This window comes from Budorcas taxicolor, chromosome 1, assembly GCF_023091745.1.
Source record: "Budorcas taxicolor isolate Tak-1 chromosome 1, Takin1.1, whole genome shotgun sequence".
NCBI classification, from domain to species: domain Eukaryota; kingdom Metazoa; phylum Chordata; class Mammalia; order Artiodactyla; family Bovidae; genus Budorcas; species Budorcas taxicolor.
This window is the reverse complement of record NC_068910.1, coordinates 53700868-53768567: the sequence shown is the minus strand read 5'-3', so window position 1 is coordinate 53768567 and position 67700 is coordinate 53700868. Positions and strand designations below refer to the sequence as shown.

At 48.5% G+C, this 67700-nt stretch overlaps 1 protein-coding gene across 1 annotated transcript; it reads left to right on the top strand.

Annotated features, from left to right (window-relative positions):
- Nucleotides 1-7309: 7309 nt before the first annotated feature.
- Nucleotides 7310-51680, top strand: CMTM7 (CKLF like MARVEL transmembrane domain containing 7). The gene is made up of 5 exons (XM_052646384.1): nucleotides 7310-7468; nucleotides 42110-42283; nucleotides 45996-46094; nucleotides 49392-49473; nucleotides 51091-51680. The coding sequence occupies exons 1-5, from the start codon at nucleotides 7310-7312 to the stop codon at nucleotides 51099-51101; spliced, it is 525 nt and encodes a 174-aa protein (XP_052502344.1). The 3' UTR covers nucleotides 51102-51680.
- Nucleotides 51681-67700: the final 16020 nt, after the last annotated feature.

Below are 67700 nucleotides of genomic sequence, written 5' to 3'. Positions count from 1 at the left end.
CCTTGAAAGTTCACCTCCAAAAAACCACCCAAAAAACAAAAAGCATTTATTTTTAGCTGAAAGGAAGTTCTTATTTCTTGTTTTGAGTGCTGACTTTGTTCGTTAATAATTTTTAAGTGTGAATTTTTAGACAACAAAATGATTCTCTGCTGAAGCTGGAAGTTTTGAGCTGGGTTTAATTTTTCTCTGGAAAAAGAAGGAATAAAAAAAAAAGCAAAGCCACACGCAACACAGCCCGCATAACAAGAAGAGTAGTTTTCTGGGGATGAGAAATGTCATTCCAAGTACAGTAGAATGTGCTTACACTCCGTCTTAGCCCTCCCAGCACCATCACATTCTCTTTCATAGAACTGAGGGGGGGGGTTTCATTTGATGTATTTACCCACTCATGACAAATCAATGAAATGCTTTAGGCGTTTAATTTCTCTCTATGGCTATTTCCAACTCTTGGCCCCACAAGGTAAATGTTTAGCCAATATTTTAAAACTGTAAGAAAATCTAGAGGCAAGAATGTTCGGCATCAGTTACCTTTGTACATTTCTAAATTCTCCCTTCATAGGAGACTCCCCACAGGGTATCAGTGCACAAGCATGTTAAATACACAAGCCATCTCTGCACAGACATTTAACAACACTAAGTGAAGATACAGCCCTGGGTAGGAAATCAATTTAAAAGTCTGAATTTCTGTTCCCTAGACAATTCTTAAATTGAAAAGAGATTTTCACAGGAGAAAAAACAATCCAGGCACACCTCATTTTATTGCCCTTCACTTTACAGATACCGTGTTTTATACAAAGTGAAGGTTTGAGGCAACCCTATGTGGACCAAGTCCATTTTTCCAGTAGCATTTCCTCACTTCGTATCTGTGTCGCATCTTAGTAATTCTCCCAGTATTTCAAACTTTCTCATTATTATGTTTCTTACAGTGATCTGTGATCTTTGATGTTACTATTTGTTTTCAGGTGCCACAAACCGTGCCCATATAAGATGATGACTTTAATCCATCAATGAGTGTGTCCCGACTGCTCATTCCCCATCTCTCTCCTTCTCTATAGGCCTCCCTGTTCCCTCAGACAACGGTATTGAGATTAGGCCAGTTAATAACCCTGCAATGGCCTCTTAAGTGTTCATGTGAAAGGAAGAGTTCCATGTATCTCAGTTTAAATCAAAAGCTAGAAATGATTAAGCTTAATGAGGAAGGCATGTTGAAAGCCCAGACAGGCTGAAAGCTTAGCCTCTTGTGCCAAACGGCCAAGTTGCAAATTCAAAGGAAAGGTTCCTGAAGGAAATTAAAAGTGCTATTCCAGTGGACACAAGAATGGTAAGAAAGGGAAATAGCCTAATTGCTGATATGTAAGTTTTTGGGGTCTGTGTAGAAAGAAGACCAAAACATCCACTTTTCTTGAAGCAGGGGAAAAAAAAAAATGCCTAATCCAGAGCTAGGTCATAGCTCTCTTTAATTCTAGGAAGGCTGAGAGAGATGCGGAAGCTGCAGAGGAAAAGTCTGAAGCTAACAGAGGTTGGTTCATGAGGTTTAAAGAAAGAAGCCATCTCTTTAAAGTTGGAGGTGAAACAGCAAGTGCTGACGTAGAAGCTGCAGCAAGTTGTGCAAAAGACCTAGATAATTCATAAACGTCGCCAGTCTAAATAACAGATTTTCAGTGTAGACAAGTCAGGCTTCTATTGGAAGAAGATGCCATCCAGGACTTTCAGAGGTGGAGAGAAGTCAATGCCTGGCTTCAAAGCTTCAAGGGACAGGTTGACTTTGTCATTAGGGGTGAAACACAGCTGGTGATTTTAAGTTTAGTGTTCATTTACCATTCTGAAAATCCTAGGGACCTTAAAGTGAAAATGTTAGTTGCTCAGTCGTGTCTGACTGTCTGCGATCCCATGGACTGTGGTTCATCAGGCTCATGAAATTCTCCAGGCAAGAGTACTGGAGTGGGTTGCCATTTCCTCCCCCAGGGGATCTTCCCGACCCAGGGATCGAACCCGGGTCTCCCACCATGCAGGCAGATTCTTGAGCGGCTGAACCACCAGGGAAGCCCCAGGGACCTTAAGGGTTATGCTGTATCCACCCTGCCTGCGCTCTCCCAGTGAAACAACAAAAGCCTGGATGACAGCGCCTCTGTTGACAGCATGGTTTGCTGGCTACTTTAAGCCCACCGTTGAGAGGCACTGCTCAAAAGAAAAAGAGATTCCTTTCCAAATATGACTGCTTACTGATAAGGCACCAGGTCACCCAAGAGCTCTGGTGGAGATGAACACGAGATTAATGTTGTCATGCCTGCTAACACGACACCTGTTCTGGAGCCTGTGGATCATGGAGTCATTTCGGCTTATTATTTAAGAAATACATTTTGTAAGGCTTTGACTGCTGTAGATGGTGATTTCTCTGACAGATCTGGGCGAAGTCAGTTGAAAACCTTCTGGAAAGGACTGTTTTTTAACAACTGGTGTCACTTAGAATATTCGTGATTCATAAGAAGAGGTCAAAAGAGCCACATTGCCAGCAGTTTGGAGAAAGTTGGTTCCAGCCGTCGTGGAGGGCTTTGGGGGATCGAGGCTTCAGCAGAGGAAGTAACCGGACGTGGCGGGAAGGGCAGGAGAGCCAGTCAGAAGTGGAGCCTGGAGCCTTCCCTGGCTGTCAGTGGTTAAGACTCCGAGCTCCCAGTGTGGGGGGCCCAGGTTTGATCCCTGCTCGGGGAACGAAGATCCCACATGCTGTGAAGCAGCCAAAAAACGAGCCAACCAACAGCTGGGGCTGGGTTGCTGCCTCTCCTCTCCTGATGAAACTCTAATGGATAAGGAGTCGCTTATGGATGAGAGAAGACAGTGGTCCCTTGAGATAGAATCTTCTCCTGGTGAAGATGCTACGAAGACTGTTGAAATGAGAACAGAGGATTTAGAATATTACATAAACTCAGCTGCTGAAGCAGCAGCAGGATTCGAGAGGACTAACTCCACTTCTGAAAGAATATCTATGGGTGAAAGCTATCAAACAACACTAGCAAGTGCAGAAATCATTTGTGAAAGGGAAGAGTCCATCGGTGAGGCAAACTTCAGTGTTGTCCTATCTTAAGAAGAAGACGGCCACCCCAAAATTCAACAGCCACTGCCTTGATCAGTCAGCTGCCATCAACATCCAGGCCAGACCCTCTACCAGCAAAGAGCTTATGACTTGCTGAAAGCCAGAGGATTGTTAGCGTTTTTTAGTGAAAAAGTGTTTTTAAAATTATGTACATTGTTTTTTAGACATAATGCTAATAATAGGCTATAGTATAAACAGAACTTTTATATGCCCCGAGAAACCAAAAAAATTTGTGTGACTCTCGTTATTGGTATGGTCCGGGACCAAACCCGCCCGATCTCCGAAGAAAGCCCATATCGGCCTAAATACACACAGGTGCGCACTGAAAGAGCAACCTGGGAAATATTTCCTGACTTGGTGTTGCATAAATATTCTGGCTACGTTCTGCTGCCGAAGTGAATTGTAAGCATACAGAGGTTAAAGAAGGTAGGTGACTCTTCAGTGCTGGTGACTTTTGGGCAACGGGAAAGATCAGAATATCTGTTGTTAAAAGTAAACAAGTATTTGGTGTATATAAAAGAGTATCAGGTTTGAGGGAAAGTGCTTGGCAACCCAGAGGTGATGATTTTTCAGAAACTTAAGGTGAGTGGCAGGAAAGTTGAGGCATTCATTCATTCCATCTGGAAGGTGTGTTTCGTGTCAGTGGCAGACTTCTTTTCTAGAATATTCAGAGTAGCAGTTAAGTCAGGATGTCGCAGACCTTGCTGCTGCGTCCTCAGCGTCTTCCTCTTGTCATCTGACTGCTGTAGTTTTTTTTTCAGTATCCACACCACTCACTTACACCCAGCAACTTCAGGGAAAGCCAGCTCCACTGTGCTCTGGGATGGAGCGTGTGGCCAGGGCTAAGCCCATCCCACCCTGGCCGCAGCAACTGGCTCAGGCAGGAGCATGTGACCCAGGCTTGCTGGGGAGTTCCGAGGCAATGTACAAGCGGGAAGTTGTTGACAGTTATCTTGTGACCATGAGGAGGAGCCAGCCATGGGATGAAAGCAACGGGAAGAAAGATGAAGATGGAAAGATACTTCATGATGACATGGCTGAACCTCCTGCTCCTCCAGCCTAGTGGATAGAAAACAGCTATACTGTGAGGAAAGGGGCTAGGTGAAAACTGCATAGGCTGTGGGAATGAAGTGGCACAACATTTCCAGAAATCTGAGTGTGTGTATGTGAAGAGTCTTAAAAATATTCATTCCCTTTGATTTGGGGATCCTTCTCTTAGGAGTCTTAAGATTCATGCCCAAAGATGCTAATCCTGGTCTTATGTATAATAGGAAAAAAAATAAATTAGCCCAAAACCCTACCAGTAGGAGAATGATGGGTCAATAAATCACTGAATGAAACTATAAATGAATGCAGTACAATCCAAGTTTATTCAGAATCAGAATTGGCTAGCACCATCATTAATGATTTAACTTTGTGTTTCTCTGGGCCAGGAAGATCCCCTGGAGAAGGAAATGGCAACCCACTCCAGTACGCTTGCCTGGAAAATCCTGTGGATCAAGGAGCCTGGTAGGCTACAGTCCACAGGGTCACAAAGAGTCGGACACGACTGAGCGACTGACAGTTGTATTTTTAACACATTTTTTAAGCTGTGCTTGAACTGTGGTTGGTAGGTTGATTACGAAATTGAAAATTAGTTGTTAAAGTGCTGTCTCTTTAAATACATAGAATGAAGAAAAATAAGCTATACACACAAAAAAACATCAATGCTGCCATGAAAAAGGCTTTGTGAGGAATTTCTAACAGGAAATTGTGGTATGACTCAGAGCTTAATTGTAAAGGATCATGGGGTGATTTTTTAATTTCTTTGTTTTTCCTAGAAAAAAAAGAATACACAGTGAGCATTTCTGTTCAGACTTAATTTTAATTTAATAGAACAGTGAAATTGATCTGACCTGTTTGATAGTCACAATTATTCTTGGGCTGCATGGCTGTGCTGTGGTCAGATACGCCCGACTCTTTGCAACCCCATGGACTATAGCCAAGTTAGTGGGCCCCCTCACTCTTGTGAGTGCACCCACCTAACCCCTTGCTCCCCAGGGGGCAGCCCTTCTCACCAAGAGGGCATCACATTGTGTAGACATCATGTACTTGGCCACAGGTCTGGTCTGTGGAGCCTCTTAACACTCCAGATCAGCAGACGGCTCTTGTGCTGCCAAGCCTCTCGCTCCAGCTTTTTAAAAAAGAAAAAATTTATTTGGTTGCACTAGCTCTCAGTTGTGGCATGCAGGATTTAGTTCCCTGACCAGGGATCGAACCCCGGGTCCCCTGTATTGGGAGCATGGAGTTTTAGTCCCTGAACCACCAGGGTAGTCCCTCTCGCTCATGCTTTTAAGTGATCGTGATAAAGTGATTAACACAGAATGGGCCACCACCAGTGATTACGTCTGATTGAGGCTGGGTGGCACGTGGGCCAGCGGCAGTCAGGGAAACCCAGCCAAGTCTTGGCTTCACTGGACTTGGAAACGACAGTGGTTCACAAACTCTGAAATGCATCTGATTCATGTAGGAGGTTGAGGGCCGATCTTGCCAGAACACAGGTTGCTGAGTCTCATACCCGGAGGTTCTGATTCAGCAGGTCTGGGCAGATGGAGAGGGGAAGCGGTGAGAATTTGCATTTCTCACAAGTTCCCAGGTGATGCTGGGAACACAGATCGAAAATCACTGATTTAGGAGATTGGTGCCCCCTGGAAGGAAGAGTAATCCAGTGCTAGTTTCTTTTTTTGCTTCCCTGAAGCCTTCACAAAGACCTCATGTCGTCTCCACACTGTGTTGTGACCCCTTGGAAAAGCACAGAAGCAAAGATGTGAAACTATATAGAAAATGACATGCGATGTCAGCTTTGTGCCCGGGGCATCTGAAGCTGTCACAGAGCACCTGCATAGCTGTCACATTGTCACAGCAGCCCTGAGGTGCAGTTACCTTTGTTTTAGAGAATGAAATGGAAGTACCAGGCACCATGACTGTCGTCTAAACAGAAAACAGATATTGGAGGCAGTTTCTTTCTTTGGTCATGAAAACTTTCTAGTGTACACGAAAGTAGAGAACGTGGTGTCATGAATCCTCGAATACTTCAGCTTTGGCAATGACTGGTTCTCAGACTTGAGCGTTCAGTAGAATCACCTGGCAGACTTGGCAAAGCAGAGATTTCATGAGTTATCTCTACTTTCTAGAATTATCAAAGGACTTCTCCAGTGGTCCTGCGGTTAAGATGCCAAGCTCCCACTGTAGGGGGCCTGGGATCTTAGTTGGGGAACTAAGGTTCCGCATACCACGTGGTCCGACTGAAAAAATTATCAAGACTTATCAACAGTGAGCACTGGTATCCAGTGATCTCATGAGGTAGGATTTTGTGTTGTGTGGAAACATTTGGTGGTTTGATGACTGATACCATCTCCTTTCAGTGATCCTGCTTGCTCGTTTAAAAAATAACCCAGAACGCAGGAAACAGCATCTCTCTTGGATAGCAGTTTGACAGCTTCTTATAGAGAGAAACCTGTGCTCACTTTGTGACCCAGCAAACCCATTGATAGTTGCCCCCACACACACACAAATGAGAGCTTCTGACCACCAAAAAAATTTCACCAGAATGGTCACAGCTTTATAGGGTAAAATGGGATTTATCTCGATGCATCCTGTCGCGTGAAAGAAGCCAGAAAAAATGAGAATATTATGTCAAGTCTATCAAATCCGAGAAGCAGCAAAACGAATCTATAGCGACAGGAAGTGGGAAAAGAGCACGATGGAACTTTTCCCCCGTGGGCGGTGATTACACAGATGTACATTCACATACAGAACAATTAACAGAGCTGAACACGGAAGGTTCGGGCATTTCAGTGAGTGTAGTTTACACTTCAAGAGCCCTCAGCACACATCCGCAGCCTCGCCCACACCAGATCCCAGGAGGCTCAGACCAGCTGTGCCCGGCCTCGCCCACCTCGGAAAGGCTAATACTCGGGTCATCCGTTTCCCTCGCCCCCCTCTAGCTCAACTTCCGCGCCTCCCCAAGGGCGGAGGCTACAGCCGCCTTTCAGCTGCGCACCGACCAGTGTCGCCGAGGCTGGGTGGGCGTCCTCCGCGCGGGCCCGGGGCGCGCGCGCCCCGCCCACCAAGGCCCCGCCCCGCCCACAGGCCCCGCCCCGCCCCACAAGGCCCCGCCCTCTGGTACTGGCCCTTGCCCCCCGCCGGCGGAGGCAGCCCGCGGGCAGGGGCCGCGCGATGTCGCACGCAGCCGGGCTCGTCCGCACCACGTGCAGCAGCGGCAGCGCCCCGGGAGCCGGGGCCGGCGCGGGGCCGCTGGGCGCGGGCTCCTCGGAGGGGCTGCTGGACCCCGTCTACCCCCGCACCCACGCGGCGATGCTGAAGGTGGCGCAGATGGTAAGAGAGGCCGGGGCGCGGGCCGGGGTCCCGCGGGGAGACCGCGGAGGGCGGGGTCCGGGGAGCGGACGCGCCCGCGGCGGGAGCATCGCGCCCCGGGCGGGGTCGCGCGCCGCCCCGGCCAAGTTGGAGGGGGCTTCCTCCGGCGAGGAATTCGGCGCACCCCCCGGCCCGCTCCCCCGGCCCTGCTCCGGGCTCCCAAGTTTCTCCAGCCGCTCCGCGGGGTCGGCCTGCCTGGGGCCGCAAGAAGCCACGGCCAAAGTTCCGAGCGTCTTCCTTCCTCTTCTCGGGCCGCGCCGCTTCGGACCCGCCAGGGGGTGGGGAGTGCCGGCGGGCGGCGCTCAGGCCGCGGAAGCCGACCGCCTCCAGCTCTCTGGCCGCCGCGGCTTCCTCGCTAACCCCGCGCCGCGGGGCTTCCTGCCATCGGAGCGGCCTCGCCCGAGCGCGGGGTCCACGGCCCGGCCTTCCCGGAGGCAGAAGGTGCCGGGGACCCTTGGGGCAGCTGTCCCGGGCCCTGCCCCTCGACTCCCGAGGGAGGGCCTGCCCTCGGGGCCCCTGGACGGCAGCGGTCACTCGGGAGGCCTCTGTGCTTTGTGAGGAGCGGGCATCTCCGGAAAGGGAGCCGGGCGGGACCGAGGCCGGGGCCTCCAGCAGCGCAGACCTTGCCCGGCCTGTTCCCCATTCTCTCTCTTCCCAAGTTTTTCTTCCTCACAATTTTTAAACCTGAAACACCTTTCCCGTTTGTTTGATGTGTTTGGAAACTCGGCCGGGCTCATGGTGATTCCACTCCAGATAATGTTTGCAGCGAGAATGGTAGAGGGGGAAAGTGGTAGTTTTGCAAGGAGGGAGGGATGGGGCTTATACACAAGGTCATGGACCCAGAGGCCGGGCTGCCTGGACACAGGGTGAGAGCCTCGCAGGCGTCCACAGCTCTGTTACTCTGGGGGCCAAAGGCGCGTGGAGGGGACTCTGGTTTCCTGCTTAGGCCAGAACTGAAGGGAAGAGGGACTGAGTTCCCTTTTCTCAAAGAAGAGCATCTAGATGGACTAAAAATTAGGAAGTGGAAGTATTTTAGCTACTAACCAAAATAAATCAGGCACAGCTGTGTTGGCTTTGAGTGAGGCATTTTGGGGGGCTCAGGCTAAGAAATCTGATCAGCCAAATAGAGGGGACCTACCTACCTCCCCACCCACTCCAGAGTTCTTGCCTGGAAAATCCCAGGGACGGGGGAGCCTGGTGAGCTGCCGTCTATGGGGTCGCACAGAGTCGGACACGACTGAAGTGACTTGGCAGCAGCAACCTACCTCCTTATCTTTAAGAAAGATGAATGGGAGCCTTGGAAGGTGTATCAGGAGCTGAATGATGAGATTAGTGGACAAAGATTGGGGTCAGAGCCATCGATAAGTTTAATAGACACAGACAGGGGAGAAGAGAAACCACCCCTTCATTCCTCTCCTAAACTAGCCTCTTACCTTTGGCCCTTGGGCCAAGGTGCAGGTGACAGTGATGGCCCTATGCCCCAGAGAGAACAGAGACTTGGAGAATTGCATCTCTGCGTGCCCAGAGGGTTCTTACGCCTTCTTCCTTCCCTGGGGACTGCCCTGTGGCTGCAGGCCTGTTTGAGCAGACCCCCTGGGCGTGAAGTTGCCGTCGCCATGGTCATATTACTACGCAGAGACCATTTAGGGCTGATCTCCTCCTCCTCCTCTTCTCTGGGAGTCCCCCCAAATCCACTACCCGAGGAAGGAATGTCCATCTGGATCCTCACAGAGTGTGAGCTGGAGCCGGGCCTCCTGGCATCATCCGTGTCCTTGAGGGGCCTGAGCTGGAAGGAGTGCCCTGGGCCCTGCAGGCATCCAGAGGCCCTTGCCCGGGGCTCCAGCAGCACTCCTCATCATTTTGTTTATTCATTAGACTTCAGTGAGTGCTGCGTTCACCTCTGTTTCTCCAGAAACAGATAGCTGTGACAAAGCCCTTGCCCTCAAGGATTCTGTGGTTTTGCTGAGGAGGCAGACTTGTCCCCAAACTGCCTGGTTGATGTGATGAAAGGTCTGTGGTTGCCCACATAAGGAAGGAAGGATGGAGGGGAGATTAAGGTGACATTTGAGTTGAATCTTGAGGGTTGAGTGTGGGTGTGTCAGGCTGGGCACGCCCTGTTGGCCTCCCAGTGACTTTATTCCGGTGATTCTGGGGAGGGGGGACGTAGAAAGGAAGGAGACAGGGTGAGATGAGGGCCAGTGATGGGCAGTTCTTCCTGACATTTAGAAAGGGGTTTATCTCTCTTATTGAGCATCTGCTCTGTTCTTACCTCTGCATAAGCCAAGCCTGTCGGAGAAGGCAATGGCGCCCCACTCCAGTACTCTTGCCTGGAAAATCCCATGGATGGAGGAGCCTGGTAGGCTGCAGTCCATGGAGTCGCTAAGAGTCGGACACAACTGTGCAACTTCACTTTCACTTTTCACTTTCATGCATTGGAGAAGGAAATGGCAACCCACTCCAGTGTTCTTGCCTGGAGAATCCCAGGGACGGGGGAGCCTGGTGGGCTGCTGTCTCTGGGGTCGCACAGAGTCGGACATGACTGAAGCGAAGCCAAGCCAAGCCAAGCCTGTGGAGACAAGATAGAGCCTTTCAGCAGAGACTCTGACACTTGCAGAACCATATTAGGGAAGGAGAATCAGAATGTAGTTTCATAAGCAGTGAAGATGGAAATCTAAGTGTCTTCCAGAAGCTTCCTTTTTAAAAAGTCTTTTCAGTCACAGTGTGCGCTTGTGGGATCTTAGTTCCCTAATCAGGAATTGAACCCAGGCACTCGGCAGTGAGAGCCCCGAGTTCTAACTACGGGACCACCAGAGAATTCCTAGAAGGTTCCTTTATTTACTCAGTAAATATAGAGCACCTGCTGTATGCTAGGACAGTGTGGAAGGCCCAGTGAACAAGAGGGGTCAGCCCCTGACTTCTTTATAGTGTAATTGGGAAAATAAACATTGAGTGGTTTTAAATATAAAAGTGTACACTGGGACAAAAGTTACGAAGGAGAGGCCCATAGCGCAGCAGTCCCCAACCTTTTGGGCACCAGGCACCAGTTTCATGGAAGACAATTTTCCCGTGGACTGAAGGCGGGGGATGATTCAGGATGATTCAAGTGCATTACATTTATTGTGCACTTTATTTCTGTTATTATTATATCAGCTCCATCTCAGATCATCAACTCGGATCCCAGAGGCTGGGGACCCCTGCCGCAGGGAATTAACTGGGAGGTCTCCCCTGTCAGGGAGGTAAGGAAGGGCTTTTCTGTGGAAGGGATATTTGGAGGATGAGGGAACAGCATTATCAGAAGAAGGAAGAGCACAGACAGGGGCTCAGTGACTGGAGGAAGGAGGATTGATGATGGTTGGAGGGAAGGGAACAGGGCTGGGAATGGTGTGAGTCTGGAGAAACATGCCGGGACAGCCCATCCAGGGTCTGCCAGAGCGTGCTGAGAATACGGCGCTTGTTCTAAGATTATCGCGGAAGTAATCATATCAATATCAGTCGAAGCGATGGTTCTCAACCTGGGACTGCACAGCCCCCTAGGGTCATTTTGGAACTTCATGGAAATTGTCCGTTGGCCGTCACTGGGATTAGGGTCATATTCAGGATGTGTTTCATTCATTTCAACGAAGTAATGAAGGCATTGCAACTATCCTAAAGAGAGGTGTTACCAGGAATGCTGTGGAAGGGGACTAAGTGGGTGTGCGAGTCTGGGGAGAGTGCCTGAGTTTTTCTGGCTTCCTAAAGACTTTCTAGGAGTTTGAGGCAAGTACAGACTTCCCTTGGGTATTCACAGCCCACATCCCAGATGGAGTTAGACAGTGGGGGATCGCAGCCTCTGATATAACCACGGAAAGACCTGTTAGTGGAGAATGAGCAAGCATAGCCCAGAATGGCTCACCCTTCATGTTCTGTCTCAGGACTGTGTGGAAGGAGGAGCCCCAGTTTGGTTCCCAAATGCAGCCGGCACTCCCATGCCCTATTTTGTGGCAGCTGGAGGGTTGAGGGCAGCAAAGAACCTCATGTCAAGAGTTTTTGACCCCTTGGGACTTCCCTGGTGGTCCGGTGGCTAAGACTCCAAGTTCTCAATGCAAGGGGCCTGGCTTTGATCCTTAGTCAGGGAACTAGATCCCATATCACACAGCTAAGACCCGACCTAGCCAAAAAAAAGTCTTTCACCCCAACTCAGTCCCAGTCCAACAACAAGAAACTGCTGTCCATCAATGGTCAAACAAAAATAATAAGACGTAACTTACAGGCGTTATTCCTGATAACAGAAGTAATAGTCGTTCATGGTAGAAACTTCGGGAAACCGAGAAAAAACTAGACCCTCCCGCTCCCTCTCCCCCTGGGTTTAATACTGGAAGTAAAATTTTACACTGTTTCATAGGCGACATACAATTTGCAGTTGTTGTTGGTTTTGTCTTATTTTTACAAAAGTAGGATGACACGCTGCAGTTTGTAAAGTGCTTTTATTTGCTTAACAGGTGATGGATGATTTCTCATGTCACCTAAGGTTTGCACGCGACAGTGTTTTTGCAGCCAGTTACAAATGTACCGTGGTTTGTGTGACCAGCCCCCTCCCCTTTTTTTGGTGGCTTAAGGAGCTTTCGGTTCTGCCTGTTGATGAACAAGACAGTGATGAACTGAACTGCCCTGCAGAGAAGTTTTGGTGTGCAAAGCCATTAATACTTCCTTGGGATAAATGGTCATGACCTTTCACAGAGAGAGAGATGGAGTGCGTCTTGCCCTGCTGAGCGTGCTGGCCTTAAACAACTCTCTAGCCTTGTTAACATCCAGAAATCAATGGTTGTCTCTGTATCATCCAGAAATTTCCAGGAGCCAAAAGTGGTAGTAATAATATTTTAAGTCACAGTCTTATTTTCAGTGTCTGATGGTTTAGAAAAGAAAAAGGCAGGCTAGAAGACTTTGTAAGGATTTTATTTTATTTTTTTAAGAGCGTCATAAAAAAAGATTTATATCTTCAGAGTTTTACATCAGTCATTGGTTGCTGGTATGAAAATATCTCTTTTTTAATTCTTTGGCTCAAGGGTGATACCGTTGGTCAGAGTGGGCACATGTCCTTTTCAAAAGCAAGAGGTCTTGGAGAAATCTGTGTGTCCAGAAACAAGAGCTGTGTAATGTCCATTGCAGTCTCTCTTTTATCACCTACTTTTGATGTGGACCATTTTTAAAGTCTTTATGGAATTTGTTACAGTGTTGCTTCTGTTTCTTATGTTTGGAGGCATGTGGGATGTTGGTTCCCCGACCAGGGATCAGACCCGCACCCCTCAACATTGGAAGGCAAAGTCTTAACCACTGACACACCAGAGAAGGCCCTCTTTCCACCAAACACTTTGAAAGGCAGTTGTGTTTAAGCAATGGCAACAGCCTCCACGTACTTCGGAAGGATGACAACACCCCATGGGTGCGAGGATTTGTCTATTCAGGCTGCAGACAATGTGGTTTCCTAACTACTGGCGAGAATTCCCCTGCAGGGCACCCCAAATAACTGTCCGCACCCCGATCGGGAACCACTGGCCAACAGAGAGGGTCCTGATGGAAACAGCAGCTGAAGGGGTCCACCAGGCTGGGGGATGAGGGTGGGGATTTAGGGGCTGTGCGTGGTCCCACATGAGTCCAGACCGTCCCACAGGGTCCCTGGCATCACAGTGGATCCTGGAGACCCTCCAGGACATGCCGAGACCGCCCTGTGTGGCTCAGCACATTCGTTTCAGTTCTTTCCTCCCTTCCTCCCAGGCTCATCCCCTGCTCTCCAGGCTGGCGCTTCCTGCCTGGGGCCCCTGGCCGCCATCTGCTTCCTCGCCCTGCCGTCTGCCCGCGGCACCGGCCCAGGCCTGCTGCCTGGGAGCCTCCTGGTGACCTGCCGCCTGCCTCATGCTGTCCTCCTTTGTCACCAGTTTGGCTCAGAAGTTTATTTGCCCGCTGCTCACTCCCGGGCATTGCTCTGCCGGGTCCTTAGCAACCCGCTGGCATTGGTGGCCTGGCTCAGGGCCTGGCGCTGGCTGCTGGCCCTCCATCCCCTAGCCTTCCTGAGAGATGAGGGCTCGCAAGGAGAAGGGGACTTCTTCCCAGTGCAGCCCCATCCTCTGCACCAGTGCCGGTGAACCTCCTACTGAGAAAGCCTTTCACCTGGTCTGTGTTTTACTTGGCAGTGACAAGGCTCTTCCTTTCCCTGGGGCAGCCTTTTCCCTTTAAAAAAAATAGGTGGACAGATTAATTGATAGAGAGAGAAATTGTTTGGAAAGTGGTTGCCACACATTACCCACAGAAGAGATTACTGTGAAATTTTCAGAGTAAAACAGGTGGAGGTGGAGACAGTGAAGGGAATTCAGAAGGGAATAGGAAAGAAAGAGGAGAAATTAAATTAATGCTTTTGGGCACAGAGTAAATTGGACCTTCTGGAATGCAGAGAGAGTAACTAAAGAGAGCATTTCTTCCTCTTAGGTTTTCTTTATTCCCCTGGGGAGATGGCAACAATGCTAGTATTGTTTAAAGGGAAGTCTTTTTAAAACTTTTTCTCTCATATGATGAAAGTGATACTTAGCTAATAATAATAGTAATAATAGCACTTATCACACACTGAGTTCCTGTTAGGTGACAATGACTGGGCTAGGTGTTTTACATGTGTGGGCTTATTCAGTCCTCAAAATAGGTAGTTCCTATAATTATCTGCATCTTACAGATGAGGAAACAGAGAGAAATTTGGTAACTGGCCCCAAATCACAAAGCCATTAATAATGAAGCTGCATTTGGGGCAGTTTGAGTCTGGATCTTGAACTCATGAAAGGACAACTTGGAGTCACTTTTTTTCATTATTAATATGCCATGAAGAGTTTCCCATGTCTTTAAACCTCTTTTTTTTTTTTCCCTAATTACTTATTTATTTGGCTGTACTGGCTCTGTGTTGTAGCACACACATATTCGATCTTCTTTGCAGCATGCAGGATCTTTAGTTGCAGCATGTGGGAGCTAGTTCCCAGACCAGGGATGGCACCCAGGCCCCCTGCCTTGGTAGTGCAGAATCTTAGCCGCTAGACTACCTAGGACGTCCCCTCATGGCATTACAGCTTACCTGGGAAGGATGCTGCGGTGCTACATACGAGTCCATTGTTTGGTTAGAGGACAGGCAGTCGCAGAGTTAAAAGGAGATGCTCTGAGATGTCCTAGCAGGTGCTGATGACAATTTTACCTTTTGCCAGAGATGAATTCAGGCCGAGTGGGGAAAATCCCTCTCTGGGGTATAGGGCAGACGAGTGTCACCTACTTTAGAAAGCGTTTCCTGTATTCCTCTCTGGGCCTCTGGAAGGCTTAAGAGGGAACCATTAGGAGCACTTTCCTGGCTCCCTGGTCAGAGAACTAAGATTCTGCGTGCTGCACGTGGCAAAAAAAAAAAAAAGTTAGATCATTAGCATCGTCCTTGCATTATGTCCTAAGTTCCTCCCAAGAGAAGAACTAAAGTTCAAGTGTCTGCTTCGTCATGTCAGGCAGTTTCACATGCAGTTTCCCTTTGGCTAATCCTTAACGACTGTTCATTAATTATTTCCCCCTTCTTTTGATTCAATGAAGGCTGAGAGATTTTGTCCCTTGCACAAGGTTGGAAAATTCTATTAATTTCTGGAGCCAGCATGGGAACCTAAGTGCCACGGTCTAACCCGTCCCCCCATGGTGTACTGTCCCTCTGCGTGTGGCACACAGGCTCCCTGGCTCCCCTCTGTGGCTGACACACCCTAGGGGGACCCCTCCCATGAGTCACTTTGTTGTTCAGTTGCTCAGTTGTGTCTGACTCTTTGTGACCCCATGGGCTGCAGCACGCCAGGCTTCCCTGTCCATCACCAACTCCCTTAGCCTGCTCAAACTTATGTCCATCGAGTTGGTGATGCCATCCAACCATCTCATCCTCTGTCGTCCCCTTCTCCTCCTGCCTTCAATCTTTCCCAGCATCAGGGTCTTTTCACATGAGTCAGCTCTTCACATCAGGTTGTCGAAGTATTGGAGCTTCAGCTTCAGCATCAGTCCTTCCAATGAAGATTCAGGATTGATTTCCTTTAGGAGATGTGATGTCATTCCCATGGTTATGTCTTGTGCCTGGGCGAAGGGATGCTGCAGATGGAATTAAAGCTCCGAGTCAGTTGATTCTGAGTTGATCAAAAGGACGTTATCTTCAGGTGAAAGTCCCTCAGTCACGCCCGACTCTTTTCAACCCCATGGACTGTAGCCCGCCAGGCTCCTCTGTCTGTGGGATTCTCCAGGCAAGAATACTGCAATGGGTGGTCATTCCCTTCTCCAGAGTAGCTTTCCCATTCAGGGATTGAGCCCGGATCTCCTGCATTGCAGGTGGATTCTTTACCATCTGAGCCATCAGCCAGGCTTAATCCGGTGACAGTCCTTAAGAAAGATACTGGGTTCTTCCCAAAGGGAGAGATTCTCTTGCTGACCCTGGAGAACTAACCTGCCCTGCTGGGCCCAGCAGAGGGCCACATGAGGCGCAGCTGTGGGTCGTGTCTAGAAGCTGAGAGCAGCCCTCAGCTGAAATCCACCAGAAAATAGGATCCCATAGTTGGAACAGCACATGAGCTTGGTTGAGAACTCCAAGCCTCAGAGGAAACCCCAGCCAGGCCCCCACCTCGATTGCAGCCTCGTGAGACCCTGAGCAGAAGACTCTAGCCAGAGCTCCCGACTGCTGAAAACTGTGAGATTTTCAATGAATATCAGTTTAAGCAACCTACCTGGGTAATTTGTTAGGCAGCAGGAGATATCTTACACACCCACAGAAACCCGTGTCTCCTGCATCAGATCTGGTGTTTTCATGGCTGCTCCTTAGTAAGAAAGGCGGGGGAGTGGAGGGTCAACAGCCGTGCAGGAGGCAGGAGGTACAGTGGCCATTTTAGAAATACATTTACTTTATTTGGCTACATTGGATCTTGGTTATGGCATGCGGGATCTTTGTTGTGGCTCATGGGCTTACCCTGCAGCATCTGGGATCCTAATTCCCGGACCAGGGATCAAACCCATGTTCCCTACATTGCAAGGCGGATTCTTAACCACTAGACCACCAAAGAAGTCCTTCAATTCAGTTCAGTTCAGTTCAGTGGCTCAGTCGTGTCCAACTCTTTGTGACCCCATGAATCGCAGCATGCCAGGCCTCCCTGTTCATCACCAACTCCCGGAGTTCACCCAGACTCACATCCATCGAGTCCGTGATGCCATCCAGCCATCTCATCCTCTGTCATCCCCTTCTCCTCCTGCCCCCAATCCCTCCCAGCATCAGAGTCTTTTCCAGTGAGTCAACTCTTTGCATGAGGTGGCCAAAGTACTGGAGTTTCAGCTTTAGCGTCATTCCTTCCAAAGAAATCCCAGGGCTGATCTCCTTCAGAATGGACTGGTTGGATCTCCTTGCAGTCCAAGGGACTCTCAAGAGTTTTCTCCAACACCACAGTTCAAAAGCATCAATTCTTTGGCGCTCAGCCTTCTTCACAGTCTGACTCTCACATCCATACATGACTAGTGGTAAAAGCATAGCCTTGACTAGACGGATCTTAGTCGGCAAAGTAATGTCTCTGCTTTCGAATGTGCTATCTAGGTTGGTTATAACTTTTCTTCCAAGGAGTAAGCGTCTTTTAATTTCATGGCTATTTTTTTCAATAACAGCTAGATAAGTTTTTATCTGGGCTGTGGTCATATGTCTTTTAATTCTTGTGCAGTCAGTCTGTTGGCTGGAATCCTTGCTCTGGGCATTGTGCTAAATGCTTTAAAAGCCAAGAATTCACTCTTCGTTAGGACCCGGGTTCAGATCTTCCCTGGTGGCTCAGACGGTAAAGCGTCTGCCTATAATGCGGGTAGACCCTGGTTCAGTCCCTGGGTCGGGAAGATCCCCTGGAGAAGGAAATGGCAACCCACTCCAGTACTCTTGCCTGGGAAATCCCATGGATGGAGGCTGGCGGACTACAGTCCATAGGGTTGCAAAGAATCAGACTCGACTGAGGGATTTTCACTTGAAGATAACATCCTTTTGATCAACTCAGAGTCAACTGATTTGGAGCTTAATTACTTTTCTCTGCAGCATCCCTTCACCCCAGCATGTGACATAACCATGGGAATGATGTCACATCTCCTTTGCTGTTTCTTACAATGGTATTTCCGCTTTACAGATGAGGAGACTGTGGGGAGTTTAAATACCTTCTGTGCAGAAGAATGGCCTCCACCTCCGGCAGCCCCACTGTCCTCCAGGGTCCTTCCTAGAGCCAGTCTTAAAAATGAAAATACTGATGCTCCCAGTGGTTGTACAATTGTTAAAAATGTATTTCCTTTTTTTGAGTAGATAACATTCACATGATCAAGATTTTTAAAGTGCATAAACTCTTCCAGTTTTGACATTTCCTTCCTGGAAGCTCCCAGTGATAACTGTTTTCTTGTATGTCATCAGGAGTTGTTAATATTTTATGTTTCTGTGTGTGTGTGTGTGTCTGTCTGTCTGCACTGGCTTTCCACCTTGGGGATCATTCCGTACGCATGCAGAGTGTTCTCATTCTCCTCCTGTTCCGTAACAGCTGCGTTGTGTCCCAGAGAATGGATTGACTATATTGTTTTTTAATCAATCCCCTATCGATGGGCACTTAGGTTATTTCCCATCTTTTGTTACGTCGCAGTGCTGTAGTGGACACCATTTTACATATCATAGTTCTCTGTGTGTAAAGATCCTCAGAAGGAGAAACCCCTAAAGGTGGAATTCCTAGGCCTGCCAGCTATTGCCTGCCCTTGGACATTTTCTTGTCTGTTCTGTAACTCAGATTCTCAAACATCTCCTGTGATCTCCTCCCAGGGGGTGTCAGAGGTCTTCCGCATCCATTGTCATCGAGAGGCTCTACTTGGTGCTCAGGGTTCAGAGTTCAAGCTCTCTAGACTCCCACCTGACTTGCTTTAAGATCAAGATTTAAGGACCAGAAAAGTCTGGGGAACAAGAAGACCTGTGTGATCAGCATTGCTAGAATTTCCCAGAATCCATCACAGGGAGTGTTGAAGTCACGCTTCCTAAAAGTAGAGCTAGAGATGGGGATTCTTTTATTTATTTAACAATATTTATTTTTATTGCAGTGTAGTCGCTTTACAATGTTATGCCAGTTTCTGCCGTATAGCAAAGTGAGTCAGCTCTGTGTGTACATACACCCCTGTTTTTTATTTCCTTCCCACGTAGGTCGCCACAGAGCCCCGAGGAGAGCTCCCTGTGCTGAGCACTAGGTTCTCGTGAGTTATCTGTTGTGTACACGGTAGTGTGTATTTGTCGATCCCAGTCTCCAGTCCATCCCCTTCCCTTCCCCCCTTGGGGTCCATGCTGTGGTTCTCTGTGTCTGTGTCTGTTTCTGCTTTGCAAATAAGATCACCTCTACCTTTTTTCCCTAGATTGCACATACATGCGTTAACATACAATATTTGTTTTTCGCTTTCTGACTTACTTCACTCTGTTATTGGACCGTCTCTAGTTTCCTCCATGTGGTGTGTCTGCATATGGCACAGTCTCGCTCCTTATTGTGGCTGAGTAATACTCCTGCAAAAATTGCCTGAGTGAGGGCTGCAGTCAAGGGCAGGGTAGGACTAGATGATGGGTCTGGGAAGTCTAGCCTCAGTCTGATCTTGCCGGGAGCTCTGGAGAGTGAGCTGCCCCACAGAGATGCTCCCGTTTAGGGCAGTGGATCGGGGCTTTTGTTCTGTTCATTGGCTACAGACCAGATTAAGGGAGTCGATAAACTTGGGATGGGGGCCCTCTGAGCCAGACAGCTCCCACTGTGCAAGGAAAATCTTTAGAAGGTTGGGGGTGTGGTAGCTGGGATGTGTACACTGGCCTGATAAAGGGGAGCCCAGTGAAGCAGGGGGCTTCCCTGGTAGCTCAGCTGGTAAAGAATCTGCCTGCAATGCAGGAGACCCTGGTTTGATTCCTGAGTCAGGAAGATCCTCTGGAGAAGGGACAGACTACCCACTCCAATATTCTTGGGCTTCCCTGGCGGCTCAGCTGGTAAAGAATCCGCCTGCAATGCTGGAGACCTGAGTTCAATCCCTGAGTTGGGAAGATCCCCTGGAGAAGGGAAAGGCTACGCAGTCCAGTATTCTGGCCTGGAGAATTCCATGGACTGTGTAATCCATGAGGGGTCTAAAACAGGTGGACACGACTGAGCGGTTTTGGAGTGACTTTCACTTTCACTTTTCACTCACTGTCAGTGGAGCAGTGAACCTGTCGAGCAGCGCCTGCCTGTGTTTCTCAGGAGCCTTTGGAATGAATGGCTTTTCCTCTGGTTGATCTCTGCCAAGGCTCTACGCTGGTGTGCTCTGGGGACAGACAAACCTGACCGAAGCCTCCCTCCACCTGCAGAACTGGTTTATGAGTATTCTTCCCTGGGGCACAGCCTGGATCTGCAAGGCCAGTCTGCACCGAATTCGGATGTTACTTTTTGCTGGTCACTTAAGCAGTTTTGCTATTTTTGTTTTCAACTCTCATTTGAAACAAGGGGAGACGAAAACAAATCAATATTTACTGAATGAAAAATAAAATCAATAGGAGCCAAAATTATTTCTGTAACCTTTCAGGAAAGAATTGTGAGCAGTATCATGGGGGTATAAATAACTTGACCGTATCTGTTTTAACTCCTTGGAGGGACCTAATGATTTCAGAGATAGGGGCCTTATTGATATATCGTGTTTGTTGTGAGTTTTCACATGGGAAAGGTAAAAAGAAGCATCACTGACCTTGTGTCGATAATGTGACATTGGTTTTACAAGGGTCCTCAAGTGTCATCATTACGGAGCAGTGTTTACTGACTGCCACTTTGGGCAGAGGAAAAGCTGCAGTGTATACAGCGGAAATTAACACAACATTGTAAATCAAAGCAAAACTGCAGCGTAGGGACTTCCCTGGCGGTCCAGTGGTTAAGACTCCACCTTCCAATGCAGGGGGCATGAGTTCGATCCCTGCTTGGGGAGTTAAGACCCCACATGCCTCTGGGTGTGGCTGAAAACAAGAGCCTGCATTGTCATCTGGATCCCCTAAACCTGATGGCGTCTCCTTGCTGACAGAAAGCCTGTTGTCAGTTTGTTGTGTACATTTGGTTCCAGACCACCGCGGTAAAGTGAGTATCACAGTAAAGTGAGACAAATGAATTGTTTGGTATCCCAGTGTTATATAAAAACTATGTTTGTACTGTGTTGTAGCCTGTTATCTCTGCAATAGCGTTATGTCTAAAAAATGTACATACCTTAATTGAAAAATACGCTATTGCTAAGAAAAAAATGCTAACCATCATCTGAGCCTTCACGTGTCTTTGTCTTTTTGCTATTAGAGCATCTGGCCTTGATATTCGATGACTGCTGACCGATCAGGGTGGTTATTGCTGAAGGTCGGGGCTGCTGCTAAGTTGCTTCAGTCGTGTCCGACTCTGTGCGACCCCATAGACGGCAGCCCACCAGGCTCCCCCGTCCCTGGGATTCTCCAGGCAAGAGTACTGGAGTGGGTTGCCGTTGCCTTCTCCGGAAGGTCGGGGCAACTATGGCAATTTCTTAAAACAGGACAACAGCAAAGTTTGCCGCATAGATCAGCTCTTCCTTGCATGAGCGACTTCTCTGCAGTCAGCAGTGCTATTTGGCAGCACTTGACCAAATAGTGGAGAACTTCTTTCAAAATTGGAGTCAGTCCTTTGAAGTCAGTCCTTTCAAACCCTGCCACTGCTTTATCACCTAAGTTTATGTAGTATTCTAAGTCCTTTGTTGTCATTTCAACAAACTTTGTAACATTTTCACCAACAGACTTCACAGCTCCTTCTCAAGACACCACTTCCTCTGCTCATCCGTGAGAAGACAGCTCCTTCTCAAGACACCACTTCCTCTGCTCATCCGTGAGAAGCGACTTCTCATGCACTCAAGCTTTATCAGGAGAGGCAGCGATTCAGTCCCATCTTCAGGGTCTACGTCTAATTCTAATTCTCTTGCTGTTTCCACCACATCTGCCGTTACTTCCTCCACTGAAGTCTTGAAACCCCTCGAAGTCATCTATGGGGGTTAGGCTCAACTTCTTCCAAATTCCTGTTGATATCTTGACCTCTCCATGTGAATTTTGAATTTTCTTCATGGCAGCAACAATGGTGGATCCTTTCCAGAGGTTTTCAGTTAACTTTGTCCAGATCCATGAGAGGAACCCCTGTCTATGGCAACTATATAGCGTTACGAAATGTATTTATTAAATAGTAAGACTTGGAAGTTGAAACAACTCCTTGATCCATGGGCTGCAGAATGAATGTTGTGTTGTGTGGTAAGTCACTTCAGTCACGTCCAACTATTTGTGACTCTATGGACTTAGCCCGCCAGGCTTCTCTGTCTGTGGGGTTCTGTAGGCAAGAATACTGGAGTGAGTTGCCATTTCCTTCTCCAGGGATCTTTCCAACCCAGGGATCGAACCTGCTTCTCCTGCATTGGCAGGTGGGTTCTTTGCCTCTGGGCCACCTGGGAAGCCTGCTGTCTTCCTCCAGTAGAAGGGTATTTGTCTACACTGAGAACTTGTTTCACGGTGTGGCCGCCTTTGTGAGTTATCTTACCTAGTGCTTCTGGAGAACTTGCTGCAGCTCAGCGCCTGCACTTGCTTCACCTTGCACTTTGCTGTTAAGGAAACGGCTTCTTTCCTTCAATTTCATGAACCAACTTCTGCCCACTTAAGACTTGTCTTCTGCAGCTTCCTCACCTCTCTCAGCCTTCTTGGAATTGAGGCAAGTTAGGGCCTGGCTCTGGATTAGGTATTGGCTCAAGGGAATGCTGTGGCTGGTTTGGTCTGCTATCCAGGCCGCTGAAACTTTTCTCCACATCAGCAATAAGGCTGTTTTGCTTTCTTATCATTACGTTTCTTTTTTTTGTAGTGAAATGTAATGGAGCAGCACTTTTCATTTCCAAGAATGTTCCCTTTGCATTTACAACTTGGCCAACTTTTGGCGCCAAAGGCTGAAACTTTCTCCACATCAGCAATAAGGCTGTTTTGCTTTCTTATCATTACATTTCTTTTTTTTGTAATGAAATATAACGGAGCAGCACTTTTCATTTCCTTCAAGAATGTTCCCTTTGCATTCACACCTTGGCTAACTTTTGGCGCCAAAGGCCGAACTTCCAGTCTGCCTGGGCTTTCGATATGCCTTCCTCACTAAGCTTAATCATTTCTAGCCTTCGATTTAAAGTGAGAGGCGTGCGACTCCTCCTCTCACTTGAACGATTGGAAGCCATGGTAGGGTGATTGGTGGCCTAATTCCAGCGTTGCTGTGTCTCAGGGAGCAGGGAGGCCTGCGGGGAGAGCAAAAGACGGGAACGACTGGCCGGCAGACACAGTGCCCTTTGTCCTCCGTGCTTGAGTGTGCATTTCCCAAGAAGGCCCTTCTCTTACAAGCTGCTGTGCAGTTCGCTCTTTCAAGAGGCCTGTGACGTCCGTTCTGTGGCATCTAATCTCGCTGCTGTGCTCAGGTTTCACCAGTTGACCCGCTAACGTCCTTCCTCTGGTCTGGCGTTGCCCTCAGTGATGGGGTCTCGGCACTCTCTTCAGTCTGGAATGGTCTGTCTTTTTTTCCATGACTCTGACATTCGTGAGGGGTCCAGGACGGAGCAGCCCTGTCATTGGATGTGAAAGTTGGTGTGCAAGGACCCTCTGACTCCCGGCGTTCCGTAGCCACCACGGAGGCAGGAGAGAAAGAAAGGGAAGAACGTGTGTTTGGGTCATGGTGACCTTATCTCCATTTTACTACTTCTGTTTTCACAAAAGTCCAGTTTGCAGGCTTCCTATCCGGAGTTAATAATAGTTCAAGTTGGGCTTGATTGCATGTCCTATTAATAATAATAAAACACAACAGCTTAGCTCAAAGGAAACATCCTTGGGGGACCTCCCTGGTGGTCCAGTGGTTAAGACTCTGCTTCCAATGCAGAGGGCACAGGTTCAGTCCCTGGTTGGGGAACTTAAAGGTGACATTCTTAGAAGAGTGGCTAAAATTGCTTCAGGGATGATCACCCACCACGTCCTGTCCTGTGAACTTGCCTGAATTACCTCATTTAATGCTCAACAACAGCCCTATCCTCTAGGTACTATTATTTTTCATATTTTCAGCCAAGCACCTGAGTCCATAGTAATTACACCGTCAGATATGGAGTCTGGCACAGGTATTTAGCAGTTCCCCAAAACCCAGGCTGCTTCTCCCGAGCTGCAGGCTGGTTCCTGGTCAATAGCCGTACAGAGGCAGCTTGTTCTCTCCAGCGGAGTGAGCGAGAAGGGCTGTTGGCTACTTCCTGTTCGAGGCTCTGCAGGGGCGCAGGATCCTCTATTCTTTTTTTCAAAGTCAGTTGAATGCAGGGGACTCCAAGCCCTATTTTGCATATTTAAAGATAAGGAATTGAAACAATCCCGGGGTCTGTAAGCAGCCTGCTTCCCCTCCCTAACTGCCCCCGCTCCAGCCTGGGAAGGCTCTTTCCCAACACCCCCACCTAAGGTAGTCCCCCCCACCCACCCCGCCCGCCGCTTCCACCCAACTGCTGCCCCCATCACCCTGTCCCGTCGCTCTCTTCTGCTTTCCTCCCAGCACTTCTTCATCTGAAATCCCCTTTCTTCTTCCTCGTCAGAAGTGGTGGTGGTCTTCTCCACCAGGACGCAGCTGAACCGCAAGGGGGCGGTGGCCATCGTGCCTGGGTCGCTGCGGGACGCCTCACTATCTTTGTTGTTGTTGTTTGTCTTAGCTTTAAAAAAAAAATTTTTTTTTTAATGAAAGTATAGTTGTTTTGGGGATTCCCAGGTAAGTCAGTGGTAAAGACTCCACTTGTCAGTGCAGGAGACATGGGTTCGATCCCTGCCTCGGGAAGATTCCCTCGAAAAAGGAAATGGCAACCCTCTCCAGTATTCTTGGCCTGGGAAATCCCATGGATAGAGGAGCCTGGTGGGCTACAGTCTCTGGGGTCCCAAAAGAGTTGAACATGACTGAGCGACTATATAACAGCTACCATTTTGATTTACAATGTTGTATTCATTACTCTTGTACAACAGAGTGATTCAGTTATACACATATTACATTCTTTTTTTAAAAAATGCTCTTTTCCTTGGGACTTCCCCAGAGGTTCAATGGTTAAGACCCTGTACTTCCAATGCAGGGGGCCTGGGTTCTATCCCGAGTTGGGGAACTAAGATCCCATGCGCTGTGGGGTGCAGTCACACAAAAACATGTTTTCCCACTATGATTTTTACAGGATATGCATATAGTTCCCTGTGCTATACAGTAGGACCTTCTTGTTTATCCATCCTGTATATAGAAGCTTACACCTGCTAACCCCAGCCCCCCACTCCATCTCCCCCACCCCCTCCCCCCTGGCATCCACAAATCTGTTCTCTGTGTCCATTCAGAATCTTTTTTTTTTTTTCTTGAATGAATGAAAGAAGATTTTCTTTACCAAAACCTCTGTTAATAGCACTCGTTTCGGAAAAGTCAGCCTGGGTAAAGCGCTTGAGAGACGTGGATCTTCTTCTGAAGACCCAATACTAGTTGTTAATCATGATCATGAACAGTGATAGCGAGGGCAGAGGGGTGGCCGGGCTGTGGAAGGGCCCGAGGCAGTGGTGTCAGGCCTGCAGGCCAGGAGGCAGAAGGGGGAGCTGGCGGGGAGAGGCTGAATGCCCGGCCTGGAGTTTCTGGTGGAGACGCGGTTCTGTGCTGGTGGCCAGTGTGGGAGAACCTTTCTTTTTTATTGAGTTGGGCTGACAGCTTTGCACTGACTCACACAGTCAAAACAGGGGGCTCCAATGCCAGAGCAAACAAAGACGAGCCATGGGATGAGAGAAGTGTCTGCCGGTCTGTCCAGCTGTCAGGACCGGGCCCCTAATTTACAGCGTCACCAGCAGACACTGAACGGCAGCATTAGCGTAGTGGGCTAGAGACTGAGGGCACAGTGTGCCTGATGCGGGCAGTTCGCTCTCAGACTTCAATTTCTGGCTCGAGTGATGAGCCTCTGTGCAGTCCTGGTCATGGCTCTTCACCCGGCAGAGGCTCGGCTTCATGTCACGGCATCAGATAGATGTTTATTTGGTGTCTCCTCTGTCCCAGCTGTTTGGGGGTACAGCAGTGAACAAGGCTGATCACACCTTTCCCCTTGGGCAGAAGATGAGGAGGTGTTACGCATCATCACCCCCAAGGCCCCATTGTTTTAGGTGCTGCTAGGAAAGGAAGCTGGTGTTAACTATGTGAGGACGCAAATCTCATCACTTAGAAAATGTATGCTCATTGAAAGAATTCTTTTAGACTGAACTAAATGGAGATTTTATATACCCTTGAAAGTGAAAGTCACTCAGTCGTGTCTGACTCTTTGTGACCCCGTGGACTATACAGTCCATGGAATCCTCCAGGCCAGAATACTGGAGTGGGTAGCCTTTCCCTTCTCCAGGGGATCTTCCCAACCCAGGGATGGAACCCAGGTCTCCCTCATTGCAGGCGGATTCTTTACCAGCTGAGCCACCAGGGAAGCCCAGGAATACTGGAGTGGGTAGCCTGTCCTTCTCCAGAGGATCTTCCTGACCCAGGAATCGAATCAGGGTCTCCTGCATTGCAAACAGATTCTTACCAGCTGAGCCACCAGGGAAGCCCTTTTATATACTCTTGTGAATACCTAAAAAGGAAAATTGATGAACGAAAATAAATTGGTGAAGATATTCCTTAAATGGCCCTTCTCTGCTAAATTCTTTTTTTTTTAAGAATCTTTATTTTTTAAAATATATTTTATTTACTTATTTTACTGCTCCAGGTCTTAGTTGCAACACACAGGCTCTTCAGTCTTTGAGGCAGTATGTGGGGTCTAGTTCCCCGACCAGGGATGAAACTCAGGCTCCCTGCATGGGACCAGACCAGCAGGGAAGTCCCTAAGGACTCTTTTTTTTTTAAGGAATCCTTTTTTAAGTATTTTCGCATACTCTGGTCGTCGGTGTCAAGAGTGTGAGCAGTGCAGCGTTCCTTAGAAGAGTCCGTGGGAGAACTGATAGCCATCGGTGCTGGGCTCATAAGCCAGCTGGCTTTCAACTCCTGCTTCTGGGGATGATGCTACAAGTGCCCGTCTCACTGTCTTGCCGTCTCCACCCCGCAGCCTCTGGCTCCCAGGCTTTCAGAGAGCGCTCTGCTCTGGTCTCAGGGGTTTTCTTGCGCGTGCTCTGACGCCATTCCCAAGTTTTGAGCTGGCCCATAACAGGCAACGGGGGCTGCTCCACATCTGCTCTCTGGTCTCGCCCGCAGAAGGTGCAGACCCATCTGTGGCTGGAGGGAACTGAATGAGAGACGGAGCATGTCTGCATCAGTGAAGTGTGGTTAGTGTGAGGGCGATGAGCCTGCTGCGGGAGGAGGCAGACAAGGCCGTGATCTCAGCTACCCGGAGTCCTCGCAGCCTGCACTCACAGCTGCCTGGGAAAGGAACCTGAGGCTGAGACCTGAGCCTGGGAAGAGAGTTCCGAAGGAGGCGAGAGCCTGTGCGAAGGCGTGGAGTCAGGAAACGTGCTTGGCCAGCTCCCAAGCCGGGCTGGTGGTGGTGCAGCCTGGAGCTCTGGTTGTTGTTGTGTTCCTCAGCCGTGTCCGACTCTTTGTGACCCCTGGACTGCCGGCCCTTCACTATCTCCAGGAGTTTGCTCAGACTCATGTCCTTGGAGTTGGTGATGCCATCCAATCATCTATCCTCTGTCAGCCCCTTCTCCTCCTGCCCTCAAACGTTTCCCAACTCACTGGGTCTTTCCCAGTGAGTCGGCTCTTCACATCAGGTGGCCAGAGTAGTGGAGCTTCAGCATCAGTCCTTCCAAGGAAATCAGGACTGATCTCCTTTAGGATTGACTGGTTTGATCTTGCAGACCAAGGGACTCACGAGTCTTCTCTAACACCACAGTTCAAAAGCATCAGTTCTTTGGCGCTCATCCACCCAAAAAGCCTGCTGGGCTTTGATTGGGATTGTATTGAATCTATAAATCAATTTGGGGGATGGCATGTTAACTATATTGCATCTCCTTAGCCATCAAAATCTCTCCCTTTATTTAGGTGTTCTTTGATTTCTCTCATCAGTATTTTGTAGTTTTTAGCAACTGAGCGACTTCACTTTCACTTTTCACTTTGATGCATTGGAGAAGGAAATGGCAACCCACTCCAGTGTTCTTGCCTGGAGAATCCCAGGGATGGGGGAGCCTGGTGGGCTGCCGTCTATGGGGTCGCACAGAGTCGGACACGCCTGAAGTGACTCAGCAGCAGCAGCAGCAGCAGCCTATAAATTTAGATTTATATCTATTTATATCTGTTGGGACTTATAAATAGTCTTGTTGTCAACAAATAAAGCTGTTTGGGTTTTTTTTTAATAATTTATTTATTCATTTGTCCATATGACTTGTGGGATCTTAGTTCCCTGGCCAGGGATCAAAACTGTGCCCCCTGTGCACAGAGTCCCAAATAAAGTTATATTTTTTTCCTTTCAATCTGTGTGCCTTGTATTTCTTTTTCTTATTGCAACCTCCAGAAGAACATGGAATATGAATGGTGGAAAAGGACACCTTTGTTGGCTTTCTTGGAGGGAAACCTGCAGTCTCTCACCACTGAGTATACTGGTAGCTGTAGATTATTTTGCTGTTGCTCAGTCGCTCAGTCGTGTCCTACTCTTTGCGACCCCACGAACTGCAACACACCAGGCCTCTCTGTCCTTCTCCAGATTATTTTGTAGATGGCCTTTATCTGGTCAGGGAAGTTCCCTGCTATCCTGAAAGTTTTTATAATGAATGGATATTGAATTTTGTCAAGTGCTTTTTCTGCACCCATTGATAAAATATGCAGGTTTTCTTCTTCTGTCTGTTAATGGGCATACACTGATTTTCAAATGTTGAACCAGCTGTGGATTCCTGGGATGAACTTTAGTTAGTTGTTGAGCATTTATATTTTTTATAGATTGTTGGATTCAATATACCAATATATATATTTTTAATCTTTTATTTGAAACATTTTTTCTAACTTGTGGTGTGTTTTTGGCTGAGTTGGGTCTTCGCTGCTGTGTGTGTGCTTTCTCTAGTTGCGGCAAGCAGGGGCTGTGCTTCGTTGCAGTGTGCAGGCTTGCCATTGCAGTGGCCTCTTTTGTGGCTGAACGCAGGCTCTAGGTGCCCAGGCTTCAGTCGTTGCAGCTTGCAGGCTCATTAGTGTGGCATTCAGGCCTTCGGGCACTAGGGCTTTAGTGATTAGGTGTGTGGGCTCAGATGTCCCGCAGCATGTGGAATCTCCCCGGGCCAGGGATCAAACCCATGTCCCCTGCCCTAGCAGGCACATTCCTATCCACTGTACCACGTGGGAAGTCCTGTGCCCTTTTTCTTTTGAGGCTTTTGATAGCCTGGAAAGAGTTGATCCAGCAGCTTGTAATGCTCCACCGAGACTTGGGCACACTGGTAGCCAAGCTCGGGTTCCCTTCTTTCCTCCTCCTGTGGCTGCAGCCCTTTGGGGGTTTTGCCTGTGTCTCACTTCTGCACACACGTTAGAACAGGATAAAGTTGTGAAACTCGGTTCAGAAACAGGATGTAGGAGGAAGCTCTTGCCTCCCGTGGCCAGATCTAAGTTGACTCGCCTCACCTTGCTGAGGCTCTGCTAAGTGCCGGGCCCCCAGGGCAGCCCTGGGGACCGTGTGTCCCTGCTGCGTTCATCCCAGCGGGTCTCTTAGCAGGTGCACAAGGGAGGTTTTGTTTAGTGGGAACTTTTTGCTCCTGTCTCTGCCCTCCCGGCTTCTTCCAAAGGCATCGAGACCAGGGCGGAGGCAGGGCTGCTCCGTGGGGACCGAAGGGCTCTGTGTCTTACCAGCAGGCAGCTTCCAGCAGCCAGGAGGCCTGGAGTGAGCCTGCAGGCCCCGGGAAGGGGAAATGTAGGGAGGGGCTAGGCTGCAGCCTTACCGGGGTTGTTTTGTAAGCAGAGGCCAAGGGAGTGGGGAACTTTCTGAAGGAAAGTCTTTGTTTTCACCGGGCACACGGGTGATTTGAAAGTGAGAGTCAGGGAGAGTGAGGCATGGGAGAAAGGCCTGCTTTGGGGAGTGATGTCACTGAAGCTGGGGGTGCGGACCACAGTTAACTGCACCTTTGAACCAAGGATGTGGTGGCTGGAGAGGGAAGCGGTCAGGGGCGAGGCATATACTTCTGCCCCGTGGTCTTGTCCCTGCTTCGGAGTCATTTTCTAAAACCCGACCAGAGAGCAGCAGAGGGGACGCTGACAGCCCGCTGGAGGCAGGGGGCCTGGCACGGTTTTTTCTTTCATCCAGGGCTTTGTCTGTGCAAAGGTCTAGACAGACAGCTCTGCCAGCTGGTTTGGAGCCTGCTGTCAGCAGTCTGAGGAATCCGAGGCAGCCGCCTCCCATTTGAGCTCGAAGGGGGAGTTTCCTGTTTGCGTCCGAGAGCTGTGATGCAGGAGGGGCTCCTCACGTCACCCCAAGGTCCCCCCCCGGGACATCTGTGCCACCTGTCACCCTCCTCCCTGTGTGCTCAAATCCTGCAGCCCCTGAGTCCACCCTGAACCACTCCCACTCTTTACAGAGGATGTGCCTGCCTTCCTGCCCTCCAGCAGCCTTCCTCACAGATGGTACCTTCCTGATGTTATTCGTCCTTTGTTTTCTTTTCTTTAAAAAAAAAAAAAAAAGAAATTTATTTGAGCTGCGCTGGGTCTTAGTTGCAGCATGCGGGATCTTGAATCTTCATTTGAGCACGTGGGCTCTTTAGTTACGGCATGCGGGATCTAGTTACCCAGCCGGGGATCAAACCCGGGCCCCCTGCACGGAGTCTTAACCACTGGGCCACCAGGGAAGCCCTTGTCCCCTTTTTCTTTTAATGTCCCTGTGTCGCGGTCTGAGGCCCCTTGTCCTTTGAGGCAGGGCCCGGGTCTAAACTGTCCTTACGGTGCGCTTACTGCCTGCTGACAGCTCGCCCTGCTTAGATGAGCCCCCAGTTAACTGTTGCTGTGTGCCAAGAGCTTCTCAAACATCATCCTGTGTTACTCTTCTCAGAATACCTGCTCAGGGACTTCGACTCCTTGCCCTTTCTCGAATGTTTACTGGAGCACTACCAGCCGTTCTGAATGTTTTGCTTGAATCGTCTCATTTAATCTTCACATCAACTCTTTGTGGTAGGTTTTCTTCTTGCCCATTTTAAAGATGAGGAGACTGAGGCCTAGTGAGGTTAACTGGCCCCTTAGTACTTGTGTTAAGTGACTGTTTGACCCACGGGGGGTGCTGGCATGCTTTACTGCTCCTTTCAGGCTCACTTGCTCCGATTGAAGACCAGCCTCTGGCTTACACTCAGTCTCCTCTGGGTGCCATACGACGATCGTGTACCCTTAATCGCTGTGGCTTTCTGTCAGTGATACATGCTTACAATCCCTCAGTGGCTCTTGTGTACTTGCTTTGTCATTTTTTATCCCAGACTAATTTCTTTTTCCCCCAGGCTGGCACTGAGTTGGCATCATGCTGCCTGGGTTTTTAATCCAGGCATCCCACACCCACATTGTCAAATCCAGCAGGCACTTATTTCTGGCAGGCGCCCAGGGCTGGATGCCAGGCCTCCTGCTGGGGCCGGGCCACACAGCTTCTCCAAATATTTACTTCACCAGGATCTGGGCAAAGCACTGAATGGCTCTCTCTCTCCTGAGTCAAGGTTTCCTTAGGATCATCCTTGGCAGAATGGAAACCAGCGTAGCCTTGTGTTCCTAAGCAGGGCTGGGAATGTCGTTAGGACTCAATAAATAATCACTGAATGAATGACCTTATTCTTTCCACTGTAAACACTGGGGTTGCCTGAATGGGAAACCAGGGAAGTTCTGAAAACAGTGTATTAGTTAGCTCTTGCTGCATGACAAACAGTCCTAAAATCTTGGCGGCGTCACCAAACCTTTACTGCTCACATGGTGGAGGTCCGCTGCGGTCGGCCCTGCTAATCATGACCCCGGCTTGCTTCTGTATCTGGAGGCTGGCTTCTCGTCCAGTCTGGACTGGGTTCATCTGGGGTAACTGGGTTTCAGCACTGTCTGCATGTCTGCCACCAGACGTTTCCTTCTTAGATGCCACTGCAGGGAAGCCCAGACCTAGAGCTGGCAGAGGTAGCCTCTGAAACTGTCGTTGGCATTTTTTTCATTTTTCTCAGCTGAGCGTGGAGCATCCAGACCCAGCAGTGGTCGCCCCATCAGAGCCTCTCGTTGAGGACCATCCAGGTCGAGCATCTTTTTGGGGCTGTGACATGGGATGGAGGTGGGGATTTATGGAGTCATCTTCAGCCATCCCCACTGCAGCCAGCGGCTGCTCTGTGTAATCGTCGGCTACCGGGTTCTTGGAGGCAACAGCTGCCTTCCAGCTGAGCCGCCTGAGAGCTCTCGGCCCAGGGGCTGTGTCTACGCCAGGGTCCCAGGTGGGGACCCAGATGTGATCCCTCACCTGGGCCCCCCGCTGCCCTCTGAACGGACCTCAACTTCCCTTTGCACAAGAATCAAAACACAAAACCCAGAACAGTGCATATGCAACTCTCAAAACAGGCCAGGCGGGACCTTTTTTTTTTGTTTGTTTAAGCGCCTGCTCCAGCTACTATGGTTGCACCGCAAATTGCTGCTAAAGTTAGTCTGTGTAAAGCAGCCACTCGCTAGGCTCACAGATTCTGTGGGTCAGGAGCGTGGGCGCGACACGGTGAACAGGGCTTTCTCTTTGCTCCGTGGTGACTGGGCAGCTGGGAGAACTTGAGAGCTGGGGCCGGAGGAGCCGAAGGCTTTGCTTTCTCGTGCGTTGAGCTAGGTGCTGACTGGTGAGCCACCCTCAGCTGGAGCTTTGGCCAGACACCCACTCTAGGCCTCCCAAGTGGCCTCTGGTGGGAGAGCTCCAGGGGTGCGTTTGCAGATGGAGCGGCGGCTCAGGGAAGTTGCATCAGGGTCCCTGACCCAGCTGTGGAAGGCCTGTGGTGTCACTTTGACCACCTGCCAGGAGGCCATTCAGGCAACCCAGGTTCAAGGCAGGGGATGCGTTCCGCTTCTAGGTGAGGAGCGGCCAGGGTCTAGAAGAACGCGGGAGCCTGGAATTGTTGCTACGGCTATTTTCAGAAAGCACAGTCGGCTGGCATGCAGTAACGAGGGGTGAGACGTTCCTTCTACCCCTCACTGCTGAGGCCGAGGGCATCAGAGTATCTGGCTGCAGGGAATTTAAGCCTCTTGTGCAGTCCAGTCCCATCCTGTCTCCTACCCCAGACCATTGAGTCCTCAGGGAGAGCTTTATTAAAGTTTTGCCAATGAAGTCATCTGCCCTGTCCCACGTGCGTGCGTGTTAAGTTGTTCCAGTCATGTCTGACTCTTTCCAAGCCCATGGACTGTAGCCCGCCAGGCTCCTGGGATTCTCCAGGCAAGAATACTGGAGTGGGTTGCGATGCCCTCCTCCAGGGCATCTTCCCGACCCAGGGATCCAACCCACATCTCTTTCATCTCTTGCATTGGTAGGCAGGTTCTTTACCAGTGGGACCACCACCTGGGACCTCAGACTGGGGAGAAAAAAAACAAAAACAAACATAAAAGGGGGCAGAAGCAGGGTTCTATGATTAAGAACTAAACTGTGGAATTGGATGGAAAAGACTGAATCCCGTCTCCGGGCAAACAGCTCTATGGCCCAGGGCGGGCACTTCCCACATCTCGGTTTCCTCATCTGCATAAGAGTACAACCCAGGGCCAGGCTCGTGGGAGGTACCTGATGAACAGTAGGCATCCCTGAGAATAAGCTTCCTCATTTCAGCACTTTGTAGGAAGCTCACGTCCCAGCAAGGGCCGTTGACCCTGCCCCTGCGCCCCCTAGTCCTGGAGAAGATTCTTGGCAGTCTCTCTCTCTCTTATTTTCTTTTAATGTTTCATCAGGGAACCTCTGGGAAACACTAGCTCCTACTCTTGAGTCAGACCCTGGGGGGGTCACACGGGGGGGTCTTTTCATCCCATTCTCTAGGTTTTAGAATCTTTTAAAAAAAAGGGAGAGAGAGTATTTCATATATTTTCTGTTTTCCCCCATTCTAAATTAATACTGTGTTTCCTCAGTTAAGGACTTCCTGTTTCAGTAGGATAATTTAGTAAAAATGACGTTACTGGATCAACAGATGTGCTAATTCTTTTTAGATACATGACAATTGGGTGTTAAACCCGGCAGTGCCTCCCAAGCCTGCTTAGCATTGATCCTCAGGTGTTAGTTCACTGTTCCTGTTGCCTCATGGTTCACTGTGTATGTATTTGGGGGTGAAGCACCAGGACTCTCCATTTGTTACTGGAAGTTATTCTCATTGCCTCTTTACCTGGTTACCTGTGGCAGCAGTCACCACCAGCTCATGCCGAGTCCTCCTCCTTTTTTTTTTCCCTATACCTCGTGGCACATGGTATCTTAGTTTCCTGACCAGGGATAGAACCCTTGCCCCCTGCAATGGAAGCTCGGAGTCCTAACCACTGGACCACCAGGGAATTCCTTCCATCCTCCTTGAATTATATTTTCACCTCCTTAGACTTCCCTTTTTATTTTTAATAGCTTTATTGATATATAATGTACATACCATAAAAGCTCCTCATTTTAAGCATACACTTCAGTAATTTTTAGCAAATTGACAGGGTTGTGCAACCATCACCATAATCCAATTTCAGATTCTTCCCCAAAAGATCCCTCATGCACACTTGCTCCCACATTATTCTGAAGAAGCTGCTGCTGTACTCCTGTATTTATCTCATCCATAAATATTTCAGGGTATGTATGTGTGTGTGTGTGTGTGTGTGTGTGTGTGTGTGTGTGTGTCTTTTTTTTTTTTTTGCTGCACCACGTGGCGTGCGGGATCTTATTTCCCCAACTAGGGATTGAAACTGGGCCCCCTGAATTGGAAACGCAGAGTTTTAACCACTGGACCACCGAGGAAGTCCCAGGGTGTGTCTCAGTCGCCCAGCACTCTGTGTGCTTGTTGTGGCCCCTACTAAGGCAGCACCCATCCCCCTCCTCTGCTTGTGCCCCCAAAGCAAACCCCTGCATTCAGTGCTGTCTCTCGAAACCCAAGAGCCAAGGTGGCATGATTGCAGAGAAGAGTCTGCAGTCCACCCACAGGCCGTGTTTACACTGGGGCGCTGGTGAGAATCCAGTTTTGCCCCAAATTCAGTCCTGCACCCATCATTGAAGGCCTCCTCTGTGCTGGGCCCTGTGGGTGCAGCAAGGAATTGGTCCTGGGCTCTGCCCTTGTGCCCACCACTGAACTGCGTACAGGGAAGAACGCCCCGGGCTGGGGTGGCCGGCTGGTCACAGCACCACTCTGGCCTGATCCGCACCTGAATGTGTGTGTGCCTGTGTGTTGCAGAGCTTCCCTGATGACCCCTTGTTTCTGGGGTCAAAGCCTGCACTTGTCTCAGAGGCACCAGGGAAGCATGCACGCACCGGTCTCCTCCCACATGTTAATGGTGGGGCCTGTCCCGGGCGGTGCTTTCTCTTTCTCTCTCCCCGTCTCAACATCAGGGAGCAAGAGCGTGGTCCTGCCAGGTGCCTGGAACGTGGAAGGCCTCAGGAGTGGGTGGACTGTAAACTGTATTCATTCATTCCAACCAAAAATATTACCTGTGGAGAATCCGCGTGCCATTCAAGGTCCTGACTTTGGAACAACAGTGAGCAAAACAGACCAAAACCCTCAGCATCATGGGGCTTACAATCAGGGGTGACAGACAATAGAAAATAAGCAGATGAAATACACTGCTCGCTGGGGCTCTGGGGCAGAATGATTGGGTGAGCAGAGACTACAAATGATGAAGCACTTATCTTTTAAAAAGCAGGGTATCGGGACTTCCCCGGTGGTCCAGTGGTCAGGACTCCACTTCCCAGTGCAGGGGGCACAGGTTCCATCCCTGGTTAGGGAGTTAAGATCCCATAAGCCTCCTGGCCAAAAAAAAAAAAAAAAAAAACATAAAAAAGAAAACAGAAGCGATATTGTAACAAATTCAATAGACTTTCAAGATGGTCCATGTAAAAAAAAAAAAGCCTTCTAAAAAATGAAAACTAGGGTATAAAACAGTGTATAGGGGTTTCCATGGTGGCGCAGTGGTAAAAAAACAGAACAAAATCTGCCTGCCAGTGCAGGGGACACAGGGTTTGATCCCTGATCCAGGAAGATCCCACGTGCTGCAGAGCAACTAGGCCCATGTGCCACAGCGACTGAGCCTGCGCTCTGAAGCCACAGCGACTGAAGCCCGCATGCCTAGAGCCCACGCTCTGCAACAAGGAAGCCACTGCGCTGAGAAGCCTGTGCACCACATCCGGAGAGTAGGCCCCGCTCACCGCAGCTGGAGAAAAGCGCACGCAGCAACAGTAAATGAATAAAATTTATCCAGCGTAGCCAAAATAAATAAGAATTACTTTAAACAACTGTACATAGCATGCAATCCAGTCTTTGAAAAGGAAAAATAATACTGCTGATGCTACGTCACGGCAGTCGTGTCTGACTCTGTGCGACCCCATAGACAGCAGCCCACCAGGCTCCCCCGTCCCTGGGATTCTCCAGGCAAGAACACTGGAGTGGCTCGCCATTTCCTTCTCCAGTGCATGAAAGTGAAAGGTGAAAGTGAAGTCGCTCAGTCGTGTCCGACTGTTTGTGACCCCATGGACTGCAGCCTACCAGGCTCCTCCAGTCATGGGATTTCCCAGGCAAGAGTACTGGAGTGGGTCGCCATTGCCTTCTCTGGAAAAATAATACATATGTGCTCAAAACATCCCTATGAAGAAAGAAATACTCTAAACTCCAGAGGTGGTAGTTATCTCTGAGAAGTGGGATTATGGGTGATTTTTTGTTTTCTTAGACACTTCATGAATTGATTTTCTATTCTGTATAAGTATTGATTATGTAATTAGAGTGACCCTATTTAAGCAGGATGCCTGACATGACTGTCATTTCTAAAGGGCCCCACCTTTCTGAGTTGGAGCCCCAGAGTCCTGCCTCCCAGTGTGAGAACACTAGAATCAAGGCAGGTTTCCCTTCTATTATCCAGGGTCCCACAGGCTGTTCTGTGCTTGCTCCCAGTGGAAAGCAGACAGAAGGTTTAAGCCCTGGGCTGAAAACAGAGGCCAGGAGCTGGGATAGGGGCCTGGAGAGACACAAGCAGGTCCCATGGGCAGGGCGGTGTTGTGGGGAGCAGGGGTGTGCAGCTGTGTGCCGGGGCGCAGCTGACCCTGCTGTGTGACGTTCAGCAAGTCGCTTAACCTCTCTGTGCCTTATTTTCCTTGTAAAAGGACGACAACAGGATTTGCCTCCTAGAGCATTTATCCCTGGGCCTGGCCCTGGGCCGTTAAAGATCTCCATGAGGTGTCATAAAGTGCCTTTTACAACTTTGTATGGAATTTTTTTTTGTGGGGGGGGGGGGGGGCGCCAGTTCTATGCAGCTTGAAGGATCGTAGTTCCCCAACCAGGGATCGAACCTGTGCCCCCTGCCGTGGAAACGTGGAGTCCTAACCACTGGACTGCCAGGGAATTCCTCGTATGTGATCTTTATAATACAAGAAAATAAACCAATTGAATTTTACCATGGAACAGTCCATTGACACATGCCTTTCCATGGGCTGACGTGGGGCCATTTCCTGGAGACTGGAGGAGGGGGTCCACCGACAGGTAGGGGTGCGTGTAGGAGCCCAGGGCAGAGCTCAGCCACAGCTGGAGTATCGCAGTCTCCTGCCGTCCTCCCGCCCCCAGGCAGAGCCGCCGATGGGCCCGTTTACATCTACAGATGCACTTCCCCATCATCACCCACATCTCTGACTTTTTGAACAAGCTCAGCTTTCATCTCCCCGGCTTTTCCAGAAAAGCCTCTTAGAGCGGGTCTGCGGCCTTTTGATGTTGCCTTTCATCACTTACTTTCCCTCCTCCTGCCTGTGTCTCTCACTGAAACGTCATTCCAAGGTCAGAAGGAAAACCCTGCGAGAGGGTGGGGTGGTGACCTGCTGGCACCCAGCCCCTGCAGGCTCTCACACAAAGGTGCGTGGTGCCATCTGCAGCCAGACGTGGGCAGGGTGTTAGGGGACAGACCTGCTGGGGGGATGTCCCTGGGCAGTTCATCTCCTGAGCACCGCCTCTGGAGGCTTTGCAGAAACTGTCTTAGACTTCAGAATTCCATTTGCTCTTTGAAGGAGACCCACCCAGCCTGAAAACCTGGGCCCACTGCCTGGCACGTGGCCGTGAACCTCAGATCTGCCTGTATTAGTTTCCAAAGTTCTCAGGGAGCGACAGTCATTTCTCTCGGGTGATGTTTAGTTGGTTTCATCTGCTGTGAAGTTGAAACGCATGCTGCTTTCACGACACTCCTCTCCTTTCTAAGAGTAAGAATTCTGATAGCACAGAGTCGGAAAGAACTCGGTCTAGGGGAGAGGGGGTGGCTTCTCGCCTGAGGGAAAGCCAGGGTCTCTCCAAACAGTGCCACGGCAGGTCCGAGAGACGTGGCTTTGAGTTGAAGGTTCTTGCAACGTGACTTTTAAACCCCTGGACATTTATATTAATGACTTATTTTCAACTTGCGTGACTGTTATAAAAGAACAGATTGGGAATTCCCTGATGGTCAAGACTCAGAGCCTTCACTGCCAGGACCTAGGTTCAGCCCACAAGCCTCATGGCGCAGCCAAAAAGAGAGAAAAGACCTTTATGAGAGGATCTAGAGAATTCTCTGAATAGAGGAGCCTGGTGAGCTACAGTCCATGGGGTTGCAAAGAGTTGGACATAACTGAGCAACTAACACACACACACACACACACACGAGGCCGCCGGAGAAACAAATGAGTCCTTTAGGTGGTATCACACTGATATTACTCTAAACAGAACCGATTGTGTCTTCCAGAAATTCTCCAGCCTGCTTCACTTCAGTTTCTCTGAGTTCAGACTTTTTTAACTGGGAACCCGAACAGGTCCTAATAGATAAACAATGAGGACTTACTGTCCAGTACAGGGAACTGTATTCAGTATCTTATAATAACCTATAATGGGAAAGAACCTGAAAAAAGTGTATATATATATATATATATATATATAACTGATGTATATATCAGTTGTCCACATCCCAGCTCTTTTCTCTTCGCTGGCTGTTCTTTCTCTTGCTTCACCCTTCCGCATGCCCCCTGAGTGTCAGTCTGGAGGATTCAAGGCATTTGCAGAGGTTACTCACTGGCCCTGGAGGAGTTCCTGAAAAGCCTAGAATAAAGTACACTAGCTGAGATGCTGGCTAGCTAAAGTAGCAATGATGCCGCCTTGGGCAGAAAGGAAGTTTTGGTAGCGCGCACAAGTATACACCATCTGCCCTCTAAACGAGATTGGCCAGAATCGGGCTTTACAGGAGAAGACTGCATGACTGGCAGCCTGAGACCTAGGGATGAGAATTAGGGGAGTCTTATTTCTTAGTCAGGGTTCCCAGAGAAGATGAAGATGGGCTGGGGTCAGAGAGCAATCGTATGCTTCTCGGCTCAGCCCTGGGGCTCAGAGGGGAAGACCTGCCTGGGCCCCTTCTGTTGCTTGGGGAAACTTACCTGCGTGTCCGCAGACTCAGTCCCAGATAAAGACTGGTAAAAATGATTCTAAAATCTGTGCATTCAGTGAGGTGCAAAATTGCTTCTCCACCTCGAAATCACACTGCATAATCCTGGGTTATTTGCATTTTAAGTGAATTAAACCACCCTAGCCTGTGTGAGAGGATCCATGCCAGGCGGAGGGACCCCCCCACCTCACTCCCCAGATAGACGAGGGCTGGAAATGGGGGGATGTTGGTGCAGCAGCAGAGCTCTGGCCATCAGGCGCACTCCTGGGTGAAGCAAAGACTCCCTTTGGAGCTTTGAAACAGCCTCCAGGCGTGAATCGTTACATCATCTGTGGCCAGTGGGCTGGAGAGGAAACGAAAAAGTGAAAATCCTCAGGCTGCTCATTAGCAAAGGAAAATATGCAAACACTGAGGGTCTCGTGTGTCAGGCCCACATTCTTCTGCTTTGATCTGTTAAGTAGAACACTCTTCACGCCCACTTTAGGCCTCAAGCTGAATGTTCTTTGCTGGCTGAGTCCCTGTAACCTAGGACCTTGATAGAATGCTAGCAATGAGGAGCTTCAGAAAACAGCCTTTTTAGCGTTGGCCAGCCTTAGATTGATTTTGTGATTGAATTCTCATTATAGCTGCTCACTTTCTGCAGCGAGGTTTCCCCACGGCAGCACAGTAGCTTGAGGGCTACACTTGAAGCCAGATAGTTCTTTATTATGGGGTCTATGCTGTGCATGGAGGGGTGTCAGCATCCTCCCACCACACACACACACACACACACACACACACACACACTGTGACAACCAGGAATGTCTCCAGACATCACCAACTGTCTCATAGAACACAAAATCACACATACACGCCCTTGGACAGTCACTGTTGTGTAGGCCAGAGGCAGTATGAAAGATTTAACCTTTCTCCTAAATTGGTTGTGCTTTTAATATTGACCAAGACTTTACATATGTTTAACACATGTGTGTTATTGGTTCATCCCCCGTTTGGGGTGAGCAAGACTTTCTTCTCTGTTAGTGGCCTTCACAGAAACTCAGCCCTCTCTTCCCTCTCTGCCCTCCCATGGTATTCGTTTTCTTTTTGGCCACGCCATGCAGCATGTGAGATCTTAGTTCCCCAATCAGGGATCAAACCTGGATCCCCTGCATGGGATGTGTGTCGTCTTAACCACTGGACCACCAGGAATGTCCCTCCCATGGTATTCTTATGTTGCTAACAATTGACCCGACCTGCTTATTCATTACTAGGTCATGAGTTTATTACTTCTGCACACTCATTCATTCAGGTAACAATATACTTAGCAAGTTCCCATAGCAGGCCCCAGGATGTGGCAGGGTGTGGAGAGGCAGGGTGTGGAGAGGCGGGGTGTGGAGCAAGCAACACTTTGTAGCCGGGATCCCCACACGTTTGATGATGCATCTGGCCTCCTCAGCTCATTCATGGTCAGGGCTTACATTTTGGAAAGCAAAACTGCATCCGAAGTGGAGGAACATGATCCCTGGAATCAGACAGTCTTAAGATTCAAATCCCTCCTCCACTGCTTACAAACTGGGTGTTAGTCGCTCAGTCGTGTCCAACTCTTTGCGACCCCATGGACTGTAGCTCTCCAGGCTCCTCCGTCCATGGATGCTCCAGGCAAGAATACTGGAGTGGGTGGCCATTTCCTTCTCCAGCGGATCTTCCCAACCCAGGGATTGAACCGGGTCTCCTGCACTGCAAGCAGATTCTTTACTGTCTGAGCCACCAGGAAAGCTCTAACTGGGTAGCCGTAGGCTGATGATGGAGCCTGTCTGCCTGCATTGCCCCATAAGCAGGCATGGGGGGATTTTCCTGACTCAGCAGAGTTCTGGGACGTCGCAACGAGATCGTGTACATCAACCAATCAGTACACGGTAACGATGAGGTAAGTCTATGGCAGGACAGTCAAACTGAGACAGAAGGAAAAAAAAAAAAAGCCAGCAGTAACTAAGGACATGCCCCCATTTGTGGGCCTTTCCTAAAGTGCAGTGTGAATCTATGTTATTCATTAACCAGACCTCCTCAAAGCAGAAAGACGCACTCAACTTTTGAGAAGAAGGCTTCTTTCTTCAGATTCTTTATAGCTCCATGATTAATATATTTCTTTTCCATCTCAAACAAGGGGTCACACTGACCAAAGGCTTATCTGTACGTGCATAGTTGAAAAAAACAAAAACACTTCAACCAACTGTGTACTCAGTGCTAACCTGTCAATATGATACATAATTTCTTTGTCTCAAAAGTGTATAAAACTGCACCTCTAACTTCTGCTCAGTGGAGCAGTCCGCAGAGTTTCTGAGAATCTGTTTGCCAGGTTATCATTCTCAGTTTGACTCGAATAAAATTCTCTGATCTGTCTTCTTTGCTGGATTGTTATTTGATTTATTGCCAACAGTAACTTACTATCTGCCGGCTGGTAGGTTATTTGTATAAACTGACATCTTGGTGGGTCAAAAATAGTCAAGTATTGGCAACTTCCTAGGTCAACCTCGCATGTAAACCTGGGGTCCACTATCTGACTGACTCTGGAGGTTGAGCAGATAAGGGGAGTGGTCCTGCCTGGCTGTTCCCCGAGTTCCTGCCCTCTCTCTAAGGTTGCACCCTGCTGCTGCATGGACTACTCAGAGCGGACATGCCGCTTCCTCCCATCCTCAATGTTCACCGGGGCTTGTGTGTCAAAAGCTGGTCCTGTGGGGAAACTGCGCTGTTCCTTGCCAGTTTGTGAGGAAGTAACCTCAGTTGTGACAGCTCCTTAGTTCCCTGTGGTTGGTTGTGTTCCTGTTGTCTTGTTTTATAAATCTGTCTTATCTCTGTATTCATTTTATCTTATTTTGTTTTTTGGGCATGTGGGATGTTAGTTCCCTGACCAGGGATCGAACCCAAGCCCCCCGCAGTGGAAGTGCAGAGCCTTAACCACTGGACCTCCAGGGAAGTCCCTGTTTTGTCGTTCATCCCCTGGGTGCCCATCTCGGGTGGGCGTTCCTCTGATGTCTCCGTGTTCCCACCCCAGGCCACGCTGCTGATCGCCTTCATCTGCGTGAGGAGCTCTTTGTGGACGAGCTACAGCGCCTACAGCTACTTTGAAGTGGTCACCATTTGCAACTTGATCATGATCCTCGCCTTCTACCTGGTGCACCTCTTCCGCCTGTACCGCGTGCTCACCTGTATCAGCTGGCCCCTGTCGGTAAGGGAGTGGCCGGGCTGCGCTCCGCCCGCACGGGTCAGGACGCTGGCTGGGCGCTGGGGCCCGACGTCCTTCCAGCCTACCCGCCCCGCCTCCTTGGCTGCTTCAGCCCTGAATTTCCCACTGCTGGGTGGCCCTCTCTGCCTCGGGTCCTACTGGCCTCTAAAACTCACCTTCAAGCTGCAAGAAGGCTGTGGTTCTCATCTCGATGCTTCTTTTCTCAAGTGACAGAAAATGGGCTGTGGCGGGGGGGCGGGTGACTTGGAGGCGGAACGTGGAAGGGTGAAGCTGATGGAGGTGGTGGGTATTTACACTGTCGTACGGATAAGATCTGTCAGCTGCAGTGGACAGGCAGAGTCTGAGGAAAGATATCAGAAGTTGCTAAGGTTTCTTCTTCCCATTATATTATTTTTAAAATGACTTTATTTACACCTGTTGACATGTCATACAATTACCGATTGAAGTGTACAGTTCAGTGGCTTTCCATATGTTTTTAGACTTGTGCAACCGTCCCCTCATTTATAGAATATTTTCATCACCTCAATAAGAAACCCTGTACCCTTTAGCTGTTACCTCCTACCCCTCATCTCCTCCGACCGTGACCTACTGCTAATTGACTTTCTGGCTCTATAACTTTTCCTGTTCTGGAGATTTCATGTAAGTAGATTTATATATGTGGTCTTCTGTAACTAGCTTCTTTCACTAAGTAGAGTGTGTATTGGTTTATCTATTTATAGCATGTATCAGTACTTCATTTCTTTTTCTAGCTAAGAAATAATCCATGGAAAGGATATACCATATTTTGGTTTTTTGTTGATTTGTTTGTTGGGGGTGCACCACGTGGCATGCGGGATCTTAGTTCCCCGACCAGGGATCGAACCAATGCCCCCTGCAGTGCAAGCACGGAGTCCTAACCACTCAGTCACATTTTGTTTATTCATTTATCATTGATGGATATTTGGGTTGTTTCTACCTTTTGGCAATTGTGAATCCTGCTGCTGTGCACATTTGTATACAAGTTTTGTGTATGGACATGTTTTTGTTTTGCTTGGGAATATACCTAAGAGTGGAATTGCTGGGTCACATGGTAAATGTTTAATTGCTTGAGGAACTGCCCAGCTATTTTCCCAAGTGGATGTACCATGTTGCATTCCAGCAGTCTTCCCACTTGTTCTTTTTCAGGATTATTTTGAATTGTAGTTCCATAAGGACTTTATAATCAGCTTTTCAGTTTCCACTAAGGAGTGAGCTGAGATTCTAATAAGAATGACATTGAATCTGTAGATAAATTTAATGAGTATTGCCATTTTAATAGTAATATAAAGTCTTGTGATCCATGAGCATGGAAGGTTTTTCCATTTATTTAGATCTTCTGAAACGTCTTCCAACAATGTCATGTAACTTTCAGAGTACGAGTCTTATACTATTTTTGTTTAGTGTGTTGCTAAGCATCCTACCCTTTGTGATACTATTTCAAATGTAATTATTAATTTCATTTTCAGATTGTTCACTGCAAGTGGATAGAAATACAATCGATTTCTGTTTATTGATCTTGTATCCTCAATTGTGTTGAAATGATTTATGAGATCTAATAGACGGTTAGTGGATTCCTTGGTGTTTTCTATCTGTGGCAGCATACTGCCTGTAAGTAGAGAGAGTTTTACATTTGTTTGCAGTCCGGGTGCTTTTTACTTCATTTTCTTGGCTTATTGCGAGAAATTGAATGTTGAAGTGGCAAGAGCAGACATCATCTTGTTCCCAATCTTAGGAGGAGGGTATTAGGTTTTTATCATTAAACGTAACATTAGCTGAGGTTTTTGTAGGTAAGTGTTAGTCACTCAGTCATATCCAACTCTTTACAACCCCATGGACTGTAACCTGCCATGCTCCTCTGTCCATGCAATTCTCCAGGCAAGAATACTGGAGTGGGTAGCCATTCCCCTTCTCCAGGGATCAAACCGAGATCTCCTGCATTGCAGGCAAATTCTTTACTGGTTGAGCCACCAGAGATGATACTTATCAAGTAGAAGAAGTTGCCTTTAATTCATTTGTCTATTAAGACAGTCATGTAGGGGGATGAATCCCTCTAGGATTCTGTTATTGCACTGATTTTCATATGTGGAACTATCTTTGCATTCCTGGAGGAAATTCTGATTGGCTCTGATGTATAATTCGGTTTACATGTAGCTGGATTTGGTTTGCTAGTCTTTTGTTGAGCATTTTTGCATTGATATTCATAAGAAATATTATCGGTCTGTAGTTTTCTTGTGATGTCTTTGGTTTTGTTATCAGAAGTGTTTGCTTCTCTTATGTTTTTTTAGAAAAGTTTGGAAAGAGTTGGTATTGCTTCCTCTCTAAATGTTTGTAATTCTGCATGGAAGCCATCTGGTCTGGGCTTTTCCTGTGGGTAGTGTTTTTATCATTCATTCAGGTTCTACTATTTTAGATCTTATTTAGATTATTTCTCCTTGAGTCATTTTCAGTAGCATGTCTTTCTAGGAATAGCTCCGTTTCATCTAACTTATCTAACTTATTGGTGTGCAACCGATCACAGTATTCTTTTAAAATCCTTTTTATTTCATCAGTAGTGATGTCTCCTCTTTCATTTCTGATTCTGGCCATTTGAATGTTTTTCCTCTCTTATTTTTTCCCCTTGGTCAGTCTAGCTAAAGTTTTCTCTATGTTGTTGATCGTTTCAAGGAACCAGCTCTTGATTTCATGGACTTTCTTTGCTGTTCCTTTCTCTGTATCACTCATTTCTGCAGTAATCCCTGTTTCCTTCTTTCTTCTTGTTGTGGGTTTTAGCTTACTTTTCTTTTCCCAGTGTCCTAAGGTGAAGGTTTAGGTTATTCATTTGGAACCTCTCTTCACTTTTAATATATGCCCTAACAGCTACAGATTTCTCTGTAGAGCACAGTCCACTTTCGGTGGCCCTAAGGCCCAGTTCGCCCGTCTGATCTGGTGTTGGTAGGGGAGGGGTGGCATGAGGAGAAGCATCCTCTTGTTGTCAAAAGACAGAGACCCCACCTCCTCCAGGACCTGCGAAGCCCCCATTTAATCGTGGAGAGTGAATGGGGCATAAAGAGATGGTCTCATGGACCCAAGGGAAGCAAAGATGGGGGTCAGCCCTTCCTGCAGACCCTCGGCAGTCTGGTCTGCGGGCACGTTTTCAACAGCCAAGAAGAGGGAAGAAAAAATGCGGGTAGAACTGGGAGGACTTTTGTCCGCAGAATGGGGAGGCCCTCCAGGCAGCCATCAAAGCCAGCATGTTGCAAGCCCAGACTTTTCTCTGCAGCAGGAGCGAAGGCACACATCTCTTTAAGGGCTTTGCTTCTCAGAGCTGCAACTGCACTGAAACGCTCCAGCCTGGAAGTTGCAAGCAGCTCATTTGCCTGTTAGGAGCTTTAGCCGGAGGTCCAGGTAACCATGGGCAGCCTGACCTCAGGAGTGCAGCCATCCTTAGGAGACATCTCTGCTCATCTGAGAAGCATCTTTGTCTTTGTCGCCTCTCTTCCTGCCTGCCCAGCGTCTTCTCTCTCCTGCTTGGCCGCATCCTGGCCAGCCGTCCTTTCTTGTTGCCTGTGAGCTCCACTGCTCCTGCTGGGGTGTTACTGGGAGAAGAGGAAGTGTCTCCCTCTCCCCTCTGTCCTTCTCTTCTGAGAGCCGGGAGTGGAGCTCCCTACCCACCCATCTGCTTTGTTTCTGCCCCCAGGAACTCCTGCACTATTTAATCGGTACCCTGCTCCTCCTCATCGCCTCCATCGTGGCAGCTTCCAACAGTTACAGCCTGAGCGGACTGGTGGCTGGAGCGGTGAGGACGTTTCCCAGGAGGCGGCAGGGAGGAATTCCTATTCTGAATGCCCACTTTCTTCCTCACAGGGCAGCAAAGGGATTGTTCTCTGGGGCCTTTCTTTCTCGGGATCAGTCTCCACCTTGACCCACCAGCAGCAGTCCCCAGAGAGCCTGAAACTTGGGCCCATGGCAGAGGGTATCAGGTGGTGATGGGCAGGGCTGTGCAAACTCAAATGGCCCCAGCGGCCCAGACCTCTTTCTCTTACAGACACTCCTTAAATCAGGGGATAAGTAGGTTTTAATTCTCATGCTTGCCCTGGTCATTCACTCGGGGCTGTCTCAGCTCTGTGCAGGGAAGGGTTCTGAGGCACCTCTGGGGCCCAGGGAACAGTCCTGCGATCAGCTATCCACCACGAGTCTCAGCTTTGCCATTCCTGACTATTCACAGTATTCAGGCCAGGAAATAACACTCCTCTACCTTTCAGAGGTGAAGACTGACCCACTGGCTAGCCTGAATAGAAGTAGGATGGAGTGGACAAAAATAGAGCACGGTGGGAGCTATGTGTATTTATCACCCAGAGGCACACAGATGTGTCTATGTGAGTGTGAGTCAGTCGTGTCTGACTCTTTGCGACCCCACGGACTGTAGCCTGCCAGGCTCCTCTGTCCATGGAATGAATTCTCCAGGCAAGAATACTGGAGTGGGTAGCCATTCCCTTCTCCAGGGATTGAACCCAGGGCTCCCACATTGCAGGCACATTCTTTACTGTCTGAGCCACCAGGGAACCCACATGTGTCTTAGAAGCCGCATATGGGAAGCCATATTTTTTAAACGTTCTATAAGTTCCTGTCATCTGATTTCTGATTTAGCTTATTGTTTATAGTTTGGAAGCCTGTGGGCTACAACCGATTTGCCTCACTTTTCAAATGAGTTTGAGGAGAAGCTGTCTGTGTGATAGTCACTCACTTCCACATGGAACTCAGAATCTCTTGACTTTGGGCTGAGAGCCAGTGAGTGCCTGGGATTCCACCAAAGGGTGGAGTCTGCAGGGGGCAGAAGGTCCCTGCAGAGGGGCAGCCAGACCTGTGAGCACTCGCGCCCCTTGAGCTTAGTCATTCAGTCATGTCTGACTCTTTGTGACCCCATGGACTGTAGCTCCTCTGTCCATGGGATTCTCAAGGCAAGAACACTGGAGTGGGTTGCCATTTCCTGCTCCAGCAGATCTTCCTGACCCAGGGATCGAACCCTCGTCCCCTAATTTGTGCCCCTTAAGCCCCTCCCGTACCCCTTCCCCACTGTGGAGGCTAGTTTCCAATAAGAGGGCTGTTTCTCACCTGCCTGCTGGCAGAGGAAGCACAGGGGAGATTCGTGCCCACCGTGTTTCAGGACCACACGGGCGGAGTCCCACTGGGTTTTCTGATTCAGGTGGCGCATGACAGTATTAGCCCTGGACTCCCAACAACTCCCACTTGTCCTCCACCTGTCCTGTGGGAACCAGCATGGACCTGGAGAAGCCAGAAGAAATGCAAAGATACAGTCCCTGCTGTATGAGAAAGTGATGCTCTTGCTTAGGAGGCCGGGGCTGTGAAACAGTTAACACGCAAGGCCCTGTCGTCCAGAAGCACATTATGTAGCCCTGTAATAAACTGTTCAATTACGCAGCGTGAACAGTTGGGGAGCGGGACAGTGTATAATGTGCTAATTGTGCAGAACAGACAATGAGAGGCCCGGGACAGGCTGTAATAGGCTGATTATGTGGTGCAGACAATTGGTACAAAAGGAACCAGGGAGACGGACAAGGGGGAAGAGGAGGCTGGTGGGGGCTGGCAGGGCAGCCACGTGTGGGAACCAGCAGGCAGGCAGGATAGTCCTGCACTTGGGTTGGCTGCTCTGGGCCGTTCCTGCTGGACCTCCGGGAGCCCCCAGACATCCACTTTGGGGGGCCTATGGACACTTGGGCAAGGTGAGCAGAGAGGAACCCTGGGCTCAGATCTCTGGTCTGGCCTGGCTGGCTCCACTGCCCTGGCTTAAAGAGTTGACCTCCTGTCCCTGCTTTCTTGAGCTGCAAAAACATGGGGGGAAAGGTAACAGCTGTGCTCCCATCTGGCAGAGCTATGAGGCTAAAGGAAGCCATGCGTCTGAAGGGCTTAGAACACTGCCTGGGATGAAGTAATAATGCTCCATCAGCATTAGCACTTGCTGCTGCAGTTGTTAACCAGAGGTCCCCAACCTCTGAGATCTCATGGCTGATGATCTGAGGTGGAGCGGATATAGTAATAATAGAAATAAATGTAACGCACCTGAATCATCCTGAAACCATTCCTCTTCCCTGGTTCGTGGAAAAATTGTCTTCTATGAAGCCCAGCCCTGGTGCAAAAAAAGTTGGGGACCTCTGTGACAAGTCGGGAAAGGCTACAGGCTTCCAAGTTCCAGGCAGAGACACCTGAGTCTGTGTCTGCTGCTCATTCCATCATTTAATAATCCTCTGTGAGGTCCTTTAAAGTGTTAGTGAAATTGTTAGTCACTCAGTCATGTCCGAGGCTTTGTGACCCCATGGACTGTAGCCCTCCAGGCTCCTCTGTCTGTGAAATTCTCCAAGCAGGAATATGGGAGTGGATAGCCATTTCCTTCTCCAGGGGATCTTCTGACCCAGGGATCGAACCTGGGTCTGCTACATGGCAGGCAGATTCTTTACCATCTGGGAAGGTAAAGAAAGTAAAGGACTTCCCCACTAGGGAAGCCCAGGAGGTCCTTTGCCTACCACAAATGAGAAGGCTGTGCAAGGCTGGGTGCTCACAGCGGAACGCAGGGAGGACAGGCATGCTGCTTGAACTTATTTCAGCTTAATGTTACTTAAATATGTGTAAACTTGATGCCAGATATGGGGCCTCAACTTCTGGCTCCAGGACAGCTGGGAAGCCAGACAGAACAGAAAGCCTTTGTGGATGAAGTACATATGATGCTACCTAACCAAGATCCATTTGAACACTGAATGTTAAGAACCCCAAATAAAATGTACTCTTCCTCCTTTTTCTGTCTTATTAGACGAGGATAAAGAGTGGGGGCACGTAGTTGTCTCGAGAAAGGTGAGGGGTGGTGCCCAGAGGCCTGGCTGCGACCCAGTTGCGGCCTGACTGAGGCCAGGGCATCACCTCCGTGGCTGCGTGAGGACAGGTGGCCAGGTCAGATGAGTCCCCGGGCTCCCTCGCGGCCACAGCCAGTACAGGAAACGGGCACAGGGACGAGCCGCTGAAGGGGCTGCCCGCGTGACTGGCCCTTGCCCTGGGCACCTCCTGGCCCCTCTCTCTCGTGCAGGTCTTCGGTTTCCTGGCCACCTTCCTCTGCCTGGCGAGCGTGTGGCTGTCCTACAAGATCTCGTGCGTGACCCAGTCCACAGGTGAGTTCTGCTCTGAATACAGATGACCAAGAAGGTTCCCTGTGCTCAGGAATGGGAGGACATGGGCTCTGGAGCTTGGCACTAGGGGACCACTGACAGAGCACCATCCTGTCTCCATGGCGCGCAGGGTCACCCCAACATTCTCATTCTCTTGATGGCAAAGCATTTTCTTTAAATGAGTTTCCTAATGACAAAAATAAAAGGTAGTATATTTAGAAAATAGAAATAATAAAAAAAATTTTTTTAATAAAAACCATTATCACACTACCGAGAAACAGCACCTGCTGGGTGTCTGTCCCTTCAGCATTTCCTTGCTATGAATATGCAAAGAGAGAGATGTGCCTTTGTTTTTTGGGCCATGCCGTGCAGCTTACAGGATCTTAGTTCCCTGACCTGGGATGAAAGCCAAGCCCCCTTCAGCGGAGGTGCAGAGTCCTAACCTCTGGCCCGCCCGGAAAGTACCAAGAGATGTGCGTTTATTAAAGGATCAGACTTCGTGCATGATTTTGCAAACTGCTCCTCTGCTCCTACCCAGACCCTTACGGTCACTTTCTCCACATTATTAAGTGTCCTGCTCTGGCATCCGTCGTCGCTCGGTGGCGTTGCCCTGGCTCCTCTGCGTGTCAGCATCGTAGTTTACTGAACTTGTCTCCTATTTGGGCACATTATATGTATATATATATATTTTTTTTTTTTAATTAAAAATTCTTTCCTACTCAACAGTGCTGTAATGAACAAATGAACATCCTTGTAAATATACTCCCAGACACATAACCTAATTTTTTTTCACCTTTAGAATAAATTCCTAGAAATAGGATTGCTGAAAGTTGAACTAGCTATACTCTACTTCTTTCTTTGAATCAGTACTCTTTGCTCGTTATTCTTTTCTTTGTTTTTAAAACATACATTAAAAATATCAAAGCACCTTACAGAGTGCTTGCCACAGGAGAGCTTCAGTCTCCTTCTAATACTCTCACTGGCAAAAAGCTAACAGAAGGCTGGGTGAACAGAGCCAGTCACCAAGGACCACGGTAGTAGGATTCCGTTTAGGGAAAATGTCCAAAATAGACAAATCCACAGAGACAGAGAGTGGAGTACCCGTTGCTTAGGGCTGGGGGCAGGGGGTACAGGAGTGACTGCATATGCGTTTGAGGCTTCTTTTGGACACGATGACTGTTCTAAGATTGTGTGGATGGTTATACAATTCTGTGAATATAGTGAAAACCACGGAATTGTGCACTTTAAATGAGTGAACTGTGTGGTAGATTAATTGTATCCCTGTGAGGCTGTTTAAGAAAGAATGAATGATGAAAAAAGAATGTGAAAAAGTTAATAGTGTCTAAAAGTGATACATCAATCAACGTTGACATAAATATGTTAAACTTATGGAGGAAGACCCGCAAGAAATAGCTGAAGGAGTTAAAGTACCTCTGAGAAAGAAGCCTGGGGTGGGGAGGAGCTGGGAGGGGAATCTTTAATTTCGTTTTTACAAATGGACTAAAAAAGCGCAAAGTAATTCCCACAGCCTTGGTGTGGGTGGAGGAACGCAGCGCATGCGCAGCCCTGGGGCAGCCCTGCGGGCCCGGCCCGCTCAACCCTGCCCTTCCCTTCCCCCAGACGCAGCCTGACGCCCCCAGGGCCCCCCAGCCCTGTGGGAGGTCCTGCAGGACGTGTGACCCCGCGGATGGAGGGTCATGAGCTGGCGACCCCAGAAGAAACCGGGGCCTCGGGACTCGCACCGGATCCCCCGGCTGGTAGGCGCGGGAAGGACTCTTCTTCCGGCTTCCAAGCGGGTCCAGCCTCTCTCTCCAGCCTTACACACTTCATCAGAGAATATTCCTCCCTGTCTGGGAAAGAAAAGCAGTCGCCAGGAAAATCTGATCTCTTCCTCCAGCTTTAGAACTGCCTCAGGGACTGATGCCCCCCCCCCCCCCCCCCCGCCCCCCACTTAAGCTGATGGGGGGGAGTGGGTTCTGAATACTCTGTGAAGCCTGTCCCTCTCTCCAGCCCTCGGGAGGAGCACTGCCTTAAATTCTCTTCTGAAAACACAGCCATCTAATTTATCTCGCTTGGAAATCCGGTCTTGAAGGTACCCTCTTCCTTAAAAGTGAAGCCTCGTGGTAGCACCATGCGGTCAACCAGTCACCAACTAGGCGGTTCACGGGCCCTTTCCTGTTCCCATTGTGTATGTGTTTTTAAATAAAATGTTAACTTGGCCAATTGCAGGAGTTCTTACTAAATTAGAAGAAGGCTGTAAAACCAGAGTGAAGCACGTGCTACCTGGGGACCCACTAGGTTCATGTGCCCACCGGAGAGAAGAGGAAAGAATGCATATTATCCTGGCCTCAGACTTGTGTATTTTCAAAGTACATTAAGGGTGGAAACCAGCATAATTCACATAAGACTCAAAAGCAACTTGGGCAGCCTTAAAAAAGTGGGAAATTCTGACACATGGTACACCATGGATGAACCTTGACAACATTATATTAAGTGAAACAAGCCAGACATTAAAGGACAAATACTGTATGTTACATGAGGTGCCTAGAGTAGGCAAAATTCACAGAGACAGTAAAATGGCGATTGGTTGCCTCCAGAGTCTGGAGGGCGGAATGGGGAGTATTTAATGGGTAGGCACAGCTTCTGTTTGGGAAGGTGAAAATATTCTGCTCTGGTTGGGTCTTTCTTGGCAGTCCAGTGGGTAGGCTCTTTGCTTCCACTGCAGGGGCTGCAAGTTTGATTCCTGGTTGGGGAACTAAGAACTTACATGCCACCAAAAGAACAAAAAATACATTCTGGAGATGGTGGTGACGGCTGCACATTAATCTGAATGTAATTAATGCCTAAGAAATTGTTTAAATGGTTAACTTTTCTGTTACGTATATTTCACCAAGAGTTTTTCTTCTCTTAAAGCAACACCGGACCCTCTATCTAAGGCTCCTAAGTAACTGACAAGCTTCTTGGGAAATGGAGAAAGACAGAGACACAGTTCAGCCCAGCAGAGGCCAGCACCATGTTCTAACAGCTAAGCCTTGCAGGTCTTGAGAATACAGGTCTGTCATCTCAGGGGCAGTGCCCACGAGTAAGCCAAACTCTGTCCCCACCACCCCAGCTCCCAGCACAGGGAGGTGACCCACCAAGCAGTCCCAGCCCGGCAGGACCAAGCGGAGATATGGGAGGAGGGACATTTGAACCCATGGTGGGAGGATGGTTAGGACTCCTCGCTTCCACTGCAGGGGGCATGGGACCTGCAGGGACCTGCCCCAAGGACCAAGAGCCAGTTTTCACTCATCATGACCATTGCAGGCCCAGGAAAGGGTGTTGACACCAGGGACCCTGGGAGGTGAGACCAAAGTGGGTCGGCCCACATGGTCTCCCACGAACAGGCGGCAGAGCCCTGGGGAGGGACCTGGAAGGTGGGGTGGTGCCCTCCGTCGGGCAGGCCTCTGCACAGACGTTTCTCACCGTCCACAAGAAAAGACTTCTGCTCAGTGAGGCTCCCAGGTTTGGCCACAGAACTGGCCCTTCCTCCAGGGGCCCCATGAGGAAGCCCACCTGTCCCAAAGGCCGGGTGGAGACCCCAGGAAAAAGCCGAGGGCACATGAGGTCAGGGCTGGAGATGGGGTTTGAGTCCAGGTCCTCACCCTGGACCTGGAGGCTCGGCCTGGACTTGAAGTCTCCGTCCTCAGCCTGGGCCTTCAGTCAGGATGCTCAGGTGACCCAAAGCTGGCCCAGACCTGTGCCACCACCTCCCAGGCCTAGTCCGTAGCCTGGGTTGCTACCTTCTGTTGCCATGGAGATACGGCAGGCCTTTGGGTCCCACTTCTTCCCCACTGTAGGGCAGTTTCGGGACTGTAGCAGTGAACAGGGGCTCACAGAGGTCAATTTTTATTTTAAATTTTTTAAAGAAAGTTATCCTATTTTTAAAATTAACTCATTAATTGGCTGTGTCAGATCTTAGTTGAGGCCCTCGGATCTTTTCCTTGCGCACTCGATCTATTTAGTTGCAGCATCAAGGCTCAGTAGCTGCAGAACACAGGCTTAGTTGCCCGAGGCATGTGGGATCTTAGTTCCTCAACGAGGGATTGAACCCTGGTCCCCTACATTGCAAGGCCGAATGTTTACCACTGGACCATCAACGAAGTCCCCGGATGTTGATGTTATGTGCAAGATATACATTAACATCTTAAGATGCACACTCCTCTGTTATTGATGGCAAACACTGACAGTGGGAACCCCGCCTCACACAGCCCTAGGAGAAGGCTGGCCTTGCACCTTGGCTGGTCCAGGGAGGCACCAGGAATGGGAGGTGAACTTCTGAGAACCTTCCAGGATATCTTGGATGAGCCAGGCTTCCTCCACCTCCAGCCACCAAAAACAGGTAGATGAATGAGCAGAAGAGGCTACAGCCCCATTTAGTGCCTTCCTCCAAACGGCATGCTGTTCCAGTTAACGTCACTACTCTTATAGACTGACTTCGAATAATTTATATGGATGCCATATTTCCAGTTTTATATAATGGAATTTCATGTGTAGTTTCGACTGACAAGGGGGACTTCTCTGCTTTAAAAAAAAAAAAAAGGCACTCGAGCTGAAGGGAGCTGCCAGGCTGCCCACTAGACACCAGACAAATGGACAGGGCGACCAGTCCAGGTTGGAGAGGGCCAAACACGGGGAGAAACTTCCTCAGGAGGCCGCGGTGACCACACCTGGTGCCTCTGGACCTTGTAAGGAGACTGAGGCAACTGGTAGCTTCTTGGGGATTCACTGCCAAGAAAAAGAGAACACAATTAACTCTATATAGAGTTGTGCAAAAAAGGAAACGCTAGTATGAAGTGTTGGGCCCGATTCAGTTCTGAAGAGGGATTAAATAGTCAATAGCCAGAAAGCTATTGATCTGGTCGAAACTCAAAAAAGGAAAAAGAAACGCCGGGCTGGGGATGCACGTGGAGGGGCGGCCGCAAGCGCCACCGGGGTCGCCAGAAGCCCCACGTGACTGAGAGAAGTAGAAATCTGGATTTTTAGGCCAAACAAAACTTACGTGGGCTGGCTGCAGCTGGTTTGCAGAGCACCCCCGACTCCTAGCGGCGGTCCTCGGGCAGGCTGGGGAGGGGCGGGGGGCGCAGGAAGTCAGCTGCTTCCTGCGCCCGCTCGGGCGGAGCCCTCCCCCGGGAGCCGGGTCCCCCGCCCGAGCCGCGCCTCTGGGCGCCGCCACTGCTCCCCGCGGGCTCGGCTTCCTTCTGCGGAGAAGCACCCGGCCCCGCCAGTGGCTGCTCGGCTCCCCGCGCCCGCAGCGCCGCCTTCTGGTGGCCGTGGGGAGCGCCGCCTTCTGGTGGCCGTGGGGAGCGCCGCCGCCGGCCCGGAGAGCCGAGACATCCGAATCCAGGGTTCCGGATCAGAAGCACAACTTGCAGGTTTTATTGGAACCTCAGGCACTCAGACGCATCATAATTCCCTAGTTAGTGATGCTCACTCGCTGATCACTGGCTTCTGACCACATTTAACTGTAACTACACGCTTCCCACCCCATCCCCGCTCCTGGTTCTCCTTTCTTTCGAAATCTCCATTCACCACACCTTTGCTTTTCTTACCGCATAATTCTAGTTTCGCTCGATGTATTGCCTAAAAAGTGCAGATGAGTATGACAATTCTTTATAATTAAACGAAAAGGACCCCATGCCGTAGGTCATCCTTTCATTATGTTGCTGTAACAGACACACCACCCCCCGCCCCCACCTCCTTTCAGGCAACACTTAGCATCCTCTCAGCCCTTCTTCGCGCCATCTCCTAATCCAGCCAAGAACCGCGTGTCTGCCCCGCAAAGGCTGTGACCAGTTTCACTGCAGCGCAAGCACAGAGCTGGGCCGCAGGCTTCACTGACAGCTTTTGACTGCCACTCCAGAGCTTTCCTGTGGACCCCGCCATGGGTGTGCAGCCCGCAGTTACAGGAGAGTTCCTGCCCGCAGGGTGATGCTGGCTAATTGGACACAGCAGTCAGTGGATACATTTGTCCTCCTCACCTGAGACACACTGTCCTGTGTTTAGCCGCTCAGTCGTACCGACTCCTTGCGACCCCGTGGATAGTAGGCCGCCAGGCTCCTCTATCCACGGCAGGCTCCTCTGTCCATGGGATTCTTCAGGCAAGAATACTGGAGTTGGTTGCCATGCCCTTCTCCGGGGGATCTTCCCAACCGAGGCATGAAACCCAGGTCTCCCGCATTGCAGGCGGATTCTTTACCGTCTGAACCACCAGGGAAGCCCAGACTGTCCTGAGGCAGATTTTATAGTGTCTCCCACGAGACCCTGCAAACGATCACACAGGGTGGTTCATTCGGCAGCCTCCTACTGGCCTCACTGCCCAGGTAGGCAGTCCGTCTGGGTCTGTGAGTACAAGCCAAAAATATGCCGCCGCTGCGCCAACTAACTGCCTTACTCAGGGGCCACCTTGGAAGACAGAAGTGAAGGTTGCTGAGCCCAGTGGTTGGAGCTCGGAGCATCTGAATCTTCCAAGGAAAGAAAATAGCCTGGAGGGAGCGATGAAAGGCCAGGGGCAACCCCCCACAGCCCCCGCAAGAAGTGGGTGGGCAGAAAGCCGCCAAGATTCTCAAACGAGCGAGTCGTTTGAACAAGAAGTGAGTCACCTTCCAAGGAAAATTACTGGGTAAGGAGGCCACGGAATGCCAGGAAAAAGGCAACCCAGGAGAACCGCTGTACAGATGAATCTATTTTACAATAGCCAAGACAGGTGATTGACAGGGTTAGACGGGGCGGGCAGAGCGGACCAGAGGAGTCCTGAGCTTGCACGTGGGAAGCAACGCGGGAACCTGGCCTGAGTCCGTGAGTCCTGCGCGTGAAGACCTACTCGGTGCGAGCTGACTCCCCTCAGACCCAGTGAACCAAAGCTATGGGACGAGCGCGGACAAGATTCAGGTATGGATCGGCTCTCCGGATTCACCCCACCCAGGGGAAGCCCCGCGTGTTCCTGAACTTAAACGGAGTACCGGCTGTAGTTTTGTTGGGGGTTTGGTTGGCTTTGGTCTGACGGTGCTTGCCTCTCTTTCGTAAGAACCTGTTCGCGGGACCCACTCATTTTATCCACTGTTGGTGGCTCCTCTGAGGGTCAGATGCAGGCTCCAGGATAGGCTTTTCCTCGTAAAGTTCGCCGAGCATAACATTTGAGACAGCACCTTCTTCCTGGGAGAAGAAAGGGCACACAGTCTTTTCAGGGGTGGCCAGGGGTTCAACACGGAGTTCCCACGCTTCCTTGGGAGCTGCACCCCCTCTGTCAGGCCGATGGAGGCCGGGAGCTTTACTGTGGACTCTGGGTGCCTAGGTAAGAAGGTGGCCTCGTTCATTTCCACCACTCTCGACGCTTCCAACGTGTACGGAGTGCCACTTCCCTCATACCTGGCTCTTAGTCTGCAGTCTAGGGTATGGCTAACAGTTTATTTTTTAAATGGGGGCGGGGTGGCGGCTAGGGATGGATGAAACCAGTTTGCTTCCACCTGGCGTAGCACACAGTACACTTAAGGGCCTGAATTCTCCAGTGAGAGAGCATCAGTGGCTTGGACACAACTTGTTATCATGTGAGCTGTTGGTGGGTATGCAAGCGTCTCTATGACGGCTTCACAGGCCAAACTGCTTTTGCTTAGTGACCCACGCTCCCCTCAGCTGCCTTCCAAGTAGCCATCTTGGGAGCTGCATCACAAAGAGACGTTTCACAATCAGTTAACAAGAAACTTGGTTGTGACCACAAATTATGGCAAAAATCCCAGCTCCACTGGCCCCTTTGCATATTGCATAGAGACAGTACATCCCAAACCTGGGAATATTCCTGTAACCTCCACCCCCAGATGTCAGACCTGTGGCCATATTTGAATGAGGGCCCAATACCCAATAATCTTGGAAGCCCTTTAGGCACTCTATCCTTGCACCTCCTTCAGACCAGTGAGTAACAGGTGCCTGTTACTCATTGCACAGCTGATGGAGGCCTTTTACCATGACGGTTCCTCTGGTTCTCCTGGCTCTCTGAGCTGGTGGTGGTGTTTTAATAAAAACTATAATAGACAAACCAGAAGAACATACAGGTTGAAGAAATTTTGGCCAAAAAATAAGTATAATAGACAAATAAAATGTTACATATTTAAAGGAGATAGCGCAGTGATTTGACGTATGTCTGCTTTGTGAAATGATTGCCACAGTCAGGTTAACACATCCATCACCTCACAGCTACCTTTTTTTTTAAAGTGTGTAGTTGAGCTTTTGAATTTGAGAACTTCCTCCTGCCACTGAGAAGCAACTGTGAACGTGACTAACCTCTGGTCAAAACAGCCTCCAACTTGACATCCTGCAAGTCTGAACTAAATTCCGTAGGTGGGATGAGCTCTAGGAAGTTCTGTTGTATAAACACTATGGATCTTGCAATTAAGCCCAGTCCCTAAGCCTTTGACTTCACCAACAGGTGTCTTCCCTCATGGAGTGCTAGTCTCATGAAAGCCAGCTGACAAGAAGCAGTGAAGGAGCCCACCCTGCTCCCAGGTGAGCAGGCCCTCTATAATGCCAGAGCCTTTCAGTGAAGGCAAACGGCTGATGGCCTGCAGCAGTGGGTGTCCCATGTGATGAGCTGAATTTCACAGGGGACTTTGTAGTCAGTGCATTGCCCACCCCCACTCTCCCAGGAATCAATGAACAATATCTGTATATCAGCTCATGGACTGTCACTTATGACCCAGCTTTAATGGTCAGGTCTTTGGGCCCCCCAGGACTGGACTCGTAAAGAGATCCCATATATTGGATGACCTCCCCTTGGAAACATAACAGTTTTCAGATTCAATATTTACATTATACACATAGTTATATGAAATAACCACACCTAGAGAACAGTGTTGAGACAAACATATGTGGGAAAAGCCAACACGTGTGGCCATTACCTCTTGCTGTTGTTTAGTCGCTAAGTCACAGGCGACCCCATGGACTGTAGCCTCCCAGGCTCCTCTGTCCATGGGATTTTCCAGGCAAGAGTACTGGAGTGGGGTGCCATTTCCTTCTCCAGGGGATCTTCCTGACCCAGGAATTGAACCCGGTCTCCTGCATTGCAGGTGGAGCCATCACCTCTGCTGCAGACCAGTGGGCTGTGCTCAAGTCCACCGCAGCTGTAATGGAACCGCCATAAAGCTTGAGATGCCTAGAGAGGAATCATGGAAGTGAGTCTTCACTGCAAAGACCTGTATCGTTGGTCCACTATCCTAGAGTCCTCAGTGAGGACTTCCACAGGGCCACCTGGCCTGTCTTCCCCTATTGGCAGCTTGCTCAAGAGTGACTGGGCCCCCTGTCGACCTGAGCTCCTCAAGGGCTTTTGCACCTGCTGTGATCTCAACAGGTGAATGGGTGGATGTTTCATTTTGTTCAGATCTACGTAGATACGCTTGACCACTTTGTCCCAGATATTTTATGGTCACCCTCCCCTGCCCACTGTCTGTGCCACTGGAAAGTAGCAGCTCCTGGGCCAGAAAGGAAGATGATCTGGATCATCCCGCTGTGGAGGTGACGCCTCTCAGCTGATCAGGCGTGAACATGGCTGACCCCAGAAGTGCACTGAGGTCCAGGGCAAACGAGCAACTTTTTTTTCTTCTCTTTTTACCAACATGGACCAGAAGTTTCAAATGTCCTTCCCCTAATATTCTAGTTCTCATGATGTTGAAAGTCTCACCTTCACCTAACCCGCTGCAGGTTCCCAAGGGCCAGCGGCTAATCTAGACAAGCGTGGAAGGTCCTGGAGGTTCATGTCCTCTTATTTTGGGAGCTTATTGGAGAAATGGCTCAAAAAGACTGAGTTAGCACAATAGAAAAATATACTGATTCCAGCTCCTGGGCTTTAAAAAAATTTTTTTTATTGGAGTATAGTTGCTTTACAATGTTGTATTAGTTTCTGCTGTAAGCAAAGTGAGTCAGCTATATACATATATACATATATTTTGTCTCTTTTTTTGGATTCCTTCCTATTTTAGGTCACCACATAGAATTGAGTAGAGTTCCATGAGCTATACAGTTCATTCACATTAGTTATCTATTTTATACAGAGTAGTGTGTATATGTCGACCCCAATCTCCCAGTTCATCCCACCTCTTCCTCCCTTGGTAAAGATAAGTTTGTGTTTTTACATCTGTGACTTTATTTCTGCTTTGCAAATAAGTTCATTTGTACCATTTTTTTTCTAGATTCCACAATATAAGCGGTATTATACATTCATCTTTTTTGGACTTCACATTGTATGACAATCTTTTTTTAAAATTTATTTTAATTGGAGGCTAATTTAAAATATTGTAGTGGTTTTTGTCATACATTGACATGAATCAGCCTTGGGTATACATGTGTCCCCCATCCTGACCCTCCCTCCTACCTCCCTCCCCATCCCATCCCTCAGGGTCATCCCAGTGCACTGGCCCTGAGCGCTGTCTCATGCATCAAACCTGAACTGGTGATCTATTTCACATATGTTTCAATGCTATTTCAGTACACATGTTTCAATGCTGTTCTCTCAAATCATCCCACCCTCGCCTTCTCCCACAGAGTCCAAAAGTCTGTTCTTTACATCTGTGTCTCTTTTGCTGTCTCACATATAGAGTCATTGTTACCATCTTTCTAAATTCCATATATATGCATTAATATACTATATTGGTGTTTTCCTTTCTGACTTACTTCACTCTGTATAATAGGCTCCAGTTTCATCCACCTCATTAGAACTGATTCAAATGCATTCTTTTTAATGGCTGAGTAATACTCCATTGTGTATATGTACCTTGCATCCCTGGGATAAAGCCCACTTGGTCATGATATGTGATCTTTTTAATATGTTGTTGGATTCTGTTTGCTAGAATTTTTTAAGGATTTTTGCATCTATGTCCATCAGTGATACTGGCCTGTAGTTTTCTTTTTTTGTGTGGCATCTTTGTCTGATTTTGGTATTAGGGTGGTAGATTAGGTGACCTCATAGAATGAGTTTGGCAGTTGACCTTCCTCTGCAATTTTCTGGAAGAGTTTGAGTAGGATAGGTGTTAGCTCTTCTCTAAATTTTTGGTAGAATTAACCTGTGAAGCCATCTGGTCCTGGGCTTTTGTTCGTTGGAAGATTTCTGATTACAGTTTCAAGTTCCGTGCTTGTGATGGGTCTGTTAAGATTTTCTATTTCTTCCTGGTTCAGTTTTGGAAAGTTATGCTTTTCCAAGAATTTGTCCATTTCTTCCACGTTGTCCATTTTATTGGCATATAGTTGCTGATAGTAGTCTCTCATGATCCTTTGTATTTCTGTGTTGTCTGTTGTGATCTCTCCATTTTCATTTCTAATTTTGTTGATTTGATTCTTCTCCCTTTGTTTCTTGATGAGTGTGGCTAATGGTTTGTCTATTTTATTTATCTTCTCAAAGAACCAGCTTTTAGTTTTGTGGATTTTTGCTATAGTCTCCTTTGTTTCTTTTTCATTTATTTCTGCCCTAATTTTTATGATTTCTTTCCTTGTTACTAACCCTGGGGTTCTTCGTTTCTTCTTTTTCTAGTTGCTTTAGGTGTAGAGTTAGGTTATTTATTTTACTTTTCTCTTGTTTCTTGGGGTAAGCTTGTATTGCTATGAACCTTCCCTTTAGCACTGCTTTTACTGAATCCCATAGGTTTTGGGGTGTTGTGTTTTCATTTTCATTTCTATGCATATTTTGGTTTCTTTTTTTGATTTCTTCTGTGATTTGTTGGTTATTCAGAAGCATGTTGTTCAGCCTCCATGTGTTTGTATTTTTAAGAGTTTTTTCCGGTAGTTGGCATCTAATCTTACTGCGCTGTGATCAGAGAAGATGCTTGAAATGATTTAAATTTTTTTGAATTTACCAAAGCTAGATTTATTGCCCAGGATGTGATCTATCCTGGAGAATGTTCTGTGTGCACTTGAGAAAAAGGTGAAATTCATTGTTTTGAGGTGAAATGTCCTGTAGATATCAATTAGGTCTAACTGGTCCATTGTATCATTTAAAGTTTGTGTTTCCTTGCTAATTTTCTGTTTAGTTGATCTATCCATAGGTGAGAGTGGGGTATTAAAGTCTCCCACTATTATTGTGTTATTCTTAATTTCCCCTTTCATACTTGTTAGCATTTGCCTTACATATTGCGGTGCTCCTATGTTGGGTGTGTATATATTTATAACTGTTATATCTTCTTGGATTGATCCTTTGATCATTATGTAGTGTCCTTCTTTGTCTCTTTTCACGGCCTTTATTTCAAAATCTATTTTATCTGATATGAGTATTGCTACTCCTGCTTTCTTTTGGTCTCCATTTATGTTAAATATCTTTTTCCAGCCCTTCACTTTCAGTCTGTGAGTGTCCTTTGTTTCTAGGTGAGTCTCTTGTAGACAGCATATTTCGGGTCTTGTTTTTGTATCCATTCAGCCAGTCTGTCTTTTGATTGGGCCATTCAACCCATTTACATTTAAGGTAATTATTGATAAGTATCATCACGTTGCCATTTACTTTGTTGTTGGGGTTTGAGTTTATACACCCTTTCTGTGTTTCCTGTCTAGAGAAGATCCTTTAGCATTTGTTGAAGAACTGGTTTGGTGGTGCTAAATTCTCTCAGCTTTTGCTTGTCTGTGAAGCTTTTGATTTCTCCATCTTTGAATGAGCTCCTTGCTGGGTACAGTCATCTGGGCTGTAGGTTTCTCTCTTTCATCACTTTAAGTATGTCCTGCCATTCCCTCCTGGCCTGAAGAGTTTCTATTGAAAGATCAGCTGTTATCCTTATGGGAATCCCCTGGTGTGTTATTTGTTGCTTTTCTCTTGCTGCTTTTAATATTTGCTTTTTGTGTTTGATCTTCATTGATTTGATTAATATGTGTCTTGGGGTGTTTCGCCTTGGGTTTATTCTGTTTAGAACTCTCTGGGTTTCTTGGAACTCTGTGGGTTTCTTGAACTTGGGTGGCTATTTCCTTCCCCATTTTAGGGAATTTTTCAACTGTTATCTCCTCAAGTATTTTCTCATGGCCTTTCTTTTTGTCTTTCTTCTTCTGGGGCTCCTATGTTGCATTTAACATTGTCCCAGAGGTCTCTGAGGTTGTCCTCATTTATTTTAATTCCCTTTTCTTTTTTTCTCTCTGTTTCATTTATTTCTACTGTTCTATCTTCCACCTCACTTATCCTGTCTTCTGCCTCAGTTATTCTACTGTTGGTTCCCTCCAGAGTGCTTTTGGTCTCAGTTACTGCATTATTCATTATTGATTGACTCTCTTTTATTTCTTCTAGGTCCTTGTTAAACATTTCTTGCATCTTCTCAGTTCTTGTCTCGAGTCTATTTATCTGTAACTCCATTTTGTTTTCAAGATTTTGGATCATCTTTACTCTCACTATTCTGAATTCTTTTTCAGGTAGACTCCCTATCTCCTCCTCTTTGGTTTGGTGGGCATTTATCATGTTCCTTTACCTGCTGAGTATTTCTCTGCCTTTTCATTTTGTTTAGATTGCTGTGTTTGGGGTGGCCTTTCTGTAGGCTGGAAGTTGTGGTTCCTCTTTACTGTGGAGCTTGCTCCCTGTGGGTGGGGTTGGATGAGTGGCTTGTCAAGGTTTCCTGGTTAGGGGAGCTTGCATCTGTGTTCTGGTGGGTGGAGGTGGATCTCTTCTCTCTGGCGTGCAGTGAAGTGTCCAGTAGTGAGTTTTGGGGTGTCTATGGGTTTGACATGGCTTTGGGCAGCTTGTATTTTAATGCTCAGGGGTGTGTTCCTGTGTTGCTGGAGAATTAGTGTGGTATGTCTTGCTCTGGAACTTGTTTGCCCTTGGGTGGAGCTTGGCTTCAGTGTAGGTATGGAGGCTTTTAGATGAGCTGTTGTCAATTAATGTTCCCTGGAGTCAGGAGTTTTCTGGAGTTCTCAAGTTTTGGATTTAGGCCTCCTGCCTCTGGCTTTCAGTCTTATTCTTACAGTAGCCTCAAGACTTCTCCACCCATACAGCACTGATGATAAAACATCTGGGTTAATGATGAAAAGATTCTCCACAGTGAGGGACACCCAGAGAGATTCACAGAGTTAAGTAGAGAAGCGAAGGGGGAGGGAGGAGATAGAGGTGACCTAGGGGAGAAAAAGGAGAGTCAAAAAGGGGAGAGGGCAATCAAGCCAGTAATCACACTCCTAAGGAAAAATGGGTACTGAAGATTGGATTCTTAAAGGTACAAAATTGATAACAAATAACAAAAAGCAAAGATTAAAAATCTAGGGTAGAGGTTAGACTCTAAAAAATACAATATTTTAAAAAAATCACAAAAATTATAAAATATACATATGAATATTGCTTTAAAAATAGGGTCTTTTTTGCAAGGTAATAGTAGGTTATAAAAATGAAAATTAAAGGAGTAATAGAGGACTTAAAATTTTAAAAAATGATAATAGTAAATATATATTTAGGAATTTCTCTGGAGCTGTTGCAGGCAGTATGGGGTCAGTTCAGTTTCAGATAGTTCCTTGTTCCAGCTTATAGGCCTCAAGATCTACAGGCCCCTTCCAAAGTAGTTGGTGCTAACTACAGGGTTTTAATCTGTTGCACCTGTCACTTCAAAGTGGTTCCCTCTGTTTATTTTGGCTTCTTCTGTTTGTTGGTCTCTTAGTGTCTAATTTCTGCCCTGACACAAGGGGGCGGTGGTGGTCACTTATTTAGGTTCACTGTCGTGCTGTGGGGAGGGAGGAACACTCCAAACTTGCGGGGAGTGCTCACAGTGTCTCGGCCACACTGGGTTTGCCCCTGCTCACAGCGTGTGTGCTTTCCCAGTCTACACTGCTCAGGCTCCAGGTTGCTCTGCAGGGGAACTGTCTAAAGTGGGCCCTGAGTTGCATGCACTTCCCGGGTCTAAGCTGCTCAGGTTCAGGTTCTCGGATACTCCACAAAGGGGCAGACTCGGTTGGGCCTGCGTTTTGTGCCCTTCCCAGGTCCGAGCAGCTCAGGTGACCAGGTGCTTGGCGAGTGCACTCTCCCCAGGTGGGGGTGCGTCTTATCGCCTCCCTCATCCCAGCCCCTCGGTTTCCTGGGTGGCAGTGGGAGGGCTTCTGGTGGGAGCGCTGTCTCAGGTGTGCCCTGTGTCTCCTCTGGGGAGCTGATCTCTGACTGTGACCCTCCTGGCGGATGTCAGCCATCCAGGGTCTCAGGAAGACTTGGTTAGAAACTGGAGCCTGCTCACAGTTTGGTAGAGGATGCCGTCTCTGGGGCCGAGATTGCCCCTTTCCTGCTCTGGCTGCCCCCACCTCCCTGTCTCCAGCGGGGGATGGGCCGGTCTGCAGCCAGCCAGCTCTCCTGGTATTTGCTCAGTGCTTTGTTCTGTGAGCTGGCCAGCAGTGTCTTAGGTTAGGGGTTTTCGCGGGACAGTTCTCTCTTTTTTCTCTCTCTGGCTATCCCACAGTTTGGGTTGCTATCTCACGTTCAGTTCAGTTCAGTCACTCAGCCGTGTCCAACTCTGTGACCCCATGAATTGCAGCACGCGAGGCCTCCCTGTCCATCACCAACTCCCAGAGTTCACTCAGACTCACGTCCATTGAGTCAGTGATGCCATCCAGCCATCTCATCCTCTGTCGCCCCCTTCTCCTGCCCCCAATCCCTCCCAGCATCAGAGTCTTTTCCAGTGAGTCAACTCTTCGCATGAGGTGGCCAAAGTACTGGAGTTTCAGCTTCAGCATCATTCCTTCCAAAGAAATCCCAGGGCTGATCTCCTTCAGAATGGACTGGTTGGATCTCCTTGCAGTCCAAGGGACTCTCAAGAGTCTTCTCCAACATCACAGTTCAAAAGCATCAATTCAAAAAAAAAAAAAAGCATCAATTCTTCGGCACTCAGCTTTCTTCACAGTCCACCTCTCACATCCATACATGACCACTGGAAAAACCATAGCCTTGACTAGACGGATCTTTGTTGGCCAGGTACTGTCTCTGCTTTTGAGTATGCTGTCTAGGTTGGTCATGTTAGCTCCCTCAGGTTGCCCTCAGGGCGTTCAGTCCCTGTCCTTACCCTAAGCAATGCAGCCTGCGCCTCCATGTTCGGCCCCGCTTGCTGGTGGCAGATGCGGGCGTCTGGGGCTACTTCTCGGCGGGGAGTTGCTCGTGATCTGTGGGTTTACTTATTTATCTGTCCTCCCAGTTGTGTTGCCCTCTGAGATTCCTAAACTCCGCAGAGACCCGCCAGTGGGAGGGTTCCCTGGTGTTTGGAAACGTCTCCTGTTTCATGACTCCCTCCCCGAGAGGGGTGTCTGTCCCTAACTCTTTTGTCTCTCTTTTTACCTTTTGTATTTTGTCCTACCTCCTCTTGAAGACAATGGGCTGCCTCTCTGGGTGCCTAGCATCCTCTGCCAGCGTTCAGAAGTTGTTTTGTGGAATTTGCTCAGCGTTCAAATGTTCTTTCGATGAATTCGTAGGGGAGAAAGTGGTCTCCCCGACCTATTCCTCCGCCATCTTAGGACTGCCCCCCTCTATAACAGTGTTTTTATAGTCCTTGATTTTTATAAAATTTTACTTGGTATTAGCAAGGGATAGTAAAATAGCCCCAGGAAGTCAGCAGCAGATCCATGCACACCCATAAAGCTGGTATATGGCAAAAGGCAGCATGGTCTGTTAGAGGAGCAGAGCCACTCACTGAAACAATCGAGGAGTAGGTATCAGATACTCACCCCACACAGAAAAATCAGGGCAGGACCAAAGTACTACATACGGGGAATATCCTTAAGTATTTTAGAAGATAGAGAACATCTCTGACCTTGACGTAACTACAGAACCAAAGTTAAAATATATTTCGCAGAATAGGAGAAGATATGTCCAAGGCGTGTTACAAAGGGTCATATCTATAAAATGTCAAGAACTCTCAGGATGGACATGTACACACTGCTATTTTAAAAATAGATAACCAACAAGGACCTACTGTATAGCCCAGGGGACTCTGCTCAGTATTATGAAACAACCTGAATGGGAAGAGAATTTGTGAGGGAATAGATACATGTGTAACTGAATTACTTTGCTGTGCACCTGAAACTAACACATTGTTAATCGCCTTTACTCCAATATAAAATAGTTTTGTTTTTTTTTAAAGAACTTTCTAGACTTTGCTGGTGGTCCAGTGGTTAAGACTCTGCCCTCCCAATGTGGGGAGTGCAGGTTCGATTCCTGGTAAGGGAATCAAGATTCCATGGACAATAACAATAAAAGAACTCTCAAATGAGGAAGAAACAACTCAATATTTATAAAAGGCGGCCAAGGTTATAAACAAACCACAGACCCATGAAAGCCTAAAAAGTAAAGAAATGAAAAGCTGCTCAGCCTCACTCGTCTCTACTGAAGCTGTTTTAGGCAAATTTCTTTCAGAATGAATGACGGAATTTGCAATGGTTTTTTGTTTTCAAGGATGAGGATGTAGAGATCCTGCTTAATGAACTAGGGGATTGGGTCATTTATGATACCACTAACTCTGGGTTTTTCACAGTGATGCTCTAGCAATTGTTGTGTTGTACAATTTTGGTACTGGATTAGTACTAAGTTTAGTACTGGATTAGTACTAAGTTTAGTACTGGATTAGTACTTGTTACTGGCTGAAGTCATGAGGGAGGTTACTCTGGTAACTAAACAGAATTATGCTCCGGAGGAGGTGATGAGGAATGAGAGGAAACAGTTCCCTCAGGCATTTTTGGTCTGATACAATGTAGAGGTTTTTCTTTGGCTAAGAGAGGTGGATTTTGGTAAAACATGTTGTAGTCAGAAGTGATGACACTGATTTTTGGCTATCTGAAAAATTTAATGATGGTAAGAGGCGGTGCAGGATCACTGGGAAATAGCCTAAGAGGTTAGAGAATTTGAAGAGGTTTGAACGATAATTCAACTTTAGATTTGGGGGTGGTATGGTTGGTTTCTAGGGCCAGAATGAAACCTGAAATAGTCACGGCCAGGACAGTTCGTTTCCAATAAGGAGGCATGTTATTTGTGGAATTGTTGCGGGGGAGAATAGTGTTGGAGAGAAGGAATCCAGCGAAGATGCTTCCGGCTAATAGACGTCTGATGGAATGGATTAGGAGCAGGTGATTTTCATTGAGAAGAGAGACGCAAGGTCGTCCTGGGAGTGGGAAGAAAATTGCATGCTGTAGACAGCTGGGAGCAGTGTGGTGATGAGAGTGGTTAACAGGGCTCAGGCATCGGTTACAAGGAGTTAGCAGTTTCCATCATCAGGTCTTTGGAATAAGAA

Coding starts and splice junctions, on each gene's coding strand:
- CMTM7 (XM_052646384.1), top strand. CDS start 7,310: ATGTCGCACGCAGCCGGGCTCGTCCGCACCACGTGCAGCAGCGGCAGC. Junction 7,469..42,109: donor TGCTGAAGGTGGCGCAGATG/GTAAGAGAGGCC, acceptor TTCCCACCCCAG/GCCACGCTGCTGATCGCCTT. Junction 46,095..49,391: donor GCGGACTGGTGGCTGGAGCG/GTGAGGACGTTT, acceptor TCTCTCGTGCAG/GTCTTCGGTTTCCTGGCCAC.